The sequence below is a fragment of the Ipomoea nil genome, unplaced genomic scaffold (genome assembly GCF_001879475.1).
Source record: "Ipomoea nil cultivar Tokyo-kokei standard unplaced genomic scaffold, Asagao_1.1 scaffold2653, whole genome shotgun sequence".
NCBI lineage: Eukaryota > Viridiplantae > Streptophyta > Magnoliopsida > Solanales > Convolvulaceae > Ipomoea > Ipomoea nil.
Genome location: NW_017619081.1, coordinates 1,964,356 through 2,036,444, shown reverse-complemented (window position 1 = coordinate 2,036,444; position 72,089 = coordinate 1,964,356). Strand labels below are relative to the sequence as shown.

The window sequence follows — 72,089 nt, the reverse complement described above, 5'->3', positions numbered from 1 at the left end:
CTACATGGTCATTTGAATATAATTACAGCTTCATTGTACAATATAAACTCAAATATGTAAAATGTTATTCAGTTTCTTTTTATATATACTGTAGTTTCATTTCACTACAACTACAGTATCATTTTGCTATAACTGTAATTTCATTTGATAATATAAAAATAATACGTGAGCCAGTGTCGATTTAGACACACTGTAGTGTCTGACGCGCGGTGCACGATATAACGACCCATTATTGGGTCATTGCGATTATGTTTATGTTAACTTTTTTTTGTGTGTAAATTTATTTACGGTTCATGCCGTGTTTAGGGTTCATTTGTGCCTTATGCGACTAGGGTTTTCAATCACTACAAAAGTGACCATGTTAATCGATTGTCTGAATTAGTGAGGACTTTTGCGAGCCTCAAAGTGGTGGGCATGCTCATTTTCAACTCAAAACCCTCATATTCTGATAACTTTTAGGTGGTTAAAATTCAAGTATTTCTTGCAATGCATTCACACTCATAGAATATATGAGATGCTGTACATACATAACACTTCCTCTTATCCTCGATATCCTCTTTATTTTTATTTTATTTTTTTGTATTTTTAAAGTTTTCAATCCCCTCTATGATTTTCTTCTATAGTTTCTTGTTTATGTAGTCTGAACTAGATTAGTGTTGGGAGATTTAAGGAAACTGAGGGTGATGGTCAATGGGCTTTAGATGCAAAGAGTAATTGGGTAGTGGAGGCGATGAAAAACAAAGGTAATAGTGAAGAGATAAGACTTTTCAACATCAGAATATGTTTGGTTCTTGTTCCAAGTTGTCGTTTGGGCAGTGCATGATGATAGGTTGCATTTTATGTTCTGGGATTTTGTTTTGAACAGTGTTTATTGGATAAATGGATATTTTGTACGGAGTATGATATTTGTATTTAAACTGTTTGGTTGTGTTAGGCTTATTAGGACTCTATGTATATGAGTCTGTTTAGAACTTCTTATCCTTGTCACACTGTGACTCTCTACTTCTTATCATTGTCACACTGTGACTCTCTATTCTATATATTCACATCATCTGATCTCATTGTAATTAAGTTCAGAAAATATAATACAATCAGTTCTCATCTGGTATCAGTTAGCTAGGGTTTTGTGATTCATAAAATTAAGAAGATGCAGCGCTGCGATGGCAACCTTAATTACCGTGGAAGTCAGCAACGTGGTTTCGATGATCCGTGTCAAATCTGTAAAGGTTTCGGCCACACAGGAGTCAATTGTTTTTGGCGCTATGATGATCCGTGTCAAATTTGTAAACGTTTTGGTCACACGGGAGCCAATTGTTTTTGGCGCTATGATGATCCGTGTCAAATTTGTAAACGTTTTGGTCACACGGGAGCCAATTGTTTTTGGCGCTATAATGATCCGTGTCAAATTTGCAAAAGTTTCGGTCACACGGGAGTCAACTGTTTTCGGCGATATTCAGGGGCTCCGGGTTCTCAGGCTAATTTGGTGTTTCAGAATGGTTTAGTTGCTAAAACCTCGTCAAATTCTCATACTTGGGTTCCGGACACTGGAGCCACAAATCATGCAACTCCGAACATCGCTGCCCTTTCTACATCGGAGAAGTACACTGGTAATGACACTTTACGTGTCGGTGACGGTATGGGTTTATCTATTAGTCATGTTGGTCATGCCTCTTTTAATACCCCTTCTAGATCATTTACATTGTCTGATATACTTCACGTTCCGCGTTTGTCTAATTCTTTATTATCTGTTCAGAAGTTTGCATCCGATAATAAAGTCTTTTTTGAGTTTCACCCCTCTTTTTTTGTTGTAAAAGATATCAATACCAAGGAAATACTTCTTCGGGGCAATAGTTCGGGGGGACTATACACACTTTCATTACCTAGTTCGTCTCCGTCAGCGTTTATTTCCGCTCGTGCCTCGTCTTCCACTTGGCACAATCGTCTAGGTCATCCTCATAACCGTGTTCTTAGCCATATACTTCGTTCTTGTTTGGTTAGTGGGTCTCGTGATAATATTCGTTGTCATAATTCTTTATGCAATGCGTGTCAATTAGGCAAATCTGCCCGTTTTCCCCTCCCCCGTGTTGCTTCCTCTAGTTCTCAAGAACTAGATCTTATTTACACAGACATTTGGGGTCCTGCGCCCACTTTATCTACTTCTGGCTTCCGTTATTTTGTGATCTTTGTGGATGACTATTCCCGTTATACATGGTTCTTTCCTATGAAATTAAAGTCTGATCTTTATGTCATCTTTGATAAATTTCGTACTCTTGTTGAACGGTCCTTTAATTGCAAAATAAAGGCCATTCAGTCTGATTTAGGTGCTGAGTACAAAAAGTTGCATTCTTTGTTTGTTCAATTAGGAATTCAACATAGACAATCCTGTGCCTATACACATGAACAGAATGGTCGTGTTGAACGAAAACATCGTCACATTGTTGAAACTGGTCTGGCTCTTCTATCTCATGCCTCTGTTCCTTTGAAATTTTGGGATTTTGCCTTTGAGACTGCTGTCTATTTAATTAACAGAATGCCATCTTCTGTATTAAATAACTCCAGTCCTCATCTCCTGTTACATAAATCCCCTCCTTCCTATCTTTTTCTTCGTGTCTTTGGGTGTTTATGCTACCCTCATCTTCGACCATATAATCGTCATAAGATGTCATACAGGTCTTCTCCATGTGTCTTCCTAGGTTATCCTGAGTCCTTTAGGGGGTACAGATGCATGGACTTACATACTAATAAGATTTACACATGCAGGCATGTCAGATTTGATGAAGAAGTTTTCCCCTTTGCTACTAAAACTTCTTTGCAGGATCTATCTACTCCGTTTTTTGGACCTTGGGCGGAATCTGTTCTCAGTCACAGCACACCTATTCCTGCCGTGTCCAATGATGAGCTACCAGAACTGCCGCTACCTGCTTCATTCGAACCAGCCGTGGTTCCTGGACAGGCTGCCTCGTCGGGTGATCCTGTGGAGCCTGTTGCTCGCCGGCGAGGCCGTCCACGTGGGCGGTCCATCAGGCCCAATGTCCGTACTCACTCTATGGCCACTCGCAGCAACGCATATGCTCATCTTTTTGCTCTAGCAGCTCAAGTGCATCCCAGGGAACCCACATGTTACTCTCAAGCTGTCAAATATCCTGAGTGGCGTGAAGCCATGGACCAAGAATTCAATGCTCTCCTGCATAACCACACATGGTCTCTAGTTCCACCCACTGCAGGTATGAATATTATTGGCTGTAAATGGGTGTTTCGTACGAAGAGAAAGGCTGATGGTGCTATTGAAAGGCATAAAGCCAGGCTGGTTGCGAAAGGTTTTAATCAGGTTCCAGGTCAGGACTTCTTCGACACTTTTAGTCCAGTGGTAAAGCCTACGACTGTAAGACTCCTTCTATCTCTAGCTTTATCATCTGGGTGGTCTATCAAACAGCTAGATGTTCATAATGCTTTTCTGAATGGTAATCTGGCTGAAACAGTTTATATGAAGCAACCCCCTGGTTATATTGATACTAACTTCCAGAATCATGTTTGTTTGTTAAAAAGATCTCTGTATGGGTTAAAACAAGCTCCCAGAGCTTGGTTTAATCGACTACATACGTTCTTACTATCGGTTGGCTTTCAAGCATCCAAGACAGATGTCTCTCTGTTCTATTACTCTAAAGACTCTGCTTTGGTTTATCTATTGGTGTACGTGGATGACATTCTTGTAATGGGAAGTGATCAAGGTATTATGTCTCAGCTCTTGTCCAAACTGTCTGCTACATTCAAAATCAGAGATCTTGGTGAACCAAATTTTTTTCTGGGTATTGAAACAGTTAAGAGTGACAATGGGATTATTTTATCTCAACAACGGTATATGAATGATATTTTAAAACGGGCTGGAATGTCTGAATGCAAACCCCTTTCTACACCTATCTCTGTCTCGAAAACTGTCCTCTTCAATTCAGATCTATATGATGATCCCACACAGTACAGGAGTCTAGCTGGAGCACTGCAATATCTCACTGTCACACGACCTGACCTATCCTTTGCAGTTAATCAGTTATGCCAGCATATGCATGCCCCCACCATATCACACTGGGAGCAGCTCAAACGGGTACTCAGGTATGTTAAGGGAACAGTTGATCATGGTTTACGCATACGACGGTGCTCATCTAGAGACATTCATGCTTTCTCTGATTCTGATTGGGCTGGTTGTCCTGACAATGAAAATCCACGAGTGGTTTTGCTGTTTTCTTGGGGAGTAATCTTATATCATGGGTTTGCAAGAAACAGAGAACTGTTGCCAGGTCATCCACTGAGGCTGAATACAAAGCTCTTGCAGATGTTTGTGCTGAGGTTCTATGGATTATGTCATTATTGCGTGAGATACAGATTCCGGGTATTTCCATTCCAAAATTATGGTGTGATAATCTAGGAGCTACATATATGAGTGCCAATCCAATCTTTCATGCGTGCACCAAGCATGTGGAGATTGATTATCATTTTGTTCGTGATCGAGTAGCTTCGGGCGATATCCAAGTCAACTTCATCTCCACAAAGGATCAACTTGCTGATATCTTCACCAAAGCTCTGCCTGGACCTAGATTTTCTTCCTTAAGGGACAAGCTACAGGTTACTAGTATACACTGTGCTTGAGGGGGAGTATTAGGACTCTATGTATATGAGTCTGTTTAGAACTTCTTATCCTTGTCACACTGTGACTCTCTACTTCTTATCATTGTCACACTGTGACTCTCTATTCTATATATTCACATCATCTGATCTCATTGTAATTAAGTTCAGAAAATATAATACAATCAGTTCTCATCAGGCTAGATAGATTGCTAGGGACTGTAAATATTTGTATTTTCTTGGACTTTATAAAATATAAAGTACTTCATAATGAATTTATTATTCTTGACGTAATAAAGATCCTTACCGTTGTCAAGACTTTGTGGTCTAATGGTACCCGGATTGGACTCTCATATGGGAGATTGTGAGTTTGAGCCTTAGTGGAGGCGTTATTGGCTCTTTGTGCTTGAGTAGGTTGAGAAAGTAGTTATGAACATATACTACACTGTAATAGATTCAGTAGCATTCAAAAAAAAAAAAAAAAAAAAAAAAAAAAAAACAAAAAACAAATCCTTACCGTTGCAATAGGAAAATAGAAAACAAGTTTTATCTTTTTTATTGAGAAAATAATGTTTTATCTTGGTACAATTGAAGAGGTTAGGGGTTAAACCTTTCACATTAACAACTTAACTTAAGGTCAAATTAAAAATAGTACCACTTGAATACAGGATCTTTGATAACAATTTTAAAAAATCTTTTAATGTGCATATAGAGTTCTCGAGTACTTTTGACATAAAAATGGTACTTTGATCCTCAAATTTTAAAGAAAGATTGTAAATAACTTACACTATAGACTATAGAGTCTTCTCGAGTCAAAGTAACATTTTGCTAACCTTTTGTTGTGGTCTCACTCTATGTCTACTCTAACTTATTTGAGGTACTTCAGTATCAACTCATGATCAAAAGTTATAATATCAACAATTGAAAGAATAAGTTTACTACTCTCCATAACTGAAAGACCGGAGTGTCATTTCATTAATATATGAGAAAGCTCGTAGCCGCCGATCAACTCAATGATCAAAAGTTATAATATCAACAATTGAAAGAATAAGTTTACTACTCCCCATGACTAAAGGACCGAAGTGTCATTACTTTAATATATGGGAATGTTCATTGCCGTCACCCGAAGGTGCACTCTAGATAAAGTGTGCATTGTAATCCTAGCCAGCAAATAATTCTAAAGGAAGTAAAACAACCTAGGACCATAACTGATTGATTCAAATGGCACCCTTTTTGCGTTGTTCTGCGCCGTTCCGCAAAAAGTAACTATGTTATTCAATTTCATTTTGTATACATTGCAGTGTCAGTTCAACACAACTACAGTTTCATTTCGATATAATACAGTTTTATTCGATATTTATTATACACTCAAATATGTGAAAATGTTATTTAATTTTATTTTATATACACTATAGTTTCATTAAAACACAACTACATGATCATTTCAATATAACTACAGCTTCATTGCACAATATACACTCAAATATGTGAAATATTATTCAATTTCATTTTATATACATTGCAGTTTCATTTAAACACAACTACAGTATCATTTTGATATAACTACAGTTTCGATGGGTAATATACACTCAAATATGTGAAATTGTTATTCAGTTTCATTTTGTATACATTGTAGTTTCGCTTCAACACAACTACAGTTTCATTTCATTTCAATTTCAGTTTCACTTATAATATAAAAATAATATGTGAGGCAGTATTAGTTTAGATACATTATAATTTCAGTTAGTAATTAATATACAAAAAACACACACCCCGTTAACTGTAACGGCGCGCCGTTTTTTAACTTAAGAAACAGCGTCATTTTTTACCGCGGTCTACGATATAACGACCCCTCTAGATGATCGCCAATGTGTAAATAGTTTAATCATAGATCACATGAAGCGCAACAAGTTTGTTTTAGATTTGTAGAATGAAGCCCAAACCCTTTGATTGGGCTTTTGAGTTTTCAGAAATAAGCTTATGGACTAGTACTCCCGCAAGATTAATTCATTGATAAGGGCAATTTATATCCTACACCACGGCGCGCGTTGCGCTATACGCCCAGATGCAAAACGACGTCGTTTTAAATTTTTTTTTTTTTTTTTTTGAAATTTCCCGCCCCAGTGAATGGCAGTAATTTTTTCTTTAAAAAAAACCCGTTGTTAAAAAATGTACATAATGTTATACTAGAATACACATAATTGTATACATGAATGTACATAATTATATAACAAAATATACATATTCTTTTTAAAAGATAATACACATAATCTAACATAATACATAATAAACATAAACTTTTAACATAATACACATCAACTCTTAACATAATACACACAAATTTTCTGATTCGGATGTGCATAATTGTATAAAAAGAATGTACATAATTGTATAAAAAATGTACATAACTGTATGAACAAATACACATAATTGTGTGAACAAATACACATAATTGTGTGAACAAATACACATAATCACAGCAACTTCCTACCGCGCCTCCCAAAACGACGTCGTTTTGGGAGGCGCGCGGCACACAGTGCTACGCGCGCCGTGGTGTAGGGTATAACGATTGATTAATAAGGTGTTCATGAGGCAAATTATATCGTGCATCAGGGCGCACAATATATTGTGTGTTCTGACTCAAAACGACGTCGTTTTGTATCTAATTTTTTTAAAAATTTTGTTTCTCGTTTTTCCGTTAACTTAAAAAAAAAAAAAAAAAAAAAGCATCATGTTTCGAATGTACAAAATTGTATAGTAGAATACACATGAACTCCTAACATAATACATAATACACATAAACTCTTAACATAAACTTGAACATAATACACATAAATTCTTAACATAATACACAGAAACTCTTAACATAATACACAGAAACTCTTAACAAAATACACATAGACATAAGTGTTAAAAAAAAGTGTTCATCACGTCAACTCCCAACACAACTTATAAAAACGACGTCGTTTTAGGCAGAGCGCACAATGCATTGTGCACCCTGGTGCACGATATAAAGATTGGTGTTCATGAATCCTCAATCCTTATACCATGGACCAGGGTTCACAGTGAACTGTGAAACCTGGTATATGTTTATGTCTTATGTTGTGAATTTTTGTGTTTTATGTTATCAAATTTTGTATGTTAAGAGTATGAATTCTGTACTTGAAATAAATTAGTAATTGTGTCTTACATTATGAATTTTTGTGCCTTGTGTTGTGAAAATTTGTGTCTAAGAACACAAATTATGTACCTAAATTAGATTTGAAAAATAAGTAAATATATAATATGTGTATGTGTCTTGTGCTGTAATGTTTTGTGTCTTGTGTTATGAAATTCTGTACCGTATGATTATGAATTTGTACCTTGTTGTTTTGATTCAGGGTCCATAATGTTATGTCAACATTTAATGTGAGAACGCGAGGACAAATCTAGACCTTTAAATTAGGATGATGCACGGGTGAGATTGAAAGGAACAAATCACACGTATTAAGGAAACAAATACCTTTAAAATATTAGAAAATATACTGTTAGAGGTAAATCAGTCTTATTAGAAGTCATGCATTTCTATACATAATGTCATGCATTTCTATACAGAATGTCGTGCATTTCTATACAGAATGTCGTGCATTCCTATATCAAATGTCGTGTATCGATAACTCTCTGGTTGTGCATTCAAACACCGCCAAAAAATCATACGATTGACATCCCAATGTCCTACGATGCACCGCACTAATTGCACTAATGCATATCTCACCAGCTTACTATGCACAACTCACAACACTAGATTTCACAACCAGCACACCCGAATGCCCAACCGTACTACCCAGACATGTGTACATATACACCAACATCCAAATATAGACAATATTATATTCAAAAGAATGTGCGAAAAAAATAAATAAATACTGATCGCTTTCCATGGACAAACACTCGATCGATTGATGATGAAGAAATCGCACATTCACATCACAACGGTGATGATCAAAGAAAATAAAAAATAATTTTGGGCAAGGGTTATACATACGTTCAAATTTAAAAAATAATAATAATTTAAAAAAAGACACTACTACTTTCACTTTAACAAAAAAGATCAATCCGTGTCATCTTAAGAAATCAAATATGGATTTTCCTAAAAAAAAAAAAAAAAAAAAAGGTTAGACAAAATTAATCCTCACGTTTTCATATTAAGGGGGAATGCAAGTACATATAATTGTAATTAAATAGACTTATTTGCACTGAGTGGCTTGTAGTCCACTGGTATTCGGTTGGCTCCTTATGTGAGATGTTTTAGGTTCGAGCCTTGGTGAAGGCGTAGATAGTATATGTGGGTGTTCCCCTTCCTTTGTAAAAAAAAAAAAATAGACTTATTTGCCCTACCGGACTTGCATATTTACATGTCTTATCGGACGGATAAGAAGATGGGAGTAAACGTATGGTATCTATTGTTGCTCTGTTTCATTTCGCAAACACTTTCCACGTTTCCAAGGAGCATTGAGGGAAGAAGTTTCGCAAAAGTAGATTTGAAATCATGTTGGTGTCGTCTCCAACGTAACGTTAATCGAGATTGATGGCGTTGAATTTGCATCCTTCTCTGCCTTGCTTGCTTGCACGCTGCACGTAACTTTTGTTCACATTTTTCATTCCGTAATGTGCTTTATTCTATGCCAAATTTCAACGCAAAAACCACGTCAATTGCGCGTAATATTTTATTTTTGATAAACTCATGTTTAAATTTAGAATTTTAAAGAAATTATATTTCATTTTTTTTTTTTGAAAGCTACTGGTTCTATTACATTGTAATATCTGTTCATATACTTTCTCAACCTACTGAAACACAAAGAACCAATAACGCCTCCACTGAGGCTCGAACTCATAATCTTCCAAATGGAAGTCCAACCCGGGTACCATTAGACCACATAGTCCTGGTATATTTCATTTAAATATACTCAATTTTATTAACCTCGTAGGCCGTCGTTATATCATAGACCGCGGTGCATGTGTACCGCGGTAAAAAACGGTGCCGTTTCTTTAAATAAAGAAACGGTCCGCCGTTATAGTTAACGGAGTCCGCTTGCTTGGTGTATTAAAGACCAACTGACATTACAGTATATCTAAACCGACACTGCAGTTATATCAAAATGATATTGTAGTTATAGTGAAATGAAACTGTAGCGTATATAAAATGAAATTGAATAACAGTTCACATATTTGAGTGTATATTGTACAATGAAGCTGTAATTATATCAAAATGATCATGTAGTTGTGTTTTAATGAAACTATAATGTATAGTGTATATAAAATAAAATTAAATAACATTTTCACATATTTGAGTCTATAAATATCGAATGAAACTATAGTTATATCGAAATTAAACTGTAGTTGTGTTGAACTGAAACTACAGTGTATACAAAATGACACTAAATAACAGGGTTACTTTTTGCGAAAGAGTGCGAAACGGCGGAAAACAAACACCATTTCTTTTCATTTAACAAAAGGACGCGCGGTGAGGACGCGTGGTGCATGATATAATTTGCCCCTCGTAGGAGAAATAGACAGGTATATATATAATGGTTTTACGGGACTGGACCCAACATAAAATAGGGTTAAAATATTAAGAAGGCGGGGAGAAAATAAAGATAGTATTAATTGGACACTTGGTCTAAACATTATTCGCAATTGTACTACAAGTAAATAAATAAATGAGTTAATACCATCTGAGGTCTTCCGAGTATAATAGTTTTGTCATGTTTAGTCCTAAACTTTCAAATTAATCATATGTGGTCCTTCAACTTTTAAATTTAACCATTCGTGGTCCAAGTTAACCACGCATGGACCTTCAAGTTTTGAAATTTAACCAGTCGTAGTCCTCATGAAAAGACCATGGTTGGTTAAAATTTAATAGTTGAAGGACCATGAATGGTTAACTTGGACCACGAATGGTTAAATTTGAAATCAAAGGACCACAGATGGTCAATTTAAAAGTTTAGAACTAAACGTGGCAAAACCACGGATAGTTATGCTGTGGGCTCGTGCCCAGCGTGCTTCATGGGCACGGATAACGGTGCAGTCAAGCACCGTTATCTTCCCTCTTCTTTTTTTTTTTTTTTTTTTTTAAATTTAATTTCAGACCGCTTCGTTATAGGAGCATATATTCACAGCTTTGTGTTCATAATTTCATAACTGTACATTCATAATTCCATAACTGTACATTCATAATTCTATAACTGTACATTCATAATTCCATAACTATACATTCATAATTCAATAACTGTAAATTCATAATTTTCGAAGCTCTATGTTCATAATTGTAAGTTCATAATGTCAGAGTTCTATGTTCATAATTTCATAACTGTACATTCATAATTCTATAACTGTACATTCATAATTCCATAACTGTACATTCATAATTCCATACTGTATATTCATAATTCCATACCGAACATTCATAATTTTCGAAGCTCTATGTTCATAATTGTAAGTTCATAATTCCATAACTATACATTCATAATTCTATAACTGTACATTCATAATGTCATAACTGTATATTCATAATTTCATAACGAATATGCCGTTAACGGCGTTTCGAACAAATTTTTTTTTTTAGTTAAAACAGCGTCGTTTTCACGGAAAACGACGCCGTTTTAACGCCGTGCGCACCTTGCAAGGTGCGCACGTGCGCATAGCATAATTTGTCCAAAACCACTATATACTCTGAGGACCTCATATGGTATTAACTCAAACTTCCAAATAATTGTCAATCACAAACGGGAACCTGTGTAACACTCACACAAAATCCTTGCAGCCTAATTCCACTGTCGAATTTGAGTGCATTTAGAAGAACATAATGATACGTGACTCTGACAAATATGGGTTTGTATTTTTTGTTGTTTTTTTTTTTTTTTTTTTTTTTTGTATTTTTGTAATTAGAGAAAATAACATTTTTTCTCCCTGAGATATATACTTATAGCATTTTTTCTCCTTGAATTATTTAAGTGGTTATTTTTACCCCTGAAATGTTAAATGGACATATTTACTCTTAAAATAAATATTTCATTTATTTTTCTTCTCCAACAAATTATGACTACGATTCGGTTCAAACCAAACAGACACTATAACAACTAAACTGAAATATTTCAATTACAATCTAGAATCGAAACCTTATATTTAGAGTTTATTAAAATTGCAAACCGGAACAACGGGTTCATGTTCCGAACTGAAAAAATAAAATACATTTATTGTTGAATTTAGACTATTTTAAAAATAAAAAATAAAGTTTTAAAATAAAGACTGTTCAAAATCGCGAACCGGATCCAGAACCATCCAGTTTTTTCGATTCATAATTTTAATAAACTGAAATCCAAATATTGGGTTCTGGATCTGAATCATAACCGGAAACTTTCAATTCGATTGCTATAGTGTCCGGTTCAGTTCGAACCGAACCGTGACCATCCCTACTTATAAGCAATAATTTGTTGGATAAGAAAAATAAATAAAATGTTTACTTTAAGGGTGGAAATGTCAATTTAATATATCGGGGGGAAAAACCGTCACTTTTAAAATAATTAAGGGGGCTAATGTGCTTACATTAATAACTCAGAGAGAAAATGTACTACGAACCTATAATTCAAAGGGAAAAATTGCCATTTTCTCTTTCATATTTCGAAAAATGTCTAGTGCCTATAAAAATGGATTTTTTTTTACATAATTTTAATTTTATTAGCACAAATAAAATGGTGAGAAAGATAATTTAAAACAATAAACAAAAAGTAGAAGAAACACACAACACACATGGTTTGATATGACCCAAGTAAATTATGGAACAAATAAGATTATCAAAGAACGTTCTTAATTCAATGATACGAGTAAATTACTTGTAGTTGCAATCTCCATTTAGTTCCGAATCTAATCGGATTTCCAAGGTAGCGTGTCTAGCTACGCCCCCTAGGAAGATTACGAGATCGAACTCCAAATAATAATTCTAAAGGATTGAAGAATGTAAGAAGTTTTTTTTTTGAGAACCAACAAGACGATTTTCATTAAACCATAGTCGAAATACAATCAGGAGGTGTCAGAAGCCCCTCTCCAAGGACAAGTTAGAACCAGCCACCCGCGCTAGCGTGTGATTGTAGTATATTTGCAAACAAATAATACCCGGAGTATCGGGTAATCGATCCACAGGGAAGTGGTTGTATTAAGCATTAGTTACTAATTTATTCTTTGAAGATAATCCTAACAATTGATTTGGATGATTGCATAAAATAAAATAAAACAAAGTAATGATTCAGAGTTTTGTAAGCAAAGTAGAGAGATTGAGATTCTTGGGATTCAAGTGTTTAGTCCCCCAGTGCCTAACCTAATGTAATATTAAATCTGGGTTCATACGAGTGTGAGGATGCAAAGTGGTATATAGCTACTCTCGCAGTCACTAACACTAGTAAATATCCACTCTCGTGCGATAATCACCCAATAAAACAAGAACAAGCATAAAAAATTCCTAACTACTATCATTTCTCGAACTGGCAATAATCAAGAATTAAACTCCCTAAATAAATTAACCTTTCTCGAGGTGCAATTATGTGTGCCCAAAATTATGCTCAACTCTCGTTGTGACACAAAGAAAGCAAACGAAGCAAGTAACTGTGGCCACTAATTACAAGCATCAAACAATAAAATCACAATTGCAATACAAGTATTGAACCCAAATAATAATATATTAGAGAATCTGAGAGCTTAGGCACATAGGTTCATAAACACTTTTACCCAAGAATCTCTAAAGAATTTAGCCAAGCATGGCTAAATTATACATAGCAAATATAATTAAAGAATTACAAATCATCAAAAGAGTACAAGAATAAACCAGACGATTCTCTCGAATCTCCCTACTCTTCTTCTTGCTTCCCAAGATAACTTCTGGCTCTTGATTTCTCCTTGTCTTATCTCCGAAGATTTCTGAATGAATATTAGATCGAGTTGGAGAAGATGTGATTTTATAGTTGGTACAAAGTTGTGACAAAATTGGAATTTTCTATTTTATATTTAGGAAATTGTCGCCTCAATCTTTGGAATATTGTCATCTTTAATTTAAACTAGTAGTTGCACCCGTGCGCTGCACGATCCTATTATTATGTTGAAATATCATCAAAATTGTTTTATTCATTATATAGGTTGAATAAGGTTATAGAAGTGAGAAATACAGAAAATATAATATTTTATTGATAAGTAAACTAAAAAATTACAAATTATTAAATATTTCTTTATAAACTACATTTTGGGTCTTGTTTATAAGACCTCTAGATTCCCCACAAATTAAGACCTTAAGACCATCCGGATTACTGACTCGAGATACTGCAACATATAATTGGCCATGATTAAAAACAGGTTTTTTCAATATCAAACCCACATGTGAAAGCGTCTGACCTTGACTTTTGTTGATTGTCATTGCATATGATAACATAAGCGGGAATTGCTTTCTTTGAAACTTGAAAGGAAGTCTTGGGTCCGAAGGAGTCAAAGATAGTCTGGGTATCAGAACCTTTGTACCTGCGTTATTGCCAGCTATGATTTTCCCCTCAATAACATGATTTCCCAATTGTGTTACTATTAACCGAGTACCATTGCACAACCCCATCGAGTGATCAATATTTCTCAACAGCATAACTGGAGTTCCAATTTTCAATGTTAAAGAGTGGTTTGGTACACCTGAGCACCTCAGACTATTTAAAAACTCTGTTGTGTGTACCTGAGATTGCATATCAAAGTTTGCCTCAGCCTTGCAAATAGAATCACAACTCAAATATGTCCTTGATGCAGCTTGATTAATACCATTCATGTATTCATTGACCTCGTCAACAACATCCAATGTTGGAGCTAAAATAGCTCTATCCTCTAATTGTCTTTCATCCATGTTGCCAGAACGGTATCCAGGGAATGTGTTTTCCACAATTTGTTTTATTGGATCAACCTCATTCTGTAATACAATGGAAGACGGCATTATTATATTGCAATCAACATTGTTGTCTTCACCAAGATTACCATCACCTAAATCCGCAATCCACTTGGCAAAACTATCTAACTTCTCCAAATCATCTTCATCACTAACACCGCGCAATCTTAAATTCTTCGTTAGACGAAGAACTTCACAATTATTCCACAAGTAAGATGAATTAATGCTGGCTTGTATTATATCTTGTCTAGTACCTTTGGGAATAACTGGTAGGATTTGTCTAAAGTCTCCACCCAACACCACAGTTTTCCCTCCAAATGTCATTGTTGAGCTCCTTGAATTTTTGAACCGCATTAAGTCTCGCATTGTGCGATCCAATGCTTCAAAGCAATGTTTGTGCATCATCGGAGCTTCGTCCCAAATTATTAATTTGGACTTGATTATCAATTCAGCAAGCGGACTGCCTTGCTTTATGTTGCAGGTTGAATCTTCATTAACAGCAAGCGGTATGGCAAATCTGGAGTGTGCAGTCCTACCGCCAGGCAGCAGCAAAGAAGCTATTCCGCTTGAGGCTACATTAAGAACTATCTCTCCTTTGGACCTTAAAGCAGCTGAAATTGTCTTCCACAAAAATGTTTTTCCGGTTCCACCGTAACCATATACGAAGTACAATCCACCTTTCTCATTTTCAACATCTCCAATCACCTTATTATATATGAGTAGTTGTTCATCAGTTAGTTTCGGATGCAATGAATCATGTAGATGCATTAGAGCTTCCCTATCATATGACATTTCCTCTAACAACAACCTATTACCACAAATCCAATCATTGTTTCCATCTGGCATTGGCATTGGTGGGTAATCTGATAGAGATTTGTTCCAAGCATTCAACAATTTCTCCATTTCAAGCAGCGCAAAATTCTTTTTTTGAGATTCATTCATGTTTAAATCTACAAAATAAAAGACAGATGTACGATGTAAGTCTTTTAAACAGCAATTTTAATAATAATATTAAAATAAAATATACCTGGGACTGATAGGTTCCTTCTATAAACATATTCAGCATCATCTGATAAGAATGGCCAAACCATCTCCCAAACATTTTCTGGTTTGGCCATCGAACTGGATGTTAGAAGTGTAACAAACAACTTCCGTAGAGAACTTGCTAAGGACCACGTTGATGCCTCCGTGATTGCATCAATATACTCTTTATCATCTTCAATTAATCCCCGGGCATAACACGCATCTCTAAAGGAATTGTATTGAACACCATCCACCTTTTTAATCTCATCAAATGAAGTCGGTCCACGAACTATATTAAGTAAACACCTAAGATAAAAGATCTCACCAGTATTTGGTGGCACATAAAAGATTCGCCCAATTGCCCAATTTCTTTGCCTAGGTTGCCATTCTCTTTTATCACTCTTCCAAACAAATTTTGTTGGCATTTGTGAATAAGTCAACTCCCTCCCTGCTGCATACTTTTTATTAGCTTCAAACCAGGCAGTAAACATGCTTTGAGCTACTGTTGGTCGATTCACCACATCATCGACCAAATCATCGTCATGAAAAATTATTGATTGCTCATTGGGAAGATGGAAACTCAAACGTTCAACAGATGGGTTCCTAAATTGTATGTCAAAGCCAAAAATCCTCCACGCAGCCTCAGGGGGTGAAATATATCTACAGTCATAGTACATTTTGATTTCATCTACAATGTTCCCCGTAGATTCTTCCACCCCACTATTGTAGAATTCAGCTGTTACCCTATCATTCCCTTTGTTGACGTATTTGAATAAGTACTTAATTGATCTAGATTGGTTGCACCACTCCACATTAATATGAGCCTTGTACTTCATAAGCAAATATCTATTGTGTGGCACAACATATCTACTATCAAGGTTAATACCATTCTTCCGTACTGTACGACCATTATCTCGACGTCGATATATTGGATATCCATCAAAATCCACTGTTGAGTTTTCCACAAATTTTTTGGGGAAGTATTTAGAGCAAATACCATTTTTCATGCAAGGTGAATTCTTCCTCGCTGCACCACATGGACCGTGAATCATAAATTCTTCTACTGCTTTATAATACTCAGGGTCGCACAATTGACTTGGAATCTCAGCAGATATGATCATGTCAATATCTTTAGGATTAGGATAAGAGTTACTCTTGCTCAAGAATATCAAAATGTGTGCATGTGGCAATCCCCTTTTCTGAAATTCAATGGTATAAATAACTGCAAACACGGGAACTGTGAAATTAGACCCCAAATAAATTGTCTATTTTTTTAAGCCTACAAAACAATTATATGCAAAAAATTACATTTATTAAATAACAAAATTTACCTGCATCCACCAGTCCAAAAATCTTCTCCTTCTTAATATCTTTTATCAGTGCATTTAATTTCATTTTAAACACACGGCAAACTATATCTGGCCTATCTTCAGCTTTCAGTTTCCTTGATTGTAAAAATCTTTCTATCTCAGGCCACTTAGGATTACATGTGAATGTAATAAATAGACTTGGATACCCTATCCATCTACGAATCGCCATTGCATCTTGGTAATTTTGCACCATATATCTCGCACCTCCTGTAAAACTCGATGGCAAAATAATCCGCTTTCCTTGGGCAGTAGGATCTACTTCACCACGTGTTAGTGCATCTGTCAAACATTTGTATGATTCACACCTCAATGACTTTTGATGCGACCTAATATAAACTAACCGTCCTGATTCTATCATGGTATAAGCATCAACCAAATGTTGTTGAAACAATCGTCTAGCATATAGCAATGTTGACATTTCATTGAGCCGATCTTGCAAACGGAATGAAAAATACTCTCTTGGGCTAATTTTAGTTCGTGCATTTGAACTCCGGCCTTGCACATTATTAAACTGTATATCGTCCCTGTATCCGTCCTCACCGTATGGAAATAGTAGTGGATATTGCATTGGTAGATATGCTGGATTTAGTTCAGTTATTCTTTGAAAATGACCCGCTTGAGACTCCACCAGTATATCTCTTTCTCCCATGTTTGGATCCAAATCACCAACAATCAATGCCGCAACCTCCCCAACTTGTGGCAAGTTATATGTCCTTGCATCCGTGGTCCTTTTACCAATGAGTTTTATTTTAATATCCACTCTTTGATTACTTTCCATATTTGTTTTCGCCATCCTAAAACTCTTGACTAAAACATTATTTTCATCTAGTGCATCCTTGATGTCTTTCACAATTTCACGATGAATTGTATTTGTTGAATGATCATCCCTGTTTGGCAAGAAAAAAAAGACAATTTCATAATCTAAATATATAAGCAACAATGCTCATTTATTTAAATTAAATAAGCGTACATAACTTACCCCAATAAAGTTAGACGATTGTCTATCTCATGTTGTGTATCATAAATATACAATTGAGCAAACTTTGGTCGTCCACCAGACTGTGGTAGTAAACTACCCATTAAGTGAAAGTTTTGTCCATATAACCTAAAAGTCGGGGGGGCACCACCAGTGTTAACAGTCCTGTCAATTTTCCCACCCATGGATGTAAAACAAAACATATTGTTGAATGACCGAATATTCTTCAAGAAATGGGTACTCTTTTGGTCCTGGTTAAAGAACAACTGCCTGATTGCCATAGGTGGAATATTAGGAGGGGACATCTTTATCTTGCCATGACTGCAACAAAGTGAATATTTTGGATTTCGAACACCGCTAGATTTATTAACTCGCTCCTCTAACCAAAACATTGCTCCGCAGTGTTCGCAAGATACGTTTGATCACCCAGATCGTTGTAATAATCTAACCAAAAAACAAATGTTAGTACTCCAAATTTAGATAATATCTACAATTAATTGTATCTATACTCACGATCTCCAATTGTAGATTTTGATGGTGTATCATGGACCACACTATTAAATGCTGACATCAAACCACGTTGCATTGAAACATCTGGTGATGAGATATTGTAATCAACAACGCACGACCTTGTTGTTTGATCTAAAAGATGAAATGAAAGTTTAATATTCATATATGGATTTATAACAATCTACTTTCTAAAAAGATTTATCATGTATATAGAAATTTTACCATTTGTATGAATATGCCAAGGTCCTCGACTTTCATAGGACACAATAGGGTTACTTTCGAGCACGTTAGCTTGCGATGTCGTTGATTGAGTAATATTTTGTAAAACTATTAAAAAAAAGGTTTGAAATCTCAGATCCAAATTCAAAATATATAATATACAAAATTAAACAAATATACTTTTATTGTAGAAAATTGTTTAGAAAGACCTATAATTTTTCCGTTGGCTAAACGCTTTTCAGTCTGAGATGTTGAATTAACACATGTCAGCTGAGATCTAGCAGTTGCCGATTGTATTGCATACGAACACTCTAAACAACAAAATTACAAAAACCACACGTTAATATGTATAATAAAAATAATTAAAATAAAACTCACTATACCAACAGACTGACATTTCATTTAAAATGAAAGCACTAACCATCCAAAAAAAATTTACACCCGAATTTTTGAATGTTGCATTTTATGTTCAATAAAACAATAAATTAAACAGTTAATCATAAAGCAATGCATATGGGTTACATTTGCCACATTAAATACACTAAATTATAGAAAAAGTAGAATTTTTTTTTTATAATTGCCCAAATTCAAATACTCCAAACATAACACTCTAATCATTTACTATAAATTAAGCATATTAAATATATTAAACAGTAAAACATATTCAATAATGAGAACAATTGGCAATATTTAAAGATATATAATGATTCATACCATTGTATCCGTTGAAAGATTGTCCTGAAAGAGTTCTGTAGTGTGTACCAGTTAGACGGCTATTATTTTGAGGTGTTACATTGACACACGTAATCTGAGATGTACCACTTGACATTTCTATTGTAATTGAATTGTCTAAAATAAAAAAATCCAAAATGTTAACATTATTATAGTACACTATATATAGCACCGACATTGCAATATAGAAAGAAATTAATTACCAGAAATCGCAACTCGTTTTGGCGTGTTGAATGTTCCATATTCCGCACCATCATTTTCTAACATACAAACCAGAAAATACTTATAAACCAATAATTAAATAAGTAGTAATATGATCATCTTAGTAGATATAGTTAAAATGTACATGCTTATTTAACAAAATTGATTTAACAAACAATTGTATTTAACAATAAATTAAATGAAATACTATGTTTTATTTAAATATAATAAACACAGTAAATAAACCAAATTTAACAAATATGAATATCGTACTATAAAAAAAACATATGTACATATAAGCATACTAAAATAGTATATTTCACTACCAATATAGAATTTAACCATAACTTAAAACTCTACCTCTCTTTCTCACTATATATATATAAAGGTATATATATATATATATATATATATATATATATATATATATATATATATATATATATATACCTTTAAATACAGCAAATCATTCCCATATACTATAGTATTGGTATATACTCCTTTTTGGTATATACTCCGTATATGGGAATGATTTGCTGTATTTAAAGGTATATATATATATATATATAAACGTATGAGTCAACTGTGGAAGGGTCCAGAAATATGCTTTCTGGACACCCTTCGTCACCACGGTCACCGTTTCCTGTCTTCTACCTCTCGCTCTGTCCATTTCTCCCAAACTCTATCTATCTATTGTATAAATCCAGATTCGATAGACGCTAATGGCGTCGAAAGCTTGAATATGATAATGTTCGCAATTTTCTTCTTGATTAGAGATCCGACGCAATTGTGTTGGGGTTCGATTGATAGCTACAGAATTGGGCGAAACCCTATATCTACGGTGAGGCTTAGTCGTTTCTACGAATTCAATCTACAGAAACCCTCAATGAGTCTGAGTGAGCTATGGATGAACGCAGTCGTTGACATTTGCAATTGCGTCCATGTTGAAATTAGGGTTTTCAAATCATGGAGGTAAATCATCGAAGGACTGTAAGTAACCTTCGTACTCACGCTGACCTAATCTCTACTATTTTTGCCCCAAAAATTTAGATGTAAATAGAATTTCAATTCGATTTATGTATGGTAAACTGCATGCGTGTATTGTTAGGGTATTGAAGTAAGAAAACTTGCATATTATTATTATCTGTTGCACTTGATTGTTTGAAATTTCAGGCTCTAAATTTTAGCTTTCCTAGAATTGATGATGAATAATTAGTACAAAATTAACCGTACTATATGCTTAACCTTGTTCTACAGATTTTAATTCACCACTTTAAATAAACACAAATTGATAACAGGATACACAGTATGAAATTGCATGATAAGTTTTGATGAAACCGTGACAGTAATATAAGTTTTGATGAATTCTGATCAGTAACGTACCTTTATTTGAAACTGTATCCTTCCTTTTGGTGCCGATTACAGTTGATTTTGTTAACTTCTTCATTGATTTGAACTGCTCAGTGCTTTGTGAATTCTTTTTTGACAGTAGTGAGTTTATTTGAAAAGAAAGGTGTAATTGAAAAAGAATGGTGTACTTTGCATTTAAATGTGAATATCTGACTATATGTGAGTGGAAACCATTAAAGAAAAATGAAATTCTCTAGAATTTGCTATTACTTTATTAATTAATGATTACATCTATTGGGAAGCAGAAAAGACACAAATTTAAAAGATTGGATTTATTCCCAGATTTATCCTGCAATATATTGTGTTGAAGTTTTGATTACAATTCCAAAACATTAATAGATGTGTATTTTGTTTTCCAATTTGGTTAGCCAACTTTTATTTTTGCTGCTCAGTATAATTTTCTCTTTATTTTCTGTTTTTGAATAGACTTCAAAACTGTTATAACTCATTTACTCAATTTCTAACACTTGTTTGCAAGCACCTGGCACATGATGATAGTAATATCTGATGCACTTAGATTTCAGAGTTCCCATGATTCTATGGCATACTATTAAGCCTTTTGGAGCATGAAACAGTAGCACATTGAATTAAAGTTACAAATGTCAGTACAATACCTTTTTTTAATCTCAGTTTATTTCTCTTATTATCTTCTGTTTTTGAATAGACTTAAATTCTGATATAAAAAATTTCCTCATGATCTAACATTTGTTTTCAAGCAAATGGCAAATGATGATATGAATTTCTGATGCCATTAGATTTCAGAGTTCAAATCTTGCCCTAGGAGGACTATTAAACCTTTTGGAGCATCAAACAGTAGCAAATTGAATTTCCTTACTGCGAAAGACTACAAATGAAGGAGTTACGTTGTGCAGACTTAATTAGCTAACCTTGTTGTCCAGATGTGTAAATGTTGATCTATTTTCTGTAATTTATTAGTTAGTGTCCTCTTTGAATGAAATGAAGGTTGCACACTTTGGAATACAATAACAGTTATAGTTGGAGATAATTAGTCATTAGAGGAAAACAATTCATGTGTACCTCCATGATTTGATTCTATTTGTTTAGTGTTATAGTTCCGATAACTATACATTTTTTGTTAAAATTTCAGTGTACTGCTTTATTCAAGGTTTTATAATAGTAGTTGACTAAGAATTAAAACTTCACTACATGAAAAGAGTTTACATATTTGCTTCTATTCTGTTTAATTGGTCTATTATTCAACTATTTGATTGAGCACTAAACTCTTTTCCAATATCTGATAAGAGTTTACTTGAAGTTAAGTAAATCCAGCTTACCTTTATTTAGCAAGGACAAAATGACTTTGAAATATAATTTTAGTCCTTATTTGTGATATTAGATAAAGATGTTTTCCTAAAGATAACTTTAATATGAAATTTAGGAAAAGCAATTGTATTTTAATTTGGTCTGTCTTTATCTTCCATTTATATTTGAATTTGAATTGTACTTGCATTTATAGTCCTATGAATATTGTGTAATGTCCTGAAAAGCCACTAAAGCTCAAATGGATTGATTGGAGTCAAATATGTGTATAAGGTATGACATGGTTATTTACGTTTTTTTATTCATTCAAATAAAAGAAAATCAATACAGAGATACAGTATTGGAACTGATATAAGTACAATTCATTTCTTTCAGGTGGACTGAAAGTTCAAGGAACAAAAGGGGACAACTACTATTGCTAAAAGATAAGTACATTATTTTGATCCACTGCCAGTAGCCTTCATTATCATACTGTTTCTTGTGCATGCTAACTGATCTCTGCCTATTCATACCTGAAACGATTTAGGAAAATAGACAAAGCATAGAATAAAGCATAATAAAGTCACTTATAACAGTATCATAAGAAAGCACTTATACAAAGTGCCTATTTTCTATGGCATACCTGCAATGATTTAAGAGAATAGAGAATCCATCAAATAAAGCATACAAATTTAGAAATAAACAGTAGCATAAAAAAGCACTTATAAAAAGTGCTTAATGTCTAGGGCCAAGCAGCATGAATATGTACTTGGAGTACATATTATAAGAATCCTGTTTAGAAAACACCACCAATTAGAAAATAATATGTACTTAGGAGTACATATTATAAAAATCCTGATTACAACACCATAGTGCCTGCAAATCACCAAATTCCAATAATCTTTGTCCATCATTTGATCACAGAACAGTACATTAACTCTTCTCCTGTTTAACAAAAGCATTCTTTGTTTTCTTTGCATCTCTACTGGATGAAAATTGATCCAGTAAATTCCTCTTGGATGACACTGACTCCAGTAGCTCTCCTTGTTCCTACAACTTTTGTTTCTTACCCAGAGTAGGATTTGGACTGCTTGCCTCATCACCCGATTCAGATTCCTGTTATAAATAACAACCATCAGTGAGTTAGACTCTTAAGAATCCAGTTTTTTTCAATCAAGGGACCATAACCAAAATACTTACATCAGACCCTGCATCTTGATCATCTTCATTTAGCATTCTAGATAGCTGATCTTGATCATCACTTAAACACGAGCAGTAATGATCAACTAAGTCTGAATCATGCGCTATTGCAACCACAGGTATAGCTATTGCTCTATTCTTGAAGTGATCATTCTTAACAGAAATCTTGAAGACCATAGCCTTATTACGGACCTCTTCCATACCAGTTGGCAGAGGAGACCCATCCTGGCAAAAAAAAAAAAAAACAAAGTGTTGAAATAGAAACACTGTATTGTGTAGTCCTTTATTTTTTGTTGTGTTAAAACATACCGCCGAGTATTTGCTCCTTAAATCAAAAGCCGTCTTTCCCACAATTTCAGAGCACTCCTTGTCCCACAACAGAAAAGGAGCATCAGTGGTCTTATCTCCTACCTTCACAATCAGCCTGTACCTTAGGTTTCCCTCCTGCCATGTTGTACCACAGCTTAGGCATTGTAGAGCCCCATTCTTCAAATGCAACTTTCTAAAGCATCCCTCACTCCGGCATGAATGGTAATACCAATTTGTAGTACTCTCCACAGAAACAATCCTTCCAGGAATCCAGTAGTAGCCTTCCTGTTAGTAGAGAATAATTAAAATTGAAGTTGAAGATTTAGGAATAAAAAGAAAAAAATAGAAGGTTAAGATTTTGAGAATTTAAATTGTACCTCGGCTCTTTCATACAGATCTTTGATAGTTGTTACTATCATAGGAGATTTGGAACTTTTCGCAGGATTGCCATAGGAAATGTGAGACACAGTTTGCACACTTAGAGGTGGCCTGGTATCCACTTTCAAACTGCATATTAAAGAAAAAAAATATTCAACTTGTTGATCTAGATTACATGTTTCAAAATCAGTATTGTGTGTAATTACCTGTCTTTAAATTCATGGAATTCTCTGCAAGGATGATTAAACCATAACTGGGTTGCATTGTAGGAGGATGAAATTCTGAACTCATCTACAAATTGAGAAAAAGATAAGTGTTAAAAAATATTGAATTAGATGTTAATGAATAAGATATCATGCACTTACTATCCACTTTTTTTGCTCTACAGAGTTGGAGTAAAACAATCAAAGGCCCTTCCACGTGTGTCTTGAAATAATGCATGGCTGTAGCAACATGTTGATCCCAAACAGTACACTTAAGACGATTGCCCCTAAAAGTGAGATGAACAGATTGTAAGTAGATCAAATATATTGTACTCTCTAAATTTATAATGAGTTGATGGCTTAATGATAGTTTGCTTATAGAATATAACCACTTACTGCAGGTGTAACTACCCTACAACTAAAGGTGGTCTAATTGATTCTATTAAACAGTAGACTGCTCTGAATCTGTCCTACTGGGATAATATAGTGAAAAACCACCAATTTCAGTTTTGACTTTCAAAAAGCACAAGACTTGCATTGTGAAAAAGATAAGTATCTTTTGCAAAAGATAGTCAAATTACTTGATATCCAATTATTAGTTTAATAACATTTACTTATACGATTTTCTTCTACAATGACAGATTTTAATACATATTATCAGTATGGTATTTTCAAATAGCAGAAGACTATCAATGTGAAAAAGATAAGTATATTTTGAATTATAGCCATTTTATTAAAATTGCTTGATATACAATTATGATTTGACTAACATTTTCTTATAGGATTTTAGTCTACTATCACAGATTTTAATACATAGAATGATTATGCAATTTTAGTTTTATAAAATTTCAGTGAAATACAGGTTTAATTAAAACACTGATCAAAGTGAAAGAGTGAAGGCACTAAACAGTGGCCTGGATTCAATTCTCAGTTTTATAGATCTGTACAGAAAAGTATAAGAAAAAAACACTTACTGCCCATCTTCTATGAGAAAATCCACCAACTTAGAAGGAAATCCAGCTATAACAATCTCTTTGGGAGTGTAGTACTCGACCACTCAACCAATGACATCTAAAAGTGAAAATGAGTTAAAATTGAAAACAGTATAAAGACATAATACGATATAGAATATAGGATATATATTATAGAGAAAAGAAGTAATAGACCATACCAATGAGATGCTTTTCAGACACCTTGCCCTCCATTAAGTCAGTAAAAGACTTAAGCCTAAACATTAGTAAGGGAAAACCCTTGCGTCTATGTCTCTCCACAATAGTCTCATGAGTAAATCTTATCATGTAGTTGTGATCAGTAGTTTTGTATTGGTAGTAGTGTGATATAACAGCAAAATCTTTGATGGCATACACCTTCCCTTCTGTTAAAAGCTTAGAATACTTTTCCACACATTCTTTCGGAATGTTACCATGAATGTATGTACCCTATCAACCAAGAACATATATATTGACTAACAAATTATACATTACTTTTTTGCAGTTTAAATTAAAAGAGAACTTACCTCAGAGTCATGGAAGACACATTCCTGGATCTTGGTGCTATCCAAACTATTGCGACCTTCAGGTACCGTATAGGTACGAATCAATCGTAGCCTTATAGCTTTCTTGTAAGTGGATAGTTTGATGTCTTTGCCTAGAACATAAACAGGAGCCATTGGCATGTATTTGCAGATTTAATGGGTTCCTTCTAAGCAACCAAGAAAGATGAACGAAACAAAATGGTAGGCAATAATGAAGTTCCCTCTAAGTATTTATACATGGTGGCTGAGAAATTTGAAATCAGCATTGATCTCTTGGATGCCTCCCAATTAAACCTGCACATCGGAAGAACAAACGACACATGATCTCTCGGATGCCTCCAAATTATGATTATGATTTAATATATATATATATATATATATATATATATATATATATATATATATATATATATATATTGTGTCCGTTGTATATAGATAGAAATTGTATGTATTTGTATTTCTATTGTATTGTATTTCTCATTATTGGAGAGTTTATTAGAGTCCCAATTCAATATTTGTCAGCCGCATTAATATCATTGGCGACTGACCAGTTTCCCATAGAATTGGGACTCTAAAAAACTGCTGCTAATCAAATTTGTATTTTTTCAATTCTTTCATTTCAAAGACCAACACCATTGATTTCATTTTTTCCTTTTTTTTTTATTTCGATTAATCGAGAATGATAACCAAAACGACGTAGTATATATTGGGCGGGAAAATGGAGCCATTTCATTGGCCGAATTCTTATGGCTTTAATATGTAGGAAGATTAGGAAGTTAGCCTCTTTTGGGAATTGTAATCTTTGAATGCCGCGCCTCAATTATTTGGAGAGAGCCTTGAATCCAGCGCCTTAATTATTTGGAACTCTGCTGGTCCGCGCCTCTCGACGCGTCGAAAACGGATTCAACACATCGAGAATAGGTGTAGGTTTTTCCTGGAACGCCAGACGTGTTTGACACGTCGAGAAATTTCTCGACGCGTCGAGTTTTCCTGTGCGTGAAAAATATAGATACTATAAAATTTCGACGCGTCGAGTCTCCTGGGCTCCGAACTTGTCCAAAATTGCTCCAAACTCATCCTTGAACTCCCCTTGCTCATAGAATTGACCTACAATGGTTCCAAAACACTAACAAACACCGTAAAACATTCAAAACAAGTGTGAACCATAATTAAATAATAAAATAAAAAATTATGCAATTAAAATACCAAAATCATGGACCTATGCCTAACAAATATAATTAAATCAATACTAAAAATATGCACAATTAGGCTCACATCAATTCCCCCACACAGCCTTTGCTTGTCCTCAAGCAAAACCAAGGAATAAATCACAAATCAAAACATACAAATTACTCATACTCTCTTTTGCACAACCTTTCAAACCACCAACCAACTCACTGCAAAACAACAAGTTTCAAGAATCAAATTAGTTTGGCACATAAGACCCATTCTCAAGCCAATAACCAAGCACCAAGAATTATTAATGTGCGTGAGGATCAAGTGTGCACAAATACTCAGTTGAGATTATGCAAAACACGGCTCATGAATGAGATCCCATAGGCTTGCCCTTCATACTCCCCTAGATCAAATCTAAGAATGCATGTTAAGATCAACTAGGACTTTATTTAGCTTGTAATGGGGCTATGGTGATGGCTAACAAAGAAGTGGTACGGAAAAATTAATCAAAAAGAGAGAATGTCACAATTATCAACACTTTCAAAATTGGAAGAGATGAGATAATCACAATTTCAAGGAGCAAATTTCTTTTAAGAACTCAGCAACTCTTTGGAAAGAGGGGGTCCAAACTCAAAATTTCCAATCTTTCTTTCTTTCATTCTTTTCTTTTCTTTTCTCTTCTTTTCATTGATTCTTTTCTTTGGATTTTCTTTTGGATTCAGCAAGATAATTTTAATCTAATCATTCATGACCCCCACACTTGAACATTTGTAATATCAGCTGCTTTTTTGGCACAACTCCATAAAACTCTTCTTACAGAAATAATAAAGATAAAAGTTTCATTCTCTCAAAGGGTGGAAGGGAAATATTTGGCCAAGGGTTAAGGGTTTAATAATGGGTTGTAACACCCCGTGTTACGATCCCTAAAACCAATTAAATCATTTAATTAATCACCTAAGAGAAAGAATTAAATCACAACAATTAATTAGGGAGGCCCACCATAGTCCATGGGCCCTTATCCCTAAACCCAATCCTTAGTCCCAAAAGGAATAGAGTTAGTAAACCTATAGTAATTAGGCCAAAGTAAGACTCTTAGATATATAAATAGGGAACATAAGGAGGCACCTAGAATCCCCACCACAATAATCCCTCACCACACAAGAAGTTCCAAGAATTTCCCTAGGAGAAATCAAGAAAGAAGAAAGCTTCAAGAAAGACCCTTCATAGCCACGGAATTAATTAAGGCTAAGAGGTAACCCATGTCTCAACAAAACCTATTTTCATAGCTATGATTCCCCTCTTAGGATTTCCCCATATTATTGTGTATTGATGATTTGTGATATTATTATTGATGATTGGTGGGATGATTCCATGGGTGATCTTGATGATGAGAGGTTCTTGATAATTCTGGTGTTTTTGACGATTATACAACGTTCTTGATAATTATATGGTGTTCTTGATGATTATATGAGGTCCTTGATAGTTATATGATATTCCTACCGAATCTTGATTTTGGAAGATGAATTGTGTTCTTGTTGATTTAAAAATAATTAGAACCCTAGGTATATCGTGGAATTTGTATGGTATTATTCTTGGTATATTAGGTGGGAATTCGCATGATTGGGTGTTGATTATGTTTAGAAAAACATGATAGGTTATATGCCATATGTTTCTTGATTTGGATCCGTTAATTGTCTACATATGTTATCAATTGCGTTTGAAAGTGTCTAAGCATGGTTTCGGGTTCCACAAAGGTTCCCGGGGCGTTTTTGGTGAAAAAGAGTCAGTAGGGGTAGGGGATCCGCCACCTACCCGCGGCCTCCTTGGGTAACGCCGGCAGCCGGCGGGCGGGCAGCTGCCCGCCGGGCACCCGCTGCCCGGATTAGCTACCGCCGGCGGGTAAACCCTCACCCACCGGCTACCCGCTGGTTTGCACCCCAAATTGGGATTTTGGCTTCCCCGTTTGATGTTCCCCCGACCCCCGTAGTGTCCCAACGGACTCCGTCTATCGTGCCTATGTCTAGTTTGATATTTCGGGTACCGTTCGTAGGTTGTATGAGTCTTATATATTGCATGCTAGTGAATTGGTATCCCGTTGACCTTGGTGAAGGAAGTATGAACCCCATAGGATTATTCTTAGTATGTGAAGGATCACGCATAGGTTTTGTTATACGTTTTCTCCCCCTTCCCAATGTGTTAATGTGGGTTGCATGTGCTTGCTATGTGTTATGTGTGCATGATACCCCAATTCGGTTGCGATCAGATTGGTTATTCCTGAGCTGCGGTTCAGAAGCTGGCTGCGGTCAGATTTACACTCTTGGGCTGCGGTCCACCGTTTGGTTGCGATTAAACGTTTCTACATGAGCTGCGGTTCATATTTCCTGGCTGCGGTCAGATGACATACTCTTGGGCTGCGGTCCACTGTTTGGTTGCGATCAAACATTATGATGAGCTGCGGTTCATCGGTCGGTTGCGATCGACCCCTCCGTGTTGCGATACGGGGCAGGGTGCTGCGGGGCCGTGTCAGAGCTATATGCGCTGACCCTCATGTATGGGCATGCGATTGGTCCTGTGGCGCTATCAAAGTGTGCTTATATGATGAGATATGGATGAGTTGTTGTTATGAGTACCTTGGGGATGTGACTATGGGATTCATATTGGGAATCGCATATGTTAGGTTATGATTATTAATTGTGCTTATCTTATCTGTCTTGCCTGTTGTATATGCTTGGTATAACTGCTGTCTATGCTTAGCCCTATCTGTTGAGTCTATCCCTGTTTTAAAAGCTAGAGTTCGTAGGCTATATCTTCATGCTCAAAATGGTTTTCATATATATATATATATATATATATATATATATATATATATATATATATATATATATATATATATATATATATATATATATATATATATGTGTGTGTGTGTGTGTGTGTGTGTGTGTGTGTGTGTGTGTGTGTGTGTGTGTGTGTATTGTATTTCAACGCGTTGGAGTGGGTTACCAGCATCTCTTGCTGAACAGATATATTTGGCTTTCAGGCACAGACGAGTAGATCACTGGAGCGCGCTAGAAGCTTGGGGCATAGCTTAGATGGTTTTTCCCTTTCGGCCTGCGTGCCATGATTTAGTACTGATACTGATTTAGGTCTTAGAATTTAGCCTGTGCACCCGAGTTCTCTAACTCGGGTGTGGCATAGCACCCTGTACTCTTTGTATCGTATCTTGGGATTTTATGAGATTCTATCTTTATTATATAAGTTTTAAAAGTATTGAAAAATATGGGGTGTTACATGGGTAAATCAAAGAAAAATAATCACAATGAGGGGATAAGTGCTTAGCACTTATTTAAACAAACGAGAGGCACAATGTGGACACAAAGGATAAAAACATATGTAGGGACAGGTTTAAAGGCTATGGCTAAACAAAAATGGCCTAAATCACTTCCAAACATGCAAAACTTAGACTTCACTTAGGGAGTAATGAGGCAAGTTCTAGCAGAACACCCATGACTGGAATCTCACATAAGCCCTCACTAGCAATGCATAACACACAAGATCAAGAATTAATCCAGTTATTAAGTGGTTAACAAAACTATTGGCAAGGGAATAGATCAATTATATGTTACACCTCAAATCATCAATCACAAATTAAGATGCAGCAAGCACCACTAAAACAAACCACAAACCAACAAGAGAGAGTACTTGCAATTGCACGCGGAGCCGGAGACACAAATCCGGCCGTCCGGCATGTCGCCCACGTAGCAACCACGTGTCGCCTTCCCGGGTGCCCTGCCTGTCAACGCATAGAGTCGCCACGTGTTTCTCACCAGCTCTCTCGCTAAAGGGCTACCGATCGGTGGTCGACAACGCCAATCGGGCACTACCTGGTCGGGAATCGACCGGGTTCTTCTCAAGAAACCCGACCTGCAACCTGCAAAGACAAGAAGAAAAGGACAAAGGCATGTCGGTCGGGGTATTCCCTACCATATATATATATATATATATATATATATATATATATATATATATATATATATATATATATATATATATATATATATATATATATATATATATATATATATATATATATATATATTTGTTTATTTACGTATCTCTATAAAAATTATTATTATTATATAAAATATAATTTATCTTTATAAACATGTATTATTAAAAAATATAAACATAAGTAAAAATCTTTTGATTTCTTTCTTTAGATTCATAATCCTAACCTCCTAATCCCTGTTGATACACTCCTTGCAGGCACATACGATTCCCTTAATGGGACCAAGTAACTCAGCGTCCCCATTGATCCAATCCACAACCTCTTTTGCATCAGTACGGATTCAAAGTCTTCTGACCTTCCTATCCCAAACCCATTGAAGGGCTGAATACACTGCTCTTCTGCCATCAACGCATCATGTGCAATGTTAAGAGACGGAGGAGAGTTCTCCTTGTTGATGGCGCATGTGTCTTCTGCCCCGAGGTTGATGAAGATGCTGATCATATTGTAATGAAATGTTGGAAGGCTAGGGAGGTCTGGGAGCGCCTGATTCCTATCTACAACCGCGTGCAATGGGAATGTGGTGACTTCGTGGGGTGGATCCTGGGCAACATTGCGATGAAGTCGGATTGGAGTGCGTTCTTTGCTACAACAACATATCTCGAGAAATTTGTTTCAATTGGGCAAAGGGCATGCAACGATTCAATTTGGTTGTTGTTACAATTATGCAGTGGTAAAATTACCTTCTTTTTTTTTTTCTATTTCTAAGTTATTTCTTGTGGAGAAATTATGTGTATTTTTTTACATTAAAGATTTACATTAATTTTTCATATTGTATTTTTATTTGTAATTATGAAATTAATTACTATATATATATATAGTCTATTAAAAGGCAGAATATTTATTTATATAATGATTATTTCCATATGATCGTATGTAACTGTCAATTCCAGAATTACATATAGGTATAATAGGATAATATTATATTTATATATTATTATATACATATATATTATTCCAAAAAAAATATACATATATATCGTACATCATATATAGTTAATAGGATTAGATTTAGGAATGATATATATATATATATATATATATATATATATATAACTAAACGTTATATATATATATATATATATATATATATATATATATATATATATATATATATTAACTCAGATGGTATTAACTCTATATATATATATATATATATATATATATATATATATATATATATAGAGTTAATACCATCTGAGGTCCTCCGAGTATAGTGGTTTTGCCACGTTTAGTCCTACACTTTCAAATTGACCATCTGTGGTCCTTCAACTTTCAAATTTAACCATTCGCGGTCCAAGTTAACCACCCATGGTCCTTCAAGTTTTGAAATTTAACCAGCTATGGTCCTCTTGGAAGGACCATGGTTGGTTAAAATTTAATAGTTTAAGGACCATGGGTGGTTAACTTGGATCATGAATGGTTAAATTTAAAAGTCGAAGGACCACAGATGGTCAATTTAAAAATTTAGGACTAAACGTGGCAAAACCACTATACTCGGAGGACCTCAGATGGTATTAACTCTCTCTCTCTCTCTCTCTCTCTATGTATATATATATATATATATATATATATATATATATATATATATATATATATATATATATATATATATATATATATATATATATATATATATATATATATATATATATTTAAAAATAACCTATTAAAAGTTTTAGAATGATATAATAAATTATTTTAAAATTATTTGACAGATTGGAATGTCACAAAAATATCTCTGCAATTAAAAATTTTTATTTGTAATTATGAAATTAATTACCATATATAAAAATATAAAAGTAGTCTATTAAAAGGCATGATATTAATTTATATAATAATTATTTTTATATGGACGTATGTAACTGTCAATTCCATAATTACATATAGGTATAATAGGATAATATATATATATATATATATATATATATATATATATATATATATATATATATATATATATATATATATAGTTAGTAGGATCGTATTTAGGAATGATATATATAATTGGGTAGAATAATTTAATTATATATTAATTTAAAAATAACATATTAAAAGGTTTGAAATGATATAATTAATTATTTTAAAATCATTTCGAAGATTGGAATGTCGCAAAAGTGTCCATGCATTAGGAATTAGTATTTGTAATTATGAAATTAATTAACATATATAAAAACAGTCTATTAAAATTTAAAAGATAGGATATTTATTTATATAATAATTATTTTCATATGAACGTATTTAACTGTCTATTAAAACTTAAAAGATAGGATATTTATTTATATAATAATTATTTTCATATGAACGTATTTAACTGTCAATTCCATTATTTACAATATACATAATATACTTTAACAACGTAAAAAATTTGTATAAAGTTTTTTTCTTTTTTTCTTTTCTTTTTCTTTTTTTTTTTTTTTGTGTAAAAGGCCCGTTAAACACGGGAAAGAGAACTACCAGACCAAAAAATTGTATAAAGTTTGTAGTCAATAAACCAGCTCCATTTTTCAATCCCAATCACAAAATTAAATATTAAATTAATTACATAACTAATGTATGTCTGTATTCGTACATCCCGCCATGTGGTTCCCGGGGCCATGCGGTTCACAGTATTATTTAATGTTGCTTTTCATCTATGAATCCTATGATGCCTTGTACTTTTAAAATTTATAATGTGTACTTAAAAAAATAATTAATATTTAAATATATTTAAAGAAAAATATTTGTAAATATATTTCTAATTTTTTTATATTTATATATTTTTCTTATGTAGTATATTGCATTTTGTATTTTCACTATTCTAATTTCTTTAACGTGGTTCTCACACACAAACTAATTAATCTTAAGTCCCTAAATTCCCTACCCAAAGACACTGGAGGAAGTAAATCGTAAATTACCCAACCTCTATACTGACTAATTCTAAGTTGCCAGAACTGCTACCCAGTGGTGTTAGAGGAGGTAAATTATGAGTCGACGGAGTTGCCCAGTCATCTTAAACCCCTATAACCCCTGCCCAATAGCATTGGAGGAGGTAAATCATGGGTTGCCCAGTCATTCTTCAATTTCCACCCCTTTTTATATATATATTTAACAAAAAAAAAAAAAAAAAAAAAAAAAAAAAAAAAAAAAAACTTAGGAGATCTCAGTTTCACCAGACTAATCCTAAGCCCACAGGATCCACCCCTAGAGGCTCTGTAGATGTTAATCGTGCGGGTCAAATCTTAATTTTCATGTGTGTACAAGGGATCCAATCCCGACCTTCTAGTATTAAAGTTTTGGTACATGACATCCAATTGTTTAATTGAGGCAACTTGCAAGGTGGGTCAAGAGTAGTAGTTGGAAACCTAAAATCAATATCCACAACAAGGAATTCATGTGTGCTTTGTCACACGTTCTCCTGTCCATAGATTAATTGCTTAATAATTTAATATACTTTGCCTCTGTACCCAAACATTATTATCATAACGTTTTTAAAATGTAGTATGATTTTGACATTTCTAGAGGAAGACAATTTGATCTTATCATAGTATGAATACTTGCTATCCTCGTAGGTTTTCTTGTACCTAAACAATAGAATATAATGTTTGGTGAGATCTCGATAATAATTGTATTGAATAAGATTCTTACAAAGAGTACAGACAATGAGAATATATATATATATATATATATATATATATATATATATATATATATATATAAAAGGAAGAGTCACAAGATAACTGGATAAGAAATTATAAACTAATTCAAATACATAGAGTCTTAATACTCCCCCTCAAGCACATGGTATACTAGTAACTTGTAGCTTGTCTCTAAGAAAAGAAAATTTAGGACCAGGTAGAGCTTTCGTAAATATATCTGCAAGTTAATCTTTGGTTGAGATGAAGTTGACTTGAATATCTCCAGAAGCCACTCTATCTCGCACAAAGTGATAATCAATTTCTACGTGCTTAGTGCGTGCATGAAAGAATGGATTGGCACACATATAAGTAGCACCTAGATTGTCACACCATAGCTTTGGAACAGAAATACATGACACCTTTATCTCGCGTAGCAACAAAATAATCCATAATACCTCTGCACAGACATCTGCTAGGGCTTTGTATTCTGCCTCAGTGGAAAACCTAGCAACAGTTCTTTGCTTCTTACAGACCCAAGATATAAGATTAGTCCCCAGAAAAAATAGCAAAACCACTAGTAGACTTACGATCTTCAGGATAACCAGCCCAATCAGAATCATAAAAAGCATGAATTTCCTTTAACATTGATTTCCGTATACGCAACCCAAACCCAATTGTTCCCTTAACATACCTCAAGACAGGTTTCAGCTGCTTCCAATGTGATGTGGTAGGAGCATGCATGTGCTGGCAAAGCTGATTAACCGCAAATGATAAATCAGGTCGTGTAACAGTGAGATATTGTAGTGCTCCAGCCAGGCTCATGTACTGCGTAGGATCATCATATAAGTCTGCACTAAAGGGAACAATTTTTGAAACAGATATAGGAGTAGAGAGAGGTTTGCATTCCGCCATGCCAGCACGTTTCAAAATATCATTCATATATCGTTGTTGAGACAATAGAATTCCATCATCACATTTAATTGTTTCAATGCCAAGGAAAAAATTTGGTTCACCAAGATCTCTAATCTTGAAAGTGGCAGACAATTTTGAGAGTAAGTGAGTAACTAGAGCCTGATCACTTCCCATTAGAAGAATATCATCCACATAGACCAACAAATAAATTAGTGCAGAATCTTGAGAGAATATAATAGAGAGACATTTGTCTTTGATGCTTGAAAACCAACGGATATTTAAAAAACGTGTGTAAACTATTAAACCAAGCTCTAGGAGCTTGTCTTAATCCATACAGTGAACGTTTTAATAAGCATACATGGTGTGGAAAACTAGCATCAATATAACCAGGGGGTTGCTTCATATAAACAGTTTCATCCAAATTTCCATTTAAAAAAGCATTATGAACATCTAGCTGTCTGATAACCCATCTAGATGATAAAGTTAAAGATAATAGAAACCTTACAGTTGTGGGTTTCACCATTAGACTTAATGTATCAAAGAAATCCTGACCTAGAACCTGATTGAAATCTTTTGTTACTAACCTGGCTTTATGCCTCTCAATAGTGCTATCAACCTTCCTTTTCGTGTGAAACACCTGTTAAGGAGATATGTGGCTGACATATTCTATCTATGTGTTTGTTCTAGTTTAGCTCCTGTAGAATAGCTATGTTAGAATAGTTGTTACAACTCCCTGGTATTTACACTCATTTGTATACTATTTATAGCTAGTTGTTTTACATCAATATACGATCAGTTCAGTTCATAATCTTGTAACACCCATTTACACTGAATAATATTCATACCTATGGTGGAAGGAACTAGGGACCAAGTCTGACTCTGTAGTAAAGCATTAAATTCTTGGTCCATAGCTTCACGCCACTCAAGATACTTAACAGCTTTGCTTGAGTGTAATATGTAGGTTCCGTAGGACAAACCTGAGTAGCCAGAGCCGTAGAAGGAGTCTGAGACTTACTGTGAGTCGCCATGGAGTGGGTGCGGACAGTTGGTCTCGTCTACTTACCACGCGAACGTCGTGCAGTCTTTACAGGCTCGGTTGAGGATGACGTAGGCTGCACGGAATCAGCTTGCATGGGCTCTGGCGGCGGATCTGGATGCACGAAATCCGATGCAGCATTGATGACATCACGGTGAAGAATAGAATCCGCCTAGGGAGTAGTCTGAGTAGGTGGTGTCGCTTGCAAGGAAGGTTCAATAGCAAAAGGAAATACTTCTTCATCAAATCTGACATGCCTGCATGTGTAAATCTTATTAGTGTGTAAGTCCATGCACCTATACCCCATAAAGGAATCAAGATAACCTAGGAAGACACAAGGAGATGACATGTACGACATTTTGTGACGATTGTACGGTATTAAGTGAGGATAACACGGACAACCAAATACACGATAACACGAAGGAAGGAATAAGAGGGAAGAGATTTATGCAGCATGATATGAGGACTAGAGTTATTTAATACAGAGGATGACATTCTGTTAATTAAATAAACAATAGTCTCAAAAGCAAAATCCTAGAATTTTAAAGGAACAGAGGCATGAGCTAAGAGTGCTAGACTAGTTTCAACAATATGTTTGTGTTTACGTTCAACACGACCATTCTGCTCATGTGTATATGCATAGGATTGCCTACGTTCAATTCGTAACTAAACAAAGGAGGCATGCAATTTTTTGTATTCAACACCTAGATCAAACTTAATGGATTTTATTTGTCGATTGAATGACCTTTCAACAAGAACACGAAACTTATCAAATATGACATAGAGATCATACTTTAATTTCATAGGGAACAACCACATGTAACGAGAATAATCATCTACAAAGATTACAATGTAACGATAACCATTTGTAGATAATATAAGAGTTAGACCCCAAATGTCTATGTATATTAAATCAAGAACATTCGAACTTGAAGACACAACGCGTGGCAAGGGAAAACGGGCAGACTTACCCAATTGACACGCATTACATAAACTATTATTATAATGAATAATAGTACTAGACCCGCTAACTGAACAAGACTGAAGAATACGACTAAGGACACGATGATGAGGATGACCTAAACGATTGTGCCAAACTGATGCAGAGGCACAAGCAGAAAGAAACGTTGAGGGAGACGAACTTGGCAACAGAGCATGTATAGCCCCCCAGAGCTATTGCCCCGAAGCAGAATTTCCTTGGAATTGATATCCCTCACAACAAAAAAAAAAATAGGGGTGAAACTCAAAGAATACTTTATTATCTGATGCAAAACATTGAACAGATAATAAAGAGGTAGACAGACCAGGAACATGCAATATAATAGACATCTTAAAGACCTAGAAGGGGTATCAAAGGAAGCATGGCCAACACAACTAATAGCAGACACATACCATCACCGACACCTAAAGTGTCATTACCAGTGTACTTCTCCGATGTAGAAAGGACAGCTATGTCTAGAGTTGCATGATTTGTGGCTCCAGTGTCCAGAACCCAAGTATGAGAATTTGATGAGGTGTTAGCACCAAAACCATCCTGAAACACCAAATTAGCTCGAGGACCCGGAGCCCCTAAATAACGCCGAATACAAGTGGCTCCTGTGTGATCAAAACTGTTACAAATTTGACAATGATCATCATAGCGCCGAAAACAATTGGCTCCCGTGTGACCGAAACCTTTACAAATTTGACACTGATCATCATAGCGCCAAAAACAATTGGCTCCTGTGTGACCGAAACCATTATAAATTTGACATGGAATATTAAAGCCACGTGTTATGGAAAAACAAATCCTTAGTTAATTTAATTGGATGCTATTAATCCATTAAATTGATCTTAGGATACACCACACAGTCAGTATGCAAGAAAATGGTGACAAATGGTCTTGTTCGTAGCATTACCTATTTGAACCGACCAAGTCTTATATTTTTTGGGTGTTTTCATTATTTTAAGACATTGAATTAGTCATTTATTTGTTTTTGTGCACCTGGTAGGATTAGGAGTGGGTTAAATCTAAATGGAGACTTTATCTCCACAAAGTTAGTGGTGAAATGTGCTTTCACTTTTCTAGCTATTTTGTAGGAAATGTGCTTCCATGTTATCCACATTTTGCTACTTTTAATTACCCATTTTCAGATTAATAGCTTAGGAAATAGCTATAAATAGGTTGAGACTTGTACATTTCAGTTGGTTGATGAAAGTCGTGTGTTTTCTCCAACTCATGAGTTATGCAGAGTGTGGACCCTATCAGTGATTGTGTGGCGTCCAAGCTCAATTTATTTTGTCCAGGTCTTTGTGACTAAGGCTACTACCCTTTCTTTTGTTTCCCTTTTGTCCATAAACCCAAAATCTCAAAAACAATACTTCCCAAAATCAGTACAAACAAGCAAGTTGTGCACATAATTTTGTTTTGCTAATCGTGAAGTGTCTAGTGCTTCTTTTGTGAGATTCTTCTACCATTCAAACATCGGGGTTGGAGAATCATATCATCTATTTTGGTATCAGAGCTAGGGTTGATTCCTCGCACAAAAAGGTCGTGATTCCACCCAACAATACATGTTATGTTTTATGTCGGTCCAAATATTTTGAACTGCACTGTCAGGAATAAAAATACAAAAAAAATAGTTCCCTTTGTTGTTTTGATCTGAAATTTTTCTTGGTAGTAGATAACTCACCAATATTGCCTTCCATGTAAAAAAAATTGACCGAAATCATTCATACATAAACCAAGAAAATTCGTTGAATTCCGGCCTATTGTTGGTCCAGTTTCTGCCAAGATTTCCAGCCTGCACTGTGTGAGGGATAAATTGCAAAAAAAATACTTCCACATATCCAATTGCTTTGAATTTTTTTCTGGAAGTATAAAACTTACCATTCTTTAGTTTCATGAAAGTTTTGGGCCAAAATCACACACCTACCAATCCCAAAAAATTCTGAAAGTCAGTGAAAAAATTTGTCCAAATTTAGTGTTCATTGTTTTTCATCATCTATGGAGTCTTTTGAATTAAATACACTTCAACAAGGATCACTCACGGTGGAGGAATTCTACAACAAGTTAAGAGACTTGATGATTCAAGATGGGGTGATTGAACCAGCTGTAATTACCAAGAATAGATTTATGTATGGTGTTAGAAAAGAAATTGCACAATTGCTTCATTATGGGTGCAAGTGTTTGTTTACTTTGTTATATCATGCCAAACAAATTAAAGAAAGATTGCAGCAAAAGAAGGTCGAGCATTCGACATCCATTTCCGTGTGTTTTCTCCAACTCATGAGTTATAATGAGTTATGCTGAGTATGAACCTGCTATCAGTGATTGTGTGGCGTCCAAGCTCAATTTATTTTGTCCAGACCTTTGTGACTAAGGCTACTATCCTTTCTTTTGTTTTCCTTTTTCCCATAAACCCAAAATCCCAAAAACAATACTTCCCAAAATCAGTACAAACAAGCAAGTTGCGCACATAATTTGGTTTTGCTAATCGTGAAGTGTCTAGGGCTTCTTTTGTGAGATTCTTCTACCATTCAAACATCAAGGGGCTGGAGAATCATATCACCACGACTGCCATGTTGCTGACTTCAATGCGGACTATCACGATTTCAACTGCCACCGTGTTGTTGCATGATTTCAGAAATTATCAACGGAGAAACTAATCAACAAACAACGGAGCACCGACTGCACAATTTCCGCGATGGTACGGAAAGTAGTGAGGCAGTGGAATTGGGATTTTCTAAGGCAATTACAGTTTGGCAATTTTATGGGAATGTTGCCTAGAATTTGATTCTTCTAATCGGCTGGCTTCCGGCAATTTGGTAATTGTTTGTATTCTCAGTATTCAGCGGTAGATCAAGAATTATTCGAAGAGAATCAATCACAATTAAAACCCTATCTAATTGATACCAGATGAGAGCTGTAATAATTGTATTGAATAAGATTCTTACAAAGAGTATAGACAATGAAAATATATATATATATATATATATATATATATATATATATATATATATATATATATATATATATATATATAAAAGAAAGAGTTACAGAATGACTGGAATAAGAAATCATAAACTCACTCAAATGCATAGATTTCTAATAATAGCGTCTCACACAAGAACTACTCTTAAACTAGATTTTATATCAAACATTTTATCGAATGATATTTCATACATGTGATGTGTGTTACATATCTTTATGCCAATTACTTATAAATAAATTAATTATTTAATCTATTGCAAATTAATAACATAAAACATATTATATAAATTCCCCGTACACAATTTAAATTACTATTTGCTACTCAGCCTACTCTGCAATTTTTTTTTTTAAAAAAATAGAATATTATACAATATTAATTTTAAAAAAAAAACAAAAAAAAAGACTTTTCCTAGTTTCTATTGACTATTGTTAGAGCATCACTATTGGGCACCTTTTTTATGTTTATTTTTTAAAGTTTGTTCATAGGTGGTGGGAGATGATAGATAGGTTTCTACAGCTAAAAAAAAATCTAATTTTTTTTAAAAGATTAAAAAAAATAAAAATTCTCGACACTGGGCGCATTGCGCTCATTAGCGTTTTTTAACTGATGTGCGTACTTCATACTTTTGCTGGAAGTGTTGAATGGTTGTCAATTGATGACCAGTTAATTTTTTTTCTCGTTTTTCTCTTGTTATTGGCTTGACCTAAACTAGAAACAAAATTCGCACTAAAAAGTGGTGGGGCGCGTAAGCGGATGTGACATAAATCTCATATTAGAATGTTAAGTGTTTAATTCTTGTCAATTCCTCTAAATTGAATTTTTAGTAAATTTATTTAATACACCCCCAAATAAGAATTGCGAGTTTTTTCAGTAAAAAATCTTTTTTTTTTTTTAAAAAAACCCTCTTAGTCGCAACTCGCAACATTATTGACACGACTTTGACAAGGTTGATATTGTAAATCTAAATTTGTCCCTACTTTTTATTAGCACGTGTTTTATTGATTTCATGATAAAATATTGATATATTCTCTCCCAATTATTCAACTCCGCTGTACTCTCACTAGCTCCGTCAACCACAAGCAATTATATGCGTCTCTCATCTATCCTTCCTATGTATGATTTTTCTTTAAATATCCAGTCTTTATATAACCCCCCACTCCATAAATTTCATTCTTGTTTATCCTTAATCTTTTCAAAAAATAATTATTTAAAAAAAAATTATTTATGGTAATGGGAAATGTTGTCGGAGTTTTTGTCTTGTTTTTGTGTCTGGGTTTTGTATCGCCGGGTTTTTGTACGGCTGAGAGTTTGTGGTTAAAAGATCGGGTGATGGGTGCGGTGAATGATAGCCGGACGGTGGAGTGGATGAGGAGGGTAAGAAGGGAAATTCACAGGAACCCGGAGCTTGCGTACGAGGAATTTGCCACGAGTGCGCTTGTGAGGGAGGAGCTGGACCGGATGGGAGTTAAGTACCGGTGGCCGGTGGCCAAGACCGGCGTCGTCGCCACCATCGGCTCCGGTTCTCCGCCGTTTGTCGCGGTCAGGGCCGACCTCGACGCTTTGCCCATTCAGGTTAGTTCCCAGTCTTGTCTCGGCATGGGATACTCAACTAGTCTCGGACCTAAAATTATCACAAGACACTAAAGATTAAGTCCTAGTGTTATAGGATCAACCTCTCAAACTAAAGGAGCTCGTGAGCAAAAGTCTAGCATGTTTGGTTTAAATTGATCAAGTTATCATGATTTACCGTTCACAAATTGTCAGTTCAAAGTATAGGGGTACTTGGGGTGGGCGATTTCACTTTTATGTTCACTGTCTAAATTTGATAATCATATATTCTATTTTTTTTTTTAAATCCAATAAATATAGGTAAAAAAATTGTGTGGGTATATATACAGGAATATAGATACTTTTAAGGCATATAATCACGGGAATATATATATTCTTGGCGCAGTACTTTTGTCTTAGTGGTGGCTGGCTGGCTGCCGTGGCGGTGTACGGCGGTTGTGGTTGTCGACTACGGTCTCATAGTCTTCAAGTCAAATGCCACATTTTAATTAGTATTTGTATATATAAATATTTTTTCTAAGTTTTGCTCTATGATATATGGAATTCAACCGTGATTATATGTTATAATCTTGATCATTTTATGAATGAAGTAATTTGTTTTCGATGGTTTGAAATGTTGTGAGTGTGTATATATATATATATATATATATATATATATATATATATATATATATATATATATATATATATATATATATATATAGGATCCGGATCAGGTGTGGACCTAATCTTAGGTGAGGACGTGAGGACCAATCTTGTGCGTTTGTTTTTTTTTTTTTATTTGGATGGCCTAGATTTGAGTTCTTGAGATGACATGGATTGATCTTTTTTGTTAAAGTGGGGTAGTAGTGTCTTTTTCTATATTTTTTTAAGTGTGAACGCATGTGTAATCCTTGGCCAAATTGGTTTCCTATTTTCTTGGATCATCACCGTTGCAATTTGGAGCCGCGATTTCTTCATCCTTGATTGAGTGTTCGCCCATGCAAACTGATCAGTATTTTTTATTTTTTTTCGCTCGTTCTTTTGAGTATAATATTGTCTATATTTGAATTGTCGTGTATATGTATAAATGCCTGGGTAGTACGATTGTGCATTCGTGTGTGCTGATTGTGCAACCTAGTGTTGTAAGTTGCGCACTATAGGCTAGAGAGTTGTGCATTATAACACATAGTTCAGTGCATCGTAGGACATTGGGATGTCCACTATGATTTTTTGGCGGGGTTTGAATGCACAACAATAAAGTTATCGATGCACAACACTCAGTATAGGAATGTACAACATTTTGTATAGGAATGCACATCTTTTAATAAGACTGATTTACCCTAAATTTATATATTTTAATATTTTCAAGGGGTTTGTTTTCTTAATTCGTGTGATGTTTTCCTTTTAATCTCAGCCATACATCATTCTGATTTAATGGTCTAGATTAGTCCTCATGTCCTCACCTAAGATTAGGTCCTCACCTGATCCGGACCCTATATATATATATATATATATATATATATATATATATATATATATATATATATATATATATATATATATATATATAGTGTTATATATAGTAGGTAAAATGATAAGTAATTTGAATAATATTTTTCGTCCCAACTAAAAGACTAAGTATGTAGGGCAATTTCAGTCGATTTGATCAGACTATTGATTTGATAATCATAAGATTTTGAGTTCAACTTTCGAGTCTATTTCTTTTTTTTTTTTTTTTTGAAGCAATTAAAACATATCACGTGAATAAGGGGTAGAAAGTAGGTTGCATTATTACTTGGTCAATAATAGTTTGTCCTACACTTAGGAAATGGTGGAGTGGGAGCACAAGAGCCAAGTTGAAGGCAAAATGCATGCTTGTGGACATGATGTACATACTGCTATGCTTTTAGGTGCTGCAAAGATTCTTCACCAACTAGAGCACGATTTACAGGTAATAATTGTCGTACATTGCAATTAAGTTTCCTTAAACAAATGTTTCAAAAACAAACAAACAAACAAAGAAGCTAATTGTACTTAAATTAGTACAACACTATTAGCCAAATTGAGTTGTATGTAGTTGTCAAATTATAGTATTGGACCTAGTTCATGCTTATATTGTGAACTTTGTTCTAAAATGATATGTAGATAATGTGGACCCACAATATATTGTGTACCTTGCTGGTCCATGGTATAACAATTGAGTCGTAGTTATGCTATGTTGGGCGGAGGCGGATGAAGAGTCAAGTCCAACACTAGGTGACTAGGGAATTGTTGAGTGGAGGTCTGAAAGGGCAAATCTAACAACTTGTCTCTGGAAAAATGTGGTGGTATAAAGAAATAACGTTGTGTCTTTACTATTAACTGTAGCTTGTAGTGTTAAGCACTTAGCTTGATCCTAATTAACATGCTATCAGTAGATTCATCATATTTTCTTGATTTAAAATTTAGACATTCTATGGATCTTGAATTAGAGTTTATGATATAGGGAACCGTGGTGTTAATATTTCAACCGGCGGAGGAACGGGGAGTGGGGGCAAAAGACATGATAGCAGAAGGGGTGCTGGAAAACGTGGAAGCCATTTTCGGACTACATGTCGTCCACAACTATCCTACCGGCGTGTTTGCGTCGCGCCCCGGCCAGTTCCTCGCCGGCTGCGGCAGTTTCAAAGCCACCATCAAAGGGAAAGGCGGCCACGCCGCCTTGCCACAGGAGTCCGTCGATCCAATCTTGGCTGCTTCCACTTCTGTCATTAGTCTGCAAAGCATTGTGTCAAGGGAAACTGACCCTTTGGATTCACAAGTACGTACACTTTTTTTGCATGAGGTTGTCTCTTACCAAATACCAAATTGAAACATGTAATTAATTGGTCTCAATTCAAAGTTTAAGTTGATAATTAAATTGCAATTTTGCTTATATATTATATGCTCGACTAACCGAATTGTTTGATCAACTTTAAGGTTGTTTCGGTGGCCATGATTCAAGGAGGGTCTGCTTTCAATGTCATCCCGGACTCCGCCACCATTTCTGGCACTTACCGTGCTTTCAGCAAGAAGAGCTTCTACGCACTCAGGAAAAGAATAGAAGAGGTAATTTATATATATTCACTACCATACCAAAAAAGGGCCAAAGTCCAGGTAACTATAAGATTATTGGGTACAGACCTGAAAGTTCAAGTCCAGCACCTTGCTGGGTGAAAATCGGGCCTAAAAGGCCAAGTCTAACATGCTGTTGGGAGAAGGTCGGGACTAAAGAGCCAAGTCCAACACCCTGTTAGAAAAATCGTTATGTCCGGCGAAAATTTGGCTTGAAATTCTAATTCTTTCGTTACTAGCTATACATTTTGGGATAGGGATAAACGTTGGATCCTTACATGATTAATTAGTATATGAATATGAATGACAGATTGTAAGGGCTCAGGCTGCTGTGCATAGATGCACGGTGGAGATTGACTTCGAGGGGACGGAGCATCCGACGCTGCCGCCGACGATCAACGACCGGAGAATCTACGAACATGCCCGGAAGGTTTCGAGGTTGCTGGTGGGAGAAGATGGGTTCCAGCTAGCTCCAAACTACATGGGAAGCGAGGATTTTGCAGTGTACTTGGACAAAGTTCCGGGATCATTCTTCCTATTGGGGACAAGAAACAAGAAAACAAAATCCATTTATCCTCCCCACAATCCTTATTTTAGCATCGACGAGGATGTTCTGCCTATTGGGGCTGCGATGCACGCCATGTTTGCGTATTCTTACCTCTCCAATTCCAGTCATCATATCACCATTTCTTCATCCAAGTAGTAGCTAGAGTAACCCCACCCAGCCTTAGCTAGAATTAATTGAAGTAGAGATTTAATTTTCTTCTTCTTCGTGGGGTAATTAATTAAGATCATAAGATGAAGTTAATTATTTGTTGCAATTAATATTTTACCTCTTGATTTGTACAAATGCCATTGCCTTAGCTTTCAGCTAAATGAGTGTGTGCATATATATATGGTAGAAGTAGGGTCGACATAATTCGGATTATCTGACACCCAAAATTTGAATTGAATTTTAAATTTTGAGTGAATCCGAATAGTTATCGATAGATTTTTTTTTTTTTTTCAATCAATAGATATTTTTTAATTATGTTATATATTAATAAAAATTCAGTTCGGATATCGGGAAGTTAAAATTTTATTTATATATGACCTGAAACACAAACTAACCCAGAATGTTATTATAAATATAATTGATGGATATATCATACATAGACTCGGTACAGATCAACCCGAAGGAAACCGGACCCAACCAATTATGGGGCTCCGGAGCCGAGCCCGGCCAACCAAGCGTGGCCGAGCCCAGTCTCGCCCGAGCCCGATGCTCGATGCCTAGGCCGAGCACAGCGCTCGGCAGCAATTATACTGTGGACCGCGGTCCACATAGCTTTGTGGACCATGGTCCAAAACGACAGACACTATAGTGTATCTAAACTGGCACTGTCTCACGTATTATTTTTATTATATTATCAAATGAAAGTGAAATTGAATTGAAATAATGAAACTGTAGTTGTGTTGAAATGAAACTGCAGTGTATACAAAATGAAACTGAATAACAATTTCATATATTTAAGTGTATATTGTCAAGCGAAACTGTAGTTATATCAAAATGATATTGTAGTTGTGTTGAAATGAAACTATAGTGCATATTTGATGCCTGGACCACAATGCATTCTGGACCGCGGTCCATAGTATAATTTGCCCGCGCTCGGTCAGTGCAGTACGTGCGGCGCGGGGCGTGGTCCATTGTGGTTGTAACCTCCCGCCCCTTTCTCGCGGGGCGGTTAGGAGTTGATTAGTATGAAAACACTCCTCTTTGTCTTGTTAGGACATCATTCCAAACTCGTAATAGATTGACACGGCTCATTAATACAAACTTTGTCTCCATGACTAACAATTCATTGTCTTTTCCTTTCCATTACCTTTGTTTTATCTCTTATTATTTATCATTTAATTATTGGATTATTTGAGTCAAACGACCCGGGTCAATATAATTCATCATTGGTGCTCTGTTGAGAGCTCGACATAATGCTCGAGTTTGCTCCTTAATTGACATCTTTTACCAAATCTAACACCAGAAAAATGACAAGGTCGATGTCCAACTCTCGCGATTCGCGCAACACTTGTGTATCCCCGAGTGGAAATTGTCTGAACGGGGCCACAAGACGGCAAACCCTCCCAGTGAGGTTGGCGGGAGACCTACAGGATCGACTCAACAACAATCGTGACGGCGGGTCGACTCCCATCGCCCCACCCCGACCCTTGACCTCCAAGAAGGGGTGGCTGCAATCCAACAAGCTATGATACTATTGACTCGCCTCGTGGAGGGGCTCCAGGGAGGTGTTCAACCCCCTCCGCTTGGCCTCGATGCGCCTCAAGCGGCCCCACTTCTTCCCGGGGGGGGGGGGGGGGGGGGGGGGGGGGGGGGGGGGACGATGGGCTGAGCACCCGGTTTCTCCGAACACTAAGTAGACGGAGATGTCAACTCACCCCGACCATCGGAGAGGCGAGGAGGAGACGATACCAGCAGAGGTCGGCGGGAACCCCAGATAACAGATTGAGGGCGGTCGACCCGGACCAAGTCAATTAGTATTTTTTTTTCTTATTTTTAATTTTATTATAATATGATAAAATAAAAATACGTACACCAATAACAAAGTCATTTAAAAACTCAAAATTGATAAAAATAAAATTTTGTATATACTCAAACTAACCTAAAATAAATTTAAAATATTTTCACCCAAATCGATTTAACTCGGTTTGAATATTAGGTGTCAAAAGATCACTCGAATTTTTTAATACTTGAAATAAAATTTGCGTATCACCCGAATCAACCGACGCTCACCCCTAACTAAAATGTATCATTATTTCACTATTACTATCTAATTAACTCATGACAAATTCAACAAGTTCATGTATAATTTTATAATATGAGGATTCGCATTATAATTAGCAAGAAAGATACATTTTTCTCCAAATATTAAAAAAAATAAAGGAATAAGGTTCAAATTGGCCACTGAACGTAACCTGAAAATGCAATTAGGCCACTGAACGAAAAAAAAAAAGTGCAATTAGGCCACTGAACACTCCAAAAACGTGCAATTAGGCCACTGAACTCTCCAAATGTATGCAATTTCACCGGATAGCAGGTTACCATCAATTTTAGCAGGTTACCTGCTTACGTGGCAGCTGAGTTGGCATTTTTAAATAATTTTTAATAATTAATTTTAATAATAAATTTTATAAAAAATTGAAATAAATAAATAAATAATAAAATAAAGTCGTTTTTATTTTTTTTTTAATTTTTTTAAATAAAAATTTATTATTAAAATTTATTAAAAATTATTTAAAATTTATTAAAAATGTCAACTCAGCTGCCACGTAAGCAGATAACCTGCTAAAATTGAGGGTAACCTACTATCAGGTGAAATTGCACATTTTTGGAGTGTTCAGTGGCCTAATTGCACTTTTTTTTCGTTCAGTGGCCTAATTGCATTTTCAGGTTACGTTCAGTGGTCAATTTCAACCTTATTCCAAAAATAAATTAATATGAGTTTTGAATAGAGACATTTACATGGACATCTATCAAACATTTGTCAAAAGTATGTTAAATGATATGTATAATTGTATAGAAAAAATGTTATCTTTTTAATATTTATTAGTTGCCCATCTATTCTTTATATTTATTAGTTGTTTATAAATTATCCTACCACCATTGTTGAGTTGTTCTTAATTTAGAAATGTATTAGCTAGATAACACCTTCGAATTGGGGAAAAAAAGAAATAGAAGAATTGAGATAATAATAATAATTAAAAAAAAAAAAAAGAATTGTTATTTATCTCGTGATAGAATGCCTTCTGATGAGTTGCAGGTTTTCCTTCTCGCAGAATAGGGGTATGGAGATTTCTGTGTTTCTACCAATTTCCATGGTCCGTCCATGGATAAACTTTTATGGGAAAATAAAGTTGGTATGACTTGGTTTAGTTGTTCCATATACAAGTCATGTTGGACCATCATATAATTTTGATTTATTTATTTTAAATAACATTATTGTTGAATTAATTTTAGTTTAGTTAGTCAAGATCCTAGTTTGTAGGGATCCTAATTAAGTGATAGGGTTATAGGGTAACTAACTTGCCTTACGGAGCTCACTAGTTATTTTCTGACCTTATTAGTGTATTTTTGACCTTCTTAGTGCATTTTTCGACCTTAGTAGTACATTTCCTGACTTCACTAGTATGTTTCCTGAGCATACTAGTGCATTTCCTAACGTAACCTTGAGAGGGCATGACTACTTCATGGTTTCATTATTAGTAGATCTCGCGATCTCATTACTAGTAGACTGTACACCTCCTGATCTTATTACTAATAGACCTCCCAGTCTAATTACATAGTGAACTTAACAGTCACTTGCATGTAGACTTTCTGGCCGGATTACTAATAGACTCCATGACCACGCCCGACCAAGCCGCCGATCGGGATATAAACATCAAGACAAATCCAACCCTATCCGATTACGTGTCAAAACTCTAAGAACACTTGGCAAGCGTAATAATCTCACCACCGAATCTACTTAGGACACGTAAAGGACATGCCGATCACTCGACATGTGTCTCCTCCTCCTCTCTATATATATAGGACATTTATGTCCCCTCCATATATTAATGCACAATATGTCAATATATGCCAGATGTTTTGAATATAAATTTGTACTTGTTTATGCTGCGCTGCTTTGTACAATGAATATATTAAAAATGTAATTAAAAGATTATTAAACCACACAAACTTGTATTGTGAACATAACACATTTTTCATTCTTAATTACAAAGTTGACAAATAAAACATACGAGAAAAGTAATTTGAAAATTTTCATGTAAGGGAGTAATAGTTTTTTAATTTATTTAAGGGAAAACGGCGCTTTTGGCCCCTCAATTGTGTTAGTTTTGGTAATTTAGTCCCTCTCAATTGATTTGAGCAAACTTAACCCTTTAATTGTTCATAATATAGTACATTCGGTCCCTCATGTTATATAATTAGAATTATTTTTAATAATTTATATAATTTATTTATTTAAAATTAAAAATATTTTTATAATACATAAATTAAAAAAATTCAAAAATTCAAAAAAAAAAAAAGAAAAAAGGAAGAAGCCTCGCCGGTGGCTGTTCTTCTTCTTCTTTTTTTTTTTTTTTTAATTTTTTTTTTAAATTTTTAAATTTTTTTAATTTATGTATTTATTTATTATAATAATATTTTTAATTTTTGAATGAATAAATTATATAAATTATTAAAAATAATTCTAATTATATAACATGAGGGACCAAATGTGCTACATTATGAACAATTAAAGGGTTAAGTAACTTAAGTTTGCTCAAATCAATTGAGAAGGGCTAAATTTTCAAAACTAAAACAATTGAGGGGTCAAAAGCGCCGTTTCCCCTTTATTTACAGAAACATAATTATGCATATCGACATTTAAAGAAAAAACGCCGCAAATCTTCCAATCATTATTGTGTGAACCATGTTCCATACAACTGTGTCGACCATACTTTCAAATAATGTATATTCAGTATATAAGTAATGTACTTTTAGCATATTAAAAATATACATTGTATTAAAAGAAATTAAATATATTATTTGAATACTGAAAGTACATTATTTTGTATAATATATATCAATACATGAATAATGTACTTTTAGTATATTAAAAGTATACTTTTTATTATGATTCACACAATAATTTGCCTAAATCTTCTTTATCAAATTTGGCACAACTCTATAGAGCAGAATGTTCAACATAATTCGCCCAATCCTATTTTATTAGCTTCCCATTCTTGTGGCCCAATTCTGCAAAGCAGATTGATCCATGTAAATGGCCCAAAATACTTTTTTTTTTTTTAATAATAGAGAGAAAATAACAAGCAATCAAAGAAATAAATCAAACGGTCGGTAGTTCAAGGAAAACGAAATGAACAAAAACGCTGAAATTCTCTCGTCTCAACGATCTTCTGAAGATTAGAATCTGCTCGAGAGGAGCACGAAGAAACCCAAGCACACCACAGCGGAGCCTGTGATCCGAATATTGGAGGTAAGTACAAAGATGCGAATGGATGAAGAGGTCGAGATGGTTCCGGAGACGCCAGTGGAGGCATTGGTCGAGGAAGGGGTTGCGATCCAGTCACTGGAGTCGCGTGAGAAGGGTCTTGTTAGATCGCCCGGTGGTTCTGGATTGCCCCAGGTGCCTCAACCACACCGCCGGACGTATGCGGAGAGTGTGGCTGGCCAGGCCATACCTGAGCAGTCGCTACGGTTAACGGATGGAGGTGGCGATGATGATCGTGATTCTCCCGGAGCTGATGACGATGATGACCCCTTATGCCCCACTATCCGCCTAACAAAGGAGGAGCTGGAGATAATCCAAGCACCATGGAGGGCCACGCTAATCATCAAAGTGATGGGGAGATCGGTGAGATACGCCTATCTGCTCCGGCGCCTGACATCGATGTGGAAACCGAAAGGGAGTTTAGATCTGATCGCTCTGGATAGTGGATAATTCCTGGTGAGATTTGGATCGATAGATGACCTGGTGTTTGCGAAATTTGAAGGCCCCTGGATGGTCCTCGATCACTATTTGATCGTTATGGAATGGGAGACAGACATCGATCCTACTCAAGACAAAACGGAGAAGATGCTCGTTTGGGTTAGGATCCTAGTTTTGCCTGTGGAGTATTACAATGTCATCTTTCTCAGGAAGCTTGGGAACATGATAGGGAGGACGGTGCGCGTGGATCAAGCCACGGGCCTAGTCTCTCGGGGCAAGTTCGCGAGGATCTGTGTGGAGGTCGACATGCGGAAGACGTTGATATCGAGGTTCACGTACGAAGAGCGCGTACAGTATGTGGCCTATGTGGGGATACATCTGGTGTGTTTTGCATGTGGATTCTATGGCCACTCGACGGAAACCTGCCCAAAGTCTCGCAAACCTCCGCCAGCTGCGGCGGAAGAAGTGGCAATTCAGCCCCCTAAAGGGCAACCTGTGGCAGTAGAGCAGATCACCGAACCTTATCAAGCATCCCAGGATCCAAAGGTTCCTTTTGGGGTCTAGATGATTGCGCCTAAAAGGGGGAGACGTCCGGCTGGACGGCAACCAGATCGAAACCACAAGCAGGAAGGGGGTCAAACGGAGGGAGGTGCTAGCAGAAAGGGGGCGGGGATTCAAGCATCCAAATTTGCTCCTCTCACAACTGATAATGAGGAGGGGGACATGAACGGGAATACGGTGGCGGTGGCAGAGAGAATGGAGGAAACGGGTGGCGCAAAAGAAGGGATGTGGTTGTCTAGTCGAGGAATGCGGCACAGGGAGAAGCAAGAAGAAGACAGACGGTGGCGTCCTCGGGGGGTAAACAACGGCGTCCGAATGTCATCGCTTCGGATAAGCAAATAGCGAATGAACCAGTGGTGGCACATGCCTCGACAGACAGACCGGCGACATCTACGTCTAGAGGGCGAAGAGAGAATAGCGGGGGACCTAGGTAAGCGGCGGAGGAGGAGGAGCACGTGGTGATCATAGGAGAGCAAGGGGGCATGGTGATTAGCACAACCAGAGTAGTCGCGGGTGACGCAGCAACTACCATCCCCTCGCCGGTGTGGCAGTCTACCAAGGAGCACTACGATGATCCCCCGGAGCACTTCGATGAAGAGGGAGGCGTCGTCATGGACCTTGACGAGAGCATTGTGCAACGTGCGGGTGGGGGTACCCAGGGTGCTACATGAGAACTCTGTATGTGTCCCTTCTTTGCTTACCGTTTGCTGGTTTTTTTTTTTTTTTTTTTTTTTTTGTGTTTCTACTCTGCTTTCCCTCTCTGTTATTTATTTAATGGACTGCTTGCTTTGGAACTGTCAGGGTGCGGGTGGAAAGTCGTTTCTTCGTACCCTAAAATGCATGCTTAATGTGTACAAACCGTGCATTTTGGGCCTTTTTGAACCTAAAGTCTCGGGAGCCCAGGCGAACGTCATTTGCTCGAAATTAGGGTTCTCCGATTGGATCCGTGTGGAAGCCATTGGTTTCAACGGTGGCATTTGGGTTTTCTAGAAAAACCCGGTGCAAATTTTGATACTTTATACTCACCCCCAGTTCATCCTCATGCAAGTTAATACAATGGACCAACCTCCGTGGTATTTTGCTCTAGTTTACAGGAGCCCAGTTCTCCATCTTAGACGGCGTCTCTGGCGGGACCTTAAACAGTCCGTTCGAGGCATCCGGGGACCCTGGCTAGTGGTGGGGGACTTTAATTCTGTCCTCAACGTGGAAGAGATGAGTAACTACAACTCTTTCTCTTCACATAGGAGCTTGGACTTTGTAAACTGGATTCAAAAGGAGGGACTCATTGATCTGGGTTTCACTGGGGCAAAACTTACCTGGGTGAAAAACGAGTTGAATGAGCAAATCAAAGAGCTCGGCTTGATCGATCCATGTGCAATGTTGATTGGCGAACCAGGTTCCCGGAGGCATGTGTCTCGCACTTGGCCCGCATGTCTTCAGACCATACGATACACCCGTTTTCATCTAGGTAAATGGGAACCGCGAACAACACCGGGCATCTCCTTTCAGGTTCCAGGAGGCTTAGCTAACCCATGCAGATGTGTGTAAAGTCACACAGTTTGTGTGGCAAACGGATCAAGGTGTCATAGAGAACACATGCAGGCTGGCAGCGAAGCTGACAGATTGGAACAGGACAGTCTTTGGGAACGTGTTTAAGCGGAAACGGACACTGTTAGCAAGATTGCCTGGCATTCAAAGGGTACTAATGGAAAACTACCACAGGGGCCTTGCCAAGCTGGAGCTAAGACTTTGAGAAAACCAGGAAGACATACTCCTATAGGAGGAGCTGATTTGGTTCCAACACTCCAGAGAGGAATGGATCAGCTCCGGAGACAGAAATACCGCCTTTTATCATCCCGCCACCAAGATCCGAAAGTCACGCAATACTGTAACCCGACTAAAGGGTGAAGATGGGGTCTGGATCCCGGAGGGTGATGTGCTACGGGATCACGTGCGGGGTTTCTACATTCAACTTTCCTCCAGCGAGACCGAAGTGGTGGTGGAGGCACCTTTAGAAACCAGCTTCCCTGTGTTGCTGCTTTTGGATTGGACACGTTTCAACAGAGAGGTCACGAAGGAAGAAGTCCATAACACCCTTGCGGACATGAAGCCTTTCAAAGCCCCGGGTCTAGATGGCTTCCAAGCGGCTTTCTACCAACGCATGTGGGAAGAGACTAGCGATAGCATTTTCAATCTTGTGCGAGTGGCAATCGAAACGGGCAGCCTCCCGGAGGGCATCAACGACACGCTCATAGCCCTTATCCCGAAAGCCAAGGCCCCAGAATCAATCAAACAATTCCGACCCATAAGTTTGTGTAACGTGAGTTATAAAATTTTTACAAAACTTATTATTAACAAGCTTAAATGTATCTTTCCAAAGATTGTAGGTCCTTTCCAGAGTTCCTTTTTCCCAGGCAGGCAAATATCGGACAACGTAATCATCTTTCAAGAAGTGATGCACACTATGAAAGAAAGGCGAGGGGTCAGAGGATACATGGCAATTAAATTGGACCTCGAGAAAGCCTACTGTAACAACCCAAAATTTTATTTTATAAATCCGATTTTAAGAAATTTCAAAATAGCCATTTTCACTCCATTAAAAATTTTTGCGATCAATTGGTGTGTGAATAAATTATTTTGGACTCATTTTAAATTAATATAACACCAAGACTTATTTTATTCTAAATTCCTAAATCTTCGGGCACTTCGCGTACCAAGTTTTAAATCGAGAAATCAATTTGAATGAAACCGGGAGAATTCAAAGGAGCTTTAAACAAGTGTTCATCTAGAAAACTTTTTGAGAAAATTCATTTTCAACCCCAAAGTATTTAAAATAGCATTTCTAGTCTTTGGTCCATGTTGCAAGGTGGACCAAAAGCTTTTCTCCTTTGTCTGATCTTTGCTAGAACTACCACCAAATTACCACTTTGCCCTCAACCAATCATTGATGATCTACCTAGGGTTTTGGACCCTATATAAGCCTCACTATTCCATTGTTGATTCCCTGGTCTCTTTCTTTGCCTCTCAAAAATTTTGCCTGCCAAGTAGAAGTGAAAAAACAACACAGTAAGTTCACCTCCATTTCCCTTCAATCCTAGATTCCATTTTCTCTTCTAAGCTTCATCCATTCTCTGAGGTTTTAGTTTAAGTTTTGTATGGTTTGTTTGGAGAGTTTAGGTGGTGAAGGAGGCGCTAGCTAGGTTGGGAGGAAGAAGATATCCAAGCAAGAAGAAGAGGCAACAAGAGGTATAACCCCATGGACTCCCTCTTTGATTTTGGTTCTGTGAAGCCTATTTTATTGAGTAGAAATGAGTAGAAATGATAACATTTTGTTGTGTTTAAGCTTGGAAGTGATCTAGTATTGTCTTTGAAATGTTGAGAATGTTTTGGATGTTTTGGACATGCTTGGAATAATTTTAGCATGTGAAAATGTCCATCTGGTGCACACACAGATCAGAGCAGCGGCCCTAGCCGCGGCCCATCAGGAGGGCCGCCGGCTAGAGCCGGGGCCAACCGGGCCTAGGGCACGGCTCTAGGAGAGGGCCGTTGCCTAGGCCCGGCCTTGTAACGGTCTTCATGGGGCGGCTCTTGAGGAGTCCCGCCCTAGGTCCCTGAGTTTCATTCTGAGAGGATTTTGTGCAGTGGCCGGGCCCTTGTGGCTCAGCTACGTGTCGTTTCGGGCCAGGTGTCACGGGTCCTTGTGGCTCGGTACCTCGGGACCGTCTCGACGCACGTCTTAGCTTTGTTTTCGTTGAATTTGGATTAAAAATGAGCATGTTATGATGGATTTAGTAGTGGTTTTGTTACACAGTATGAGTATTTGAAGTTCACTGTGAAGAAGAAATGTCTTGCCTTGTTATCTGATGTTATTTTTGTATTGAGTAGAGAAGCATGATCACTTGAGAATATGATTTATTATGAAAACATGACTAAATGTGATATTTGATCAATGAGTTTTGAAGCATATTTTGTTGATATAAATTGTATAGAATTTGCTATGTTGCAAACCGAGTATGATATGATATCCTTGAGAATTTTATGGATTTTATACATGGATTTGGAGCATGTTGTAGAGTATTTTGCATCTTACAAATATCATATTTCAAAAATGCATAAGGGGCCAATGTGAGCCCAAGTATTACTTTCAAAAAATTCATAAGCATGTGGTATATCATTATTTGATGCATTGAGAAGTTGTAGAGTTATTGCATGCATGAGATTGATGGATGAGATATATATTTATGTATTATTTATATCGGTGAGGTTTTGGAGGACCCCGTTTGGACTATGTCCTCTCGGATGATTTTATGGACATTGCGGTCCCAATATATGTAACGCGGTGTATGCCCACGTTACGAGGTTGGAAACTGCCCGCCAGGTTTGGAATCCTAGTTAGGGGGTGTGCACGCTAAAAGTTTGATACTTGATTCCATAGAGTTTGAGCATAGAACCAAGAGAGTGGTTCGGTGGACGAGCAGAGTATTAGGTCGGCTAGACGCCATGCCCAGATAGGTTCATTCACACTATGATGAAGTTCTTACCTCGTCCATTTAAAGAGAAAGTATGAGTCTTTGAGACTCTAAAAGAGAAAGAGTGAGTCATTGCGACTCTAAGAAAGAAAGAAGTGAGTCATTGCGACTCTAAGAAAGAAAGAAGTGAGTCATTGCGACTCTAAAGAAAGAAAGAAAGCAAGCAAGTTATTTATGACTCAAAGAGACCTCCACAGAAAGTACTCTATTTTTACAACGAGTGTATGAGTATATTTATAGTATTGCACGAGATTGCATATAAGTATAGTATTGCACAAGATTGCATATGAGTATATCTATAGTATTGCACGAGATTGCATATGAGTATATTTATAGTATTGCACGAGATTGCATATGAGTATATTTATAGCATTGCACGAGATTGCATATTAGTATAGTATTGCACGAGATTGCTTTTGAGTAGAGTATTGCCTGAGATTGCATAATGAGAATGTTGATTTAAGATTGTATATCGAGCATGATTGTTTAGTTACATTTGAAGCCTTGTATATCCAGTTACATGATGAGAACTTGAGAGCACGAGAATAACCTTCGTATGGTTTATTAGCGTGATATTACTTGTAAGCATGAGTTGCTTGATAAGTTTGTTGTGACATTTACATGTTAAAATATCTAAGTTGTTAAGTCTTTTGTATCGAAGCATTCCTGTTGATATTATAGGTTGCAAGCATATAGAAAGTATGTGATATGACTAAAGCTGTCTATGAAATGAGTTTGTTGTATACGAATGTTATCAAATGTCTTCCAAAAGTATATTCTATAGTACTTTACAGGGTTGAGTGTGGTTATACTTAGCTTCGTGCTAACGGGTGTTTTCCTATTTGTCTATGTGTTGCTTGTAAAACCCCTTTCAGGTGGGCCTAGCAGTGAGAAGTGATCGAGTTAGACTAGTCTTGTAGTTTGAGATGTCTAAACTCTTTATGTCTTGTTTATGACTTTATCTATTGAATGTTAGACTTATGATGTTTTGTGGTTTTTCGATGATGTAGGCTTTGGGGTGTGTTTATTCCCCCTTATGCTTTATTTAAGTTGATGGATGGTTATTTATTTATTTATTTATTTTCTAGTTCTACCCTTAGCATGTGCAATCACTACGGAGTGGTGGTTGTGGCGGTGACATACCCATTAGTTATCTTATTTAAGTTATTTATCCGCTGCTTATTTATGCTAATTATGGATTAGAGTTGTAATTAAGTTTTAGAAAAAGTGGGGTGTTACACCTACGACCGTCTGTCGTGGCACTTCATCCATGACACCCTCGAGTGGGCTGGTTTTAATTAGTTCTGGAGGAAAATTATGATGAACTGTATTCGTTCCACTAAGCTGTCTATCATCTGGAACAGGGAACAGCTTGAGCCGTTTAGCCCGGAACAGGGGATCAGGTAGGGAGATGCAATGTCCCCTGCCATTTTTGTTCTTTGCATGGAAAGGCTTAGCCAATTGATTATGTTGGAAGCTGCTAGGAACAGATGGAAGGGGATAAAGTTAGCTCCCTCGGGACCTTCGCTAACTCGTCTTTGTTTTGCAGATGATATGGTGTTGTTTGCAGAGACTTCGCTCGAGTAGGTGCAAGTGATACAAGACTGTTTGGACCGGTTCTGTAGGGTCTCGGGGCAAAAAATTAGCCTACACAAATCTGAGGTGCATTTCTCCAAGAATATTGATCCGGCCCTCACGGAAGAAATTGCGGGAAGGCTTAACATAGCAAGCACGAAGGATATGGGGAAATACCTTGGGGTCCCGGCGCTTCACGGCCGGATAACTTGCAAAACCTACTCGGACCTTCTCGAGAGGATTTCAAGCTGCATTGAGGGCTGGAATCAAAGACCCTTTCCATGGCAGGAAGAGTTGTCCTAGCGAAGTCGGTGTTGAATGTTATTCCCGCATACCCCATGCAAACTGCGGCCCTCCCGAAAGGCATATGCCTGGAAATCGAAAAGAAGACGAGGAGGTTTATATGGGGAGGCAGTTCGACGGCGAGTAAACTTAGCCTCACAAACTGGGCTCTAGTCACGACGCCGAAAAAAGTAGGGGGCCTAGGCATTAGACATTTGCACGATTTGAACTTAGCCTATATGGCCAAGCTAGGATGGCGTTTACGGAAAGATGCGAACAGCTTGTGGGCTTGAGTTTTGGTCTCGAAGTACATGACAAGGGGTCACCACCAGCCCGAAATGACGGGCAGAAGCACGGCGTCGAATGTCTGGCGGGGCATCTACGCTGCGAAGGAGATAGTAGAGAAAGGGGTCACGAGCATTGTCCACAACAGAAGGAACACCAAATTCTGGATGGACAAGTGGATCACACCGGAGCCTCTATATGCGCAGTTACGTACACCACTACCCCTCCCTGACTTATACGCAAATGTCTCAGATTATTGGGATGCATACCGTGGGTGGAAGTGGGAGCAGCTCGAGCAAGTTCTTCCGGCCTCAGCTAGAGACAAGATTGCAAGTTATGTGCTGGCGGAGGAAAGCATGGAAGATGACGTGGGCTGGGGGATAGAGCTTGAACGAAGCTTCTCTGTAAAGTCAGCCTATGAGATGATCGTGAATGACACCACAAGCACAGTGGATGGGGAATGGGGCAAAATTTGGAAGCTCAGTGTTCCTGCTCGAATGTGCATGTTTTTGTGGCTGGTGAAACATGGAAGGATTCTCACAAACCACGAAAGGGTAAGGCAGAGGATCACGACTAATGCTTTCTATTTTCGTTGTGCAAGTCAGGTGGAGGATTTAAACCACCTTTTTTGAACATGCCCTACGGCGAGGAAAATTTGGGAATCGACTCTATATTGGCAAACCACAGACAAGTTGCGAAATCTCAATTGGCAGGAATGGTTGACAACGAACCTAAAGGGTGACGTGTTGGCCGGCTTTGATGCCGGTTGGCCAGAGAGGTTCAGTATTAGACTCTGGTGGACGATGAGGTGTTCAACTCCATTTCCATGCCTCATGAGCAGAAGATGGACTGGCTAGGGCGCTATGACACAGAGGTTGGGGCTGTGTTTAACTCCATTTCCATGCCTAATGAGAAGAAGATGGACTGGCTAGCGCGCTATGACACGGAGGTTGGGGTTGTGTTTGCTAAACGTAGAGACATGTTGGGGGCAAGCAAGCGGGGGACAGAGATCCAGATAAGATGGCAAAAGCCGGAGAATAACTGGCTCAAGTTAAATACCGATGGTTGCTGTAAACAAGACAATATCGCTGGGTGTGGTGGGTTGATAAGAGATTCACAAGGCAAATGGTGTAGGGGTTTCACGAACGCCAATGGCCAGTGTTCAGTCAACAAAGCGGAAGTCTGGGGGATCCTACAAGGACTCGAATTAGCGACGAATTACTGTGCGACCAAACTCATAGTGGAGTGCGATTCAAAAAGCATTATACAAAGGCTTCGAGGAGACTCTGAGGGACGACATGGCAGCAGTAATGCCATTCGACGATGCTTACTTCTTGCTGGAAGGCTGCATGAGGTGCGTTTCACGCATGTGTACAAAGAGAAAAATCAAGCAGCAGATAGATTAGCAACGATGGCAATAACGCATAACATCGGGCTCAGGACGTCAATGGTGTCACCCCCGGACCTCCGGGATATCATTCAACAAGACAGTCTAGGGGTGAATTTCTCAAGGCACCTCCCGGGGGACAGAGCTATGTTTACTGGCCGTAGCTAGTGTTGTTTGGGTGACCCCCTCCTTTCTGATAAAAAAAACGGAATAAATTAAACAAAACATGGTCAGATGACCCCAATGCAGTTAACACCCAATACTATTTCAGTAGCAAAATGATCCATGCAAATGGCCCTATAATATTTCACTAGTAGCACTAAACATATTCTAGCTTGTAGCTCAATGACACATTTGCGACTCTAACTTTCAAATAGGAGGTCACATGTTTGAACCCTAGTAGGACATTGACTCTTTGTGCTTCAAGAGGTTAAAAAAGTATGTATGGACCAATGTATTACAACTCTTATAGGGATAGAGGTTTTAGGAAGTTGTGGCTTACTCAGCAAAGTTATGTAGAGAAAATCTTAGACTGTTAGACATGTATGGAATGAGCAAGTCAAAACTAGTGAGAACTCCATTGGCAAATCATTTTAGATGAGATTGAAGATATAACAAAGGTGGATCTCTATGCTAGTGTAATTGGCTGTGTTGAAGTTGTTATGGTTTGTACTTGTCCTAATTTGGCTCATGCTAGTAGTCAAGTCGGCAAGTTTATGTCTAAACCATGGAGGCAACATTGGGAGACATTGAAGTGGATTCTTCATTATTTGAGGGGTAATATGAAGCATGGTATTGTTTTTAGAAGTTAGGAGGGTGAACCTTTGGTTGTAGGGTATGTGGATTCGGACTATGCTAGTGATTTGAATAATATAGAAGTACTACAGCGGAGGTGGTAGCGGTTGCCAAGCGGCGCCGGGAAGAGATCAGTGATGAAGGACGGGTGGGTGTAGAAGGGGATGTTGTTATGACCGAATTTTCAAAAAACTTGCAGCAGGCGGGATCTGGTCTCCAGACCCGCCCGGATCAATGAGTACCCTCAGCTGGAACTGTCGTGGCTTGGGTAATCCACGGACAGTTCGTGAGATTGTGGACATGGTGTCCCATAAGCAACCCGACTTTGTATTTCTGATGGAGAGTAAGGTGGGGCGCGATCACGCAGAGCGGATTCGTGTCAAAATCGGTTACGAAGGCCTGTTTTATGTTGATAGTGATGGTTTAAGTGGTGGTATAGCGCTATTGTGGAAGAAGAATAGTACGGCACGACTGTTAAGTTACTCAACGAACTATGTGGATGTTGAGGTAACTATCACTGGATATCCAGAATGGCGAATGACGGGGTATTATGGTTTTTCAGAACGAACAAGACGCGCTGAGTCATGGGATCTCTTGAGAACATTATCGGCCAGATCTGACCTCCCGTGGGTGGTTATTGGAGATTTCAATGATTTGTTATATCAGTATGAGAAGAGAGGGGGGAATCCACATCCGAATAGCCTCCTACGCGGTTTTGGGGAAGCTCTTGACGACTGTGGCCTCGCCCAGATGCCTATGCATGGATATCCGTATACGTGGGAAAAGGGGAAGGGGATGAAGAATTGGATGGAGGAGAGGCTTGATAAAGTTCTGGTAACAAATGAGTGGCGTAGCATGGTAACTGGGGCCAGGGTGATGAATTTGAGGACTCGGAAATCAGATCATTCGGCCCTTTTTCTGGGAATCCATGAGTCCTTAGGGAGGAGTGGACCTGGTAGGAGGGGTTTCCGGTTTGAGATGGCATGGTTGCATGATGAGGGGTGCAGGAATGTGGTTGAGCAGTCTTGGTAGGAGGGAAGGGGGCAGGGCTTACAGAGCTGTATTCAGTACTGTGGGGACCGGTTAACACGATGGGGTGGAGACCGGTATCACAAGTACGGGAAACGAATTAAAGAGCTGACAAGGGAACAGCAGCGACTGAGGGGGCGTACTGACCTGGCCTCGCTGGCAGAGTTCCAACGCCTGGAACAGCAACTGAGCTGCGTTGAAGCCCAGGAGGATGCCTACTGGAGGCAGAGAGCCAAGCAACACTGGCTCAAGGGAGCGAATGCTAATACGAAATTTTTTCACAGGTACGCCTCTCACCGAAAAAAGAAGAATACTATTTCTAGGTTAATGAATGATGATGGGGAGTGGGTGGAGGGGGAGCCTATGAAAAGTGTTATTATGCAATATTTTAATCGTATTTTCTCCTCTGGAACACCGGGAACTGGGGAGGATTTCTTTGAGGGGGTTAATCCGCGGGTCACTCAGGCACAGAATGAGTCGTTGTTACGACCCTTTGAGTTGGAGGAGGTTAAAAATGCGCTATTTGTAATGTTCCCAGATAAGGCACTAGGCCTGGATGGAATGAATCCGGGTTTTTATCAGCAATTTTGGGATGTGGTAGGGGGGGATGTGGCAGGCTTCGTTGTGAATTGTGTTGAATCCTGTGATTTCCCACCTGGTTTGACTGATACTGATATTGTTTTGATCCCTAAGAAAAATACCCCTGAATTAGTGACTGACATGCGCCCTATAGCTCTCAGTAATGTGATTTATAGAATCATGGCGAAAATGTTATCTAACAGAATGAAGCCATTGATGGAGGAAATAATCTCGGAGTCACAAAGTGCCTTCATCCCATATCGACTAATAACGGATAATATCCTATTAGCTGCGGAGGTGGGACATTTTTTGAATAGGAAACAATGTGGAGTGGGGGGATGGAGTGCACTTAAGCTGGATATGGCGAAGGCATATGATCGTGTGGAATGGTCTTTCCTTAGAAAGATGATGCTGGCTTTGGGGTTTCATGGTGGATGGGTGGAATTGATTATGAAGTGTGTAACCTCAGTTTCCTACAATTTTCTGGTGAATGGCTCAAGATGTGATCCTATTGTGCCAACACGTGGTTTAAGGCAAGGGGATCCTTTGTCCCCATATCTATTCATTATTTGTGCAGAAGGTCTGTCTCTATTGCTACAGCAGGCACATACTGTGGGGTCATTACATGGATGCAGGGTAGCCAGAGGTGCTCCCCCAATCTCTCACTTATTCTTTGCAGATGACAGCCTCTTATTCTTTAAAGCTAATGTGGAGGAAGCAGGTGAAATTAAAAGATGCCTATCTGTGTACGAGGATCTGTCGGGGCAGGCAGTAAACTATCATAAGTCAAGCATATGTTATAGTAAAAACACAAGTATGACGGAGAGGGAAAATGTGGCGCAGATTCTGGGAGTGACACAGGTCCCGAATTTTGGCAAATATTTGGGACTCCCCTCTTTTGTTGGAAGACACAAGAAAGCAGTTTTTGCATATATTGAGGACAAAATCCGCCAAAGGATTGGATCGTGGAATAAAAAGCTGCTAACACAGGCAGGTAAGGAAATTCTGTTGAAAACAGTAGTACAATCTATGCCTACGTTTTCAATGAGTGTTTTTTTGCTGCCTATATCTGTGTGTACGGCAATAGAGAGAACTATGAATTGATATTGGTGGGATTCTGGAACTGACAGACGAATACATTGGAAGGCCTGGGATAAGTTGTGTATCCCGAAAAAGTATGGAGGATTGGGTTTTAAGGACTTACGTGCGTTTAATCTAGCAATGTTGGGAAAACAGGCATGGCGGATGTTGACTAAACCTGAATCTTTAGTGGCTCGTGTGTATAAGGCCCGATATTTCCCTAAGGGATCTTTTTTTGATGCACAGATAGGACATAATCTCAGTTTCTGCTGACGGAGTATTATGGCAGCGAAAAGTATAGTTTGCAGTGGGGTAAGGCGCAGAATTGGTAATGGGGAGTCTACACTCATATGGGCTCACCCCTGGTTACAAGATGATCATGACCCTATGATACAAACGGAAATGCCAACACAGCTGCAGGAGGCCAGAGTGGCAGGTTTGATTGATCAACAAACTGGCACATGGGATCCCTCAATTTTAACAGATTTATTCCAACCCAATGATGTGATGAATATTATGAAAATACTTGTTTCCCCGGATTATGATGACAATTGGTACTGGCATGGAGACCCAAGGGGAATATATTCTGTTAAAAGTGGGTACAGGCTAATTGTTGGAAATTATCAGGAGAATAATGGGACATTTGCAAAATGGTTGGACCTATGGAAGCTCAAAATCCCCCAAAATGGAAAATGTTCCTATGAAGAGCCGTTAGTGATATTTTGCCTACCACAACCAATTTGCTTATAAAGAGAGTGGATGTGGATCCACATTGTGCCATGTGTGGAGTATTTCAAGAACACACAATGCATGCCCTAGTGTTGTGTGAATTTGCAAAGAACATTTGGGAACAATCCAACCTTACGATCCCCAACATTGACACAAATATTTTTCATGTTTGGTTTGGTGAACTTTTAAATGTTCTAGACTCTGATGAAATATTATATGCAGCAGCAATCCTTTACAATATATGGAGAGCAAGGAATGGGGCGGTTTGGGAAGCAAAGTTACCAAGGCCGACCACCATACTCAGAATTGCCGCTGCAGCCAAGGAATCGTGGACTCGGGCACATCCACCGCCCGTAGCCCGTGCTGCTCCGCTGCCGACCGAACCACATTTGGTGCAGGAGGATGCCGAAGTGCACCACGCCGAGATGCACACTGCCGAGCCGCATTATGGACCGCCCACGAGGATTTGTTATGTCGACGCGGGAATCTTGCCGGAGACAGGCCAAGCTGCGGGTGGAGCTGTTCTAGTAGACACGAATGGAGGTTATGTTTCGGCTTATGCCGGACCACTCCGAAACTGTACCTCGCCGCTTATGGCCGAGGCATTGGCATGCAAGGAGGCTCTATCATGGTTGAGAGATCGGGGAGAACAAAATGCCGAGATGTACACGGATTGTCTAACGCTACACCGCTATCTTACCACACCAAACGTTGCGTTGCGTACGTACCTAGGCTATGCCATTGACAGCTGCAGACTGACTGCATCTTTATTTCAGTCTTGTTCGTTTCATTTAATTCCTAGATTAGACAATTATTTAGCCCATGCTTTAGCTACTTCGGCTTATCAGCAATCTGCTGCTATGTATTGGGACTTGCTCCCACCAGACATTATTTCGGCCTATTTTTAATAAAGTACCATATAATTTTCAAAAAAAAAAAATGTATGTCTTTACTCTAGGTGGAGATAATCAATTTAGTTTATTGTAGTCTACAGCTGAAGCAGAATACATGGTTGTAACTAAAGTTGCTAAAGATGCTTTGTGGGTCTCTAGATTGATCAAGGAACTAGGTATTGATTAATGTATAGTTAAACTATTTTGTGATAGTAAAAGTGCCATATATTTTGCTAAGAACCAAGTATACCATGTTAGGACTAAGCATATTGATGTGAGCTCCCACAAGATTACAGAGTTACTTAGCTTGCTTTTAGAGAGATATTGTTGCAAAAAGTTCATACTATTGAAAATGTCAGTTGTCAGCAAAAAAAATAGAATATTCAAGTGCCCATTGGGCCTGTCGAACACGCACCTGGGGACAATATTTTTTTTTTCTTTCTCATTATGGAGTCCACAAAAAACTTAATTACGGAATTTTTATTTTCTCTTTCATCTTTTCTCTCCTCCAATTTAGTCTCTCTCTATTCTAAGGAAAATACTACTCCTATTCCCAAATTATACTTTCAACTTTTACTCTCTCTCTCTCTCACAAAATTTTGATGTTAACATTTTCATTGAGACCCACAGAATGAAGATAACTAATCATCAATTGTCACATCAAAGAGTAAAAGTGAAATAGTATAAATAGAGAGTACATGTAATAGAACTCCTATTCTAATTGTGCAAAAAACTTCCCAAAAACTTTTGTACGATGCTCTGAGGCCTTAGGCTGGGATTAACCCAGCAAACATGGGCTTTGCAAGATGACATGGACAGTTGCCAACTATGTTATTTTTTATTTTTATTTTTTTAATAGTGATTAGGATTGCATGTTTGCTCCGCTTGCAAACTTGCAACCGTACAAAAAGCTACCGCGCTGCGGCAGCTTTTTGTATCTTTTTTTTTCTTTTATTTTATTTGTTTTATTTAGTTTATTCTGTACCATTTTTTTTATTTTATTTGTTTAGTTTGTTTTGTATTTTGTCAATTTTTCGTATGAAGTTTGTTTTGTTTTGTACAATACATAATACGAATAATTTTTTAAATTATTTTTTTAAATAAATAAAATTAAAATTAACGTGTCTAAAAATTATGTTGATATACGTAAATTACAATTACATTTACCCTTTTTGATTTAAAATTAAAAAATGGTTTGTTTTTAGATTTTTAATTTTGTTATTTTTAATATTTAAATATAATTTATATATTGATATAAATTAATAATGTTGAAGACAAAATAATATTTATTAAGAAAAAAATATTAATTTTTTAAAGTGATGTGAAATTGCGGCTCACTTTTGAAAATTGATGGGATTTGCAAAGATGTAGTGTGAATAATAGATGATTTGTAAATAAGATGATGTGGAAGTGATACTCATATTTTAGAATGGGAGATATTTGCAGGGATAAGTTCAGCTTTAGGCTAATATTATCCCTATCAATTTGCTATTCGTAAGATGATGTGGACATATGTCAAGTCATTATTTTTATTTTTTTTTTTATTAAAAGGATATGCAAATCCTATACAAAAGTCGCGGCAGTAGTTACGGCAGCTTTTGGACTTTTCTATAATAATAATAATAATAATAATAATAATAATAATAATAATAATTATTATTATTATTATTATTATTATTATAATTATTACTATTATTTCTTTTACTTTTTAATATTTGTATGTAATTAATATACATTATAATGTTATTTTAATATATTAGGACCAAAGTTGATTAGATTTACAAGGATGTAGTGTGAATAGTAAGTAATTTGTAAATTGAATGACATGAAAGTAAGATCCAATTTGAAAGTGAGAGAGATTTGTAAGGTTAGGATAATCTTCTGGTTACTACTTGGCCAATTGGCCATTTGGCCCTCGAGAGAAGACCAAATCTAAATCCACGTCAATTAGGAGCATAGTAGTCGGAGATTGCTTTAACAATAGCAAGATCTTAAAGACAAAAGTATAAATAAATAAAAATAAGAAAAAATACCACTTTGGTCCATTGATTATATATATATATATATATATATATATATATATATATATATATCAAATTTGAAAATTAACAATTAATATTTTTAAATTAAGTATATGATTATGTAATTTGTATTATATTTGGTCATATCGTCTAATTTTCTTATCAAAGTTTTTAGATAACTATTTCAAAATTTCAATTAAAAAAATATTATGTTCAAATTAAAAGGGTATTTTCAGCTAACTAGTGTCTAAAAAATTATTTTTCTGATTGAAATCCTGGCAATAGTTAGCCGAAAAATTGGTTCAAAAATTGAACAATAGGATCAAATGTAATACAAATTATATAGTTATGCACCTAACTTGAAAATATTAATAGTTCAGGACCAAATGTGATAAAAATTATATAGTTATGCACCTAATAATTTAAAAATATTAACAGTAAATAATCAAAATTGATACATATATAATAGTCAATGGACCAAAAGTGATACTCCCTCCGTACTTAAATGATTGTCTCATTTGCTTTTTGCACGATTTTTAATACAACATAACAAATGTTACTAACTTTTCAATTTTGCCCCTAAAAATAAGTATTACTCCGTATTTGTACAAAGTACAATTGTACTTACCTCTAGAAATTTGAAAAGTCAAAAGGGTAAATTGGAAAATGTATATTGATAGTTATGTTCAATTTTGGAAAGATGATACTATTTTGGAACAAATTAAAAAAAAAAAAAAAGTAAGACAGATAAAATGGGACAGAGAGAGTATATTTTTAATAAAACGGATGCTACCCGGGGGATAGAAGTAAAACAAGATCAATTACTAATTTTGATCCAACGAATATTAGCAAAATGATAGTTTTGGTCCACATATTTAATTTCTACAAATTTTCATTCACCAATCACAACTATTATTTTAGTACCAATTTTCATCTAAGACTATTGCTTTATTGTCAAAATTTATCACGCCGATCATCCCTCTGTTTAAGGCATGCCAAATGTTAAAATTTAAGATCCCAATTTGAGCATGAATAAATTGATTTCGTCATTTTCAATTTAAGATCCCAATTTGAGCATGAATAAATAGATTTAAGCCCTAAAATCGATCCTAATTCGCAGCATCTCCCTCATTCTACCTTAATTTGAGAACTGCGAATAGAGATCGATCTCAAAGTTTAAAAATTCCTTTATTCATAGTCAAATTGAGATTTTAATTTGAAAAGGATGAAAATAACCCTAATAGATTTATATTTTGGTATGTTTTAAATGATGTAGTGATCGACGTGATGAATTTTAACAATAAAAATTTGATACTAAAACAATAATCGTAACAAAAATTGATAGAAATTAAATATATGGACTAAAATTGTCATTTTATTAATACTGATGAGGCCAAAATTGGTATTTGTTCATAAGTCGGAAGTGATACAAATTTATCTCCTCTGACTCCATTAATTCCTCCACGATCTACGGTTCTTCGCAATCCTTTGTTTTGCATATTTCTTATCGATTCGATTCAGGTTTGTGTTTTCCCCTTCATGCATTTTATTTCACCTTTTGAAATTCAATTGATCTTCTGGATTTAAAAATTTGGTTGATTTACGATCTGCGTTACTGATTTCTATTGATTCACCAGATTTTTCCTAAGACCCCCTTTACTAGACTGTGGGTTCTCGAATGAAATACTATATCTTGGGTTTTAATTGAAACCCCTGAATGATTCGTTGTATAAAAAGACCAGATTTTAGCAGAAAATAGTAAATCTGATGTGTTGAAAAGATTCGAGATGCAGAAAATAGTTAACACTCTTCGCTAAAAGTTTGTGGCTTTGATTTTTAATTTACTTTGTGGAATTTTGAATTTGGTTGATTTTGTTGAACAAAAACGTAGAAGAAGAAATGGCAGAACAGAAGAAGAAGCAGGGGGGTTTTACCAAGGTCAACCAGCTTCGCCCTTTGGATACTGGGGTTAGCCTCACTGTAAAAGTTGTGAGTTCAAAGCAGATCGCCCAGAGAGGTAGGCCGCAGGGCCGTTTCGCCGAATGTTTGGTGGGAGATGAGACTGGAATGGTTATCTTCAGTGCCAGGAATGATCAAGGTTAGCCCTTTTTTTGAATGCATCTAATGATCTAAATGCCAGTAGTTGTTGATTTAAGTTAGGGTTTATCTAGTAATTTATTCTGCAGAGAGTTCTTTTTGTGATTCCCATTGAACTCATGGGCTGTTGATTGTTGTTTGATAATTGTATGAGTTAATACCCAATTTAGTCCTCGAATATAATGTTTTAGTTTTTAATCCTACAACTAAAACGTTTTTTTTGTGCTTAATTAGGTCGTGGGCTTCGATGATTTTACCTAATTGAGTCCTTGGTGTTAGAATCAAGGACTAATTTAGGTAAAATTGCTATAATCGATGACTAGATTAAGTAAAATCACTATAGTCGAAGACTAAATTGGATAAAACCACTATAGTTGAGGACTAGATTGGGTATTAATATAGGGGAAATTACCCAACTCTCATAACAAGGGCCTCAATTAGGTAAAACTAATCAAAGTCTAGGACCCAATTAAGCACAGAAAGTTGTTTAGGACTAAATCGAGAAAAACCACCATAGTTGAGGACCAAATTGGGTATTAACTTATAATTGTATGCTAAAAGTTCTTGACATCAATTTGCCTTCATGTTTATATTCATTATTTTTCAGTAGTATCCTTTTCACTCTGCTGAATGAACGATTTGACCTTTTGGGGCTCTGCTTATTCCTATTTACAGTTACTAGATTATTCTTTCATGCTTCTAATTGTCTATTGTATTGAAAATGATTTTTTTTTTTTTTTGTTAGAAAATATACAAAAGTTTAAGCATTTATTGTGATATTTTGGATTAATTGTGAGTTCATATATGATATTGATCCTACCAGTAAGGTGAGTGCTTTCTAAGAAAAACTCATCAAAAGCACATTTGAAACTTCTCTTCTGGTAACCTGCCATTCTAATCCTTGCTGGCTAACTATGTAATCTTTAAGTATAACCATTCTTTTGATTTATGAACCAATCACTAAGTGCATTAGGCATATGCTCTCAGATTATTCATCGGACCGCACAAGTCTCTTGTTAGCTTGCAACCTTTTGTGTGGAAGAGATATCACATTTAGTCCTTTGTTGAACTCAAGCATTAGTGTACTAACTAGCTTAATTTCATTGTGTTAGCTGTTATTTTCTGATATGTAATGGCAAAGCTATATATGATTCTATTTTCTACTTTCAATTGGTTTAAGATTTGCTTGGAAGGATTAGTTCAAACTTTTTGGCAAACAGTAGCATGGGCAATTGGTTGGTGAATAGTTCAAGCAAGACAAAGTTCAAAATGCTTAATTCTATTGTATAATGATTGCTGTTGATATTGATGTGTTGAGATTTGTTGCAAAACCACTTGTTGAATATCTCGATGTTAAGTGGCGTTTTGACTTTTGTCATTGTTCCAGTGGACTTGATGCAAGAGGGTAATACCATTGTGGTTACAAATGCTAAAGTTGACATGTTCAAGGGATCGATGAGGCTTGCTGTGGATCGCTTTGGGCGTGTTGAAATCACAGAAGCTGCGAGTTTTACTGTGCCACAAGATATCAATATGTCCTTGATTGAATTTGAGCGCATAGATGTTGTTGTGTGATAAGTGGAGGTTAGACGGCCTCGTCTTATGGAGACTTGAGGTTAAACCTCATCGGAAACAGCCTACTCGAATGTTTTTCACTCAAATACTACTCTTAGAAGTTATTTTGAACTTTTATTTAACTTTTGTAGTGCGAGTTGGTTTCAGTTTTTGTAGACAATGGCATTTCACTGAATTTTGCTTTTAGTGTTTTAATCTATCTTGCTACCTTGTTCAGTTATTGCGTAGTTTTTTTGAAGTTAATACCAGAAATGAAATATCAAAATTGTTCATTGGCTCCAAATTAAACCAAATTTTAAGTATTTGACTATGGATTTGTTATCTAATTTAGTCACTTGGTCTCTTATCCCATGTGTAGAGGAACGTAGCAAAGGCTGTGGATGAGTTTTGCCGAGTGATTTTAGTATTTAAAGTTTTTGTAATTTTTGAAAAGTTACGGTCTGGGAAATTTTCTTTGAAAACTGGAGAATTAAAAAATAGAAAATAAAAAACATCTTTACTAGCACAGTTTTCTATTTTGAAAATTGAAAATAATTTCCTAATTTTCTAGAAAATAGAAACATTCTTAAAAATTGTTTTCTAAATGAAAATAGAATTATCTATTGAGTTATATGTTACTATAACCACATTACTATGATTATATTCATTATCATCTTTTTTTACTTATCACCATTTTTTTATATTTATTTTACTAAGAGTTAATGAACAATCTGGTCCCTCAATTATTAGCGAACTGTCAATGTAGTCCCTCAATTGCTTATTCATCGATTTGGTCCCCGAAAATAATTATTTTTAGTCGATTTAGTCCCTCAAGCCGTCTTCCGTCGATAGCCGGAAGGACTAAATCGACTAAAAATAATTGTTTTCGAGGACCAAATCG

At 36.5% G+C, this 72,089-nt stretch overlaps 4 protein-coding genes across 4 annotated transcripts; 2 read left to right on the top strand and 2 right to left on the bottom strand.

Annotated features, from left to right (window-relative positions):
* Positions 1 to 13,849: 13,849 nt before the first annotated feature.
* LOC109154716 lies at positions 13,850 to 18,114 on the bottom strand. The gene is made up of 4 exons (XM_019302448.1): positions 17,933 to 18,114; positions 16,915 to 17,840; positions 15,588 to 16,805; positions 13,850 to 15,510 (listed from the first exon to the last, which is right to left on the bottom strand). The coding sequence occupies exons 1-4, from the start codon at positions 18,112 to 18,114 to the stop codon at positions 13,850 to 13,852; spliced, it is 3,987 nt and encodes a 1,328-aa protein (XP_019157993.1).
* A 17,176-nt stretch (positions 18,115 to 35,290) lies between these two features.
* On the bottom strand, positions 35,291 to 36,684 carry LOC109154715 (uncharacterized mitochondrial protein AtMg00810-like). The gene is made up of 4 exons (XM_019302447.1): positions 36,634 to 36,684; positions 36,241 to 36,293; positions 36,015 to 36,126; positions 35,291 to 35,815 (listed from the first exon to the last, which is right to left on the bottom strand). Exons 1-4 carry the CDS (start codon positions 36,682 to 36,684, stop codon positions 35,291 to 35,293), a joined length of 741 nt encoding a protein of 246 aa, XP_019157992.1.
* A 5,032-nt stretch (positions 36,685 to 41,716) lies between these two features.
* LOC109154638 (IAA-amino acid hydrolase ILR1-like 4) lies at positions 41,717 to 46,180 on the top strand. Its single transcript, XM_019302373.1, has 5 exons — positions 41,717 to 42,238; positions 44,043 to 44,168; positions 44,703 to 45,017; positions 45,176 to 45,304; positions 45,621 to 46,180. The coding sequence occupies exons 1-5, from the start codon at positions 41,891 to 41,893 to the stop codon at positions 46,011 to 46,013; spliced, it is 1,311 nt and encodes a 436-aa protein (XP_019157918.1). The 5' UTR covers positions 41,717 to 41,890; the 3' UTR covers positions 46,014 to 46,180.
* A 22,767-nt stretch (positions 46,181 to 68,947) lies between these two features.
* Positions 68,948 to 71,425, top strand: LOC109154850 (uncharacterized protein At4g28440-like). The gene is made up of 3 exons (XM_019302594.1): positions 68,948 to 69,058; positions 69,429 to 69,635; positions 71,022 to 71,425. Exons 2-3 carry the CDS (start codon positions 69,437 to 69,439, stop codon positions 71,207 to 71,209), a joined length of 387 nt encoding a protein of 128 aa, XP_019158139.1. The 5' UTR covers positions 68,948 to 69,058; positions 69,429 to 69,436; the 3' UTR covers positions 71,210 to 71,425.
* Positions 71,426 to 72,089: the final 664 nt, after the last annotated feature.

Coding starts and splice junctions, on each gene's coding strand:
- LOC109154638 (XM_019302373.1), top strand. CDS start 41,891: ATGGTAATGGGAAATGTTGTCGGAGTTTTTGTCTTGTTTTTGTGTCTG. Junction 45,018..45,175: donor CTGACCCTTTGGATTCACAA/GTACGTACACTT, acceptor ATCAACTTTAAG/GTTGTTTCGGTGGCCATGAT. Junction 45,305..45,620: donor TCAGGAAAAGAATAGAAGAG/GTAATTTATATA, acceptor TATGAATGACAG/ATTGTAAGGGCTCAGGCTGC.
- LOC109154715 (XM_019302447.1), bottom strand. CDS start 36,684: ATGGCGACTCACAGTAAGTCTCAGACTCCTTCTACGGCTCTGGCTACT. Junction 36,127..36,240: donor ATTGAGAGGCATAAAGCCAG/GTTAGTAACAAA, acceptor TTTATCATCTAG/ATGGGTTATCAGACAGCTAG. Junction 35,816..36,014: donor ATGCTAGTTTTCCACACCAT/GTATGCTTATTA, acceptor GGAAGTGATCAG/GCTCTAGTTACTCACTTACT.
- LOC109154716 (XM_019302448.1), bottom strand. CDS start 18,114: ATGGGTGGGAAAATTGACAGGACTGTTAACACTGGTGGTGCCCCCCCG. Junction 16,806..16,914: donor TTTTGGACTGGTGGATGCAG/GTAAATTTTGTT, acceptor CCGTGTTTGCAG/TTATTTATACCATTGAATTT. Junction 15,511..15,587: donor AAGGAACCTATCAGTCCCAG/GTATATTTTATT, acceptor TTTATTTTGTAG/ATTTAAACATGAATGAATCT.
- LOC109154850 (XM_019302594.1), top strand. CDS start 69,437: ATGGCAGAACAGAAGAAGAAGCAGGGGGGTTTTACCAAGGTCAACCAG. Junction 69,636..71,021: donor CAGTGCCAGGAATGATCAAG/GTTAGCCCTTTT, acceptor TCATTGTTCCAG/TGGACTTGATGCAAGAGGGT.